Here is a 72,089-nt window from a genome sequence, read left to right on the forward strand (position 1 = left end):
TGCTCTGGAGACTCTTTTTTTAGACAGTTTTTAACCCAACCTTTTAAATACAGCTCTGAGAGCAGGGACTTAGGGAAGAAATTTTCTTCCTTTTCCTTTTCTTTTTCCTTTTCCTTTTCCTTTTCCTTTTCCTTTTCCTTTTCCTTTTCCTTTTCCTTTTCCTTTTCCTTTTCCTTTTCCTTTTCCTTTTCCTTTCTTTGCCTTTCCTTTCCCTGCCTTGCCTTGCCTTGCCTTTTCTTCTTTTTCCTTTCCTTTCCTTTCCTTTCCTTTCCTTTCCTTTCCTTTCCTTTCCTTTCCTTTCCTTTCCTTTCCTTTCCTTTCCTTTCCTTTCCTTTCCTTTCCTTTCCTTTCCTTTCCTTTCCTTTCCTTTCCTTTCCTTTCCTTTCCTTTCCTTTCCTTTTTCTTTTCTCCCAGTCAAAACTGCAGGGGAATTAAGATTCACAAGATGTACTTGCCCATGATGCTGGATCTAAGCTCCTTACCTGTCAGCATTTCTAAATTAAAACTTGATCCACACCTGCTTGAAGCCCGTGGAACCACCCTGCAAGTGGCCATGGTTGTGTTACATGTGACTTTTCTGACTCTGAGGACCTAGCAAAGTCCCAGCAGGGCAGGAGGAGAGAACATCACATCCCAGAGCAAGGGTCAGGCATTCAGGCTGCAACTGCGACCGTCTGGTTGCATCATTGTCACCTCCTGGAAAAGTCCACATCTGGCTTCAGCTTGCAAAACTCCACTACTATCATCCAGTAACACCAGCAAGAACAAATTGGTTTCATTACTGGCCCATCTCTATGGAGCTTATTCTTGCTTCACTGGCAAGGACACACAGGGAATAGAAGGAAAAACCTTGTGCAAGACCTAAGTGTAGTGTCACCACATCAAACATTGCTTTGCAACCTTCAGCTGAGCTTAGGGACTGGGATCAGTCTGGGCCAGTTCAGCAATTCAGTTGGCAGCTAATGCTAGTTACCAGGCTGGTGCCACCAAGCAGTGTGCTGGAAATGGTGTGCTTAGCTCAGGCATTGCCATCAGCAATGCAGTGTCCATAGATCAAGAGCATGCAGATGATATGGCTTTGTGCCTTGACTGGACATCTGAACTTGAAACAAAAGCTGTTTTGTTTAGTCTCCACCTTCCTGAACTAAGACCAAGCTTCTGAACTAAGACTCAGTGCCTCTGAGTAAGTGATTTTTCTCTTGAGGGAGCTGGAAAGTGCATTTCCCTCAGCTGCAGTGATCATGAAATGGTGAAGTTCAGGATCTTGAAGGAAGAGAACAAGAGAAAAAGCAGGATCACAGTCCTGGACATCCAGAGAGAAGACCTACAACTGTTTAGAATAATCCCATAGGATACTGCCTTGGAAAGACGAGAGGTCCATGACAACTAGTTGCTTTACAAGGATCATCTCCTCCAAGCTCAAGAGCAGTCCATCCCAAAGTGCAGACAGTCAAACAAAAGTCAAACTGGAAGTGTGGCATAGGCAGTGCAAAGCAAAATATAGCAAACCTGGAGTCTACCTGCTTGCTCAAAACCATCTCCAGCAAAAGCCATTCCCAGACCATCTCCCAGGGGTGGAAAGCTCTGCTCCGAAAGTGCTCCCCTCACATCTTGTTGTTCTCCATTCCTCATCCTGCTCTCATGCTCTGAGCCCCATTCTAGAAGTCAACACAACACAAACACAGCACAGAGGTTGGGCAGCAGGCATCTGTCACCAAAATCCCCTAGCAAAGTTCCCCGGGATGGGTGGAATTGGGGAACCCCATACAGAGGTACATTGCAGCAAAGGTGAAGGGCTAATAGAGCTGCCTTCCTGGAGGTATCAGTGAAGCCATTCACTGGCCAAGCCAAGGAAGCGTGCTCTGCAGCCTGTCGTGTCATATTAATGGGCAGGATCATTTAAACTTGGATAAAACCTACAACTTAATCTTTTTTTTTTTTTTCTTTTTGGTGGTGGTGCTTGTCGCAGCTGCCTGTTCCAGATGATGAATGGTTCTGTTTCAGGCCGATCCGCTTGTTTGAGCACTGTGGTGGTTTCAAGACTTCATGCAAAAGAGGAGCCCTGGCCATTTTTCACTCGGAGAGATGAGCGACACAAGAATAAATTTTCCTGCTTAAAATTTGCTGGGCCCAGGGTTTCTTGGTGAGGCAGCTTTGACAGCCTGTCACTTTGCTAGACGTTTGGTGCTTCGAGTATTCTGGGTCCTTTTATTGCTTTTTAAAAGATTTAAAGGAAACAAAACCCTGGTGCATTATGACATTTAGCAGGGTCGATATGTGTATCTGACTCTATCCAGGCATCGCACCAAAACATCCTGAGTCCTAAGCCCACCCTTGCCCAGCCCAGCATAAATCAGGAGTGGATCAGTGGCAGGTGCAAGAATCCCAGGGCTGTAAAGCAAAGGGATGTGAGATCAAAGCAGCACCAAATGCACAACTCACCTCCGGCTTGTAGACAAGATTTAACGTTCTGCACTTTTCCATGACAGTGGGAGGAAGAGATTTTTTTCCTGGGCCTGATAAAAAAATAACAACATAGATACAACACGCATCCAATGCACAGAGCTGTGCTCTGATGTGTCAGCACACAACTGGAGCTGGATGCATTCGATCCAGTGACCCCCGAGGATCCTCATAACATGAGCGAAAGGGAGATTAGGCGCTCTGCAGAAGGAAGACAGCTTCTCCTCCATAACTGAGACTGTTCTACACCCTGAAGTTACCATGACACACCACAGTGCTATGCCCTTCCCATGACCAGACTCCTCTGCAGTGCCCTCCGCAGCATGTCAAAGGCTGGACCACTCCATGGAGATTCAGTAACGGAGGAGGAATAGTACGAACCAGTCTTTCAAGGTATGTATTGCTCTCTGTTATGGTCTGTTAAACACGTAGCTTCACCACTGCAGAGGGAGTTTGTGTTAGAGAGGTTTAAATGTCCTCCAGGCATCTGCAACTCCTAGTTTGATTGTGGCCCTGACTTGTGCATTTTGCCTCCACTAAATTTTCTACCAGGCAGTGAGTGACAGCTGTGGATAGCAGCTGGACAGATGTGGAAAGGGGGGCTCCCATCAGAAGCCACCTGAGGTCCACCTTCTGGAGTAGGGTGAGCTGCCAGCTCATGGGGTGTTGGGCAGCCAGGCATGCCAGCCCCATGAGGGCTGGAACAACTGGGGTAGATAGAGGTCTGAAGAGTGGGGCAGAGCAGGGCAAAGAGTACACAACAGCCCCCACATAAAGAAGCAAGGAGAAAAAAGGGTAGAGGATGCTATCCAAGAGATGAGGTGGCCAATGTTGACCCTTCAAACCAGATGTCAAGTTGCTCATCTGGCTGAAAACACGTATCTCAGAAAGCTGAGAGGTGGGGGAGCGCCAACAACAGTTCACAGGCAGGAGATAACTGCATCTCCCCAGAGCCACCACCACTCCCCGCGGCTGGATGATGCTGGGCTGGGAGCAGGGCCAGTCCCCAAGATGAGCAGTATTGCTACTGCCGACACAGCTGAGGGGAGAGATTAAGCCAAGCACTAATCTAAGGCCCGGAAAGTGGAGAGGAGATACACACAGCTGCAGGTCGGACCTCTGGAGAGCTATTTGGGGTGAAAGCCAGTGCTTAGGGAAGGGTAGAAACCATCAACTATAGGAATGGAGTCAGCCCAGCACTGCCTCAGCAGGGATTGTCCAGGGGAGGGGGAGAAAAGGGAACAGATGATCAATTCCTTCAGCATGGAGGCCAGGCTGGCCCCAGAGATGGGCACTGGGGGAACGTGGCTTATAAATGCTGCATGGAGTCCTGCAGGGACAGAGATTGGTGTCACTTTAAAAAGTAAACATAGGCAGCCTAATGAATGAGTTATATCCCAGACGTTCCATTCCAGGAGAGGTATTTAACAGGCACTATTGGATTCTGCGGTATCTCTCTATCTGTAACCAGTGCATTATGACCATTAATGGATTTTTGAGGCTGGATTGATTTTTCATTAATTTGGTAAAAATCTTTTCCCTCTCCCATATAATTCTGTCTTAAAACGCTCCCCCTGACAGACCAATAAGTCACTCACCTCATAATGCAAGTCTGGCTCATAAATCTCAGCGATCTGGTGCGGTGGGGTGTGGGGGAGTGGACAGGGCTGGGGGAAGGAGGGGGGAATGGGGAATCTCCATGGGTCTGCATGGAGCTACCAGGCAGTTTTCATCGTATATGGAACAGGAAAGGTCCATCAGCAATGAAGTGAAGATGGAGGGTGGGGATACATGGACATGGACGTGCTAGTCTGTGGGGGCTGATGGTCATCCAAGCATGGGTGGGTTCCAGAGCTCACCTTTTCTCCCCAGGCCTTGCTCTTCTATGTAGGACAGTGCTGGGTATGCTGGAACCAGCTCAGGGACCCCATGTGGGTCACTCAGCTGGTGAGTGTGATCCATGTTGTCCCAAAACTTTGCACCCCATGGAAGGTGCTGCACAGGGGTGAAAGCTCATGGCACTACATTGTGTTTAGCCCAGGGCATCTGACTAAAGGCTCTGCATGGCTGAGGGTCAAGGATTCATGTTTTGTAGAGGGGCAGCCCTCATCCAAGGTTTGCTCCTTCCAAAAGTTGTATCTTATCCCCGTGGAAGTCAGCCAAGCAGAGAAGCAGCAGCAGACTAAAACCTGTTTTCCTGAGAGTGTCTGGGGCACACTAGGACTCTGGGCAAGCCTGGATCCATCCTGTGACAGATTCCAGGCTGCCTCAAACCTGGGGGGAAGGATGGATTTGTCTCTATCCTGGTACACCCAGGAAGAGGCAGGCCTTCTTTAGAAAATTAATTACATTTTCCCTTTAGTGATCCATGAACCTCTTGGCTGTTGGGTTAGAGGAGCAAAGCCTTGCAGAACAAACACCTCTGAGGGATCTTCACCCAACCACGCAAAGATCTCTGCACCATCAGGGAGGGAGATGGGGCAGAAATCAGCCTGCTTGTGGCCACTAACTAGTCATTAAGGTGTCTGCTTGCGTGGAAATCGCCATGATAGTAAGAAATCAGTAAGGACAGAGTCAGCAATCACTGCTGTGCAGAGTGAGGTAATTTTTGCAGCTAATTTGGGGTTGGGGGTCCTAGCCCTGCCTCTGCTCAGGGACATCACTCACACCAATGTTACAGGGACTTGCATGTGGACTTTCCTTCCCCCAAATGCATGTGCACAGCAGCATCATGCTCTGGGCATGGGAGGCTTGTGCATGGCCACAGCAGGAAGCCAGGCCATCTTAGAAGTAGGCAGAGTGGCTGCTGTGCTCTTCTGAATCTGCTGCCCCCAGCACGATCTCCCACAAATTACTGTGACTGCAGGAAGGTGCGAGAGGACCACTTTAACTCGTGCTATTGGATTTCACTGCAGCTCCGGCTCCTGCTACGTAACCAGTGCATTATCACCATTAATGGATTTTTGAGGCTGAATTGATTTTTCATTAATTTGCTCTTTCCCCCCCCCCAAAAAAAAAAAAAAAAAAAAGGGGGGAAATCTTTCCTTCTCCCCCACTCCTTCATAATTCTGTATTTAAATGGACCCCTGGACAGCAAGGCAGCCAGTGCTTCCCAACGCCATTGGGAAGGAAGACATGGAAAATACATTCAGAAATGCCCCCTCGCCTCTTCGAGGGAGGTAGGAAACCCTGCACTGCCCCTGCTCAGCAGTGCTCTGATGAAAGGCCACAGCTCCACTTGCAGCGAGGTATTGGGTCCTTTCCCTGCTTTGTTCATGATATGAGTGCACAGACAGATGTCTAGACACCTCTATGCCTGCCCTTGTGCACCCTGCCAGCCCTCACCTGTATGCATACAATTTCCAGTCCTGTGACCTGTTTTGCACAGCCCGTGCATCTCCAAAGGGCTTGTGCACACACCCTGCACACCTCGTGCTTTCACAAGCTAAGTCCACCCCAAATGCCAACTCTCTCCCAGTGAGCTGGGGTGCATTTATGCACTACAGCCAGCTGCCTGGCCTGTAGAACTGAAGAGGGAGGCAAGAGGGAAAGGAGTAGGAATGATGGGGTTCTCAATTGTCTATGCGTTTCCTTCCCCAGTTTGACCTCCAGCTTCTGATCCAGAGAGGAACAAGAGGTTCCCTATAGGTCCTATAAAACATCTGCCAGTCTCAGGAGTGTGTCCCAGATACCTTGAGGCAACTCAGATGACACATAATGCCCCATGTTTCCAAACTGAGCCCGTAACACCAGAATCCTGGGCAGAAAAGAAGAGAGAGGTGCTCTGGGGAGGAAAGGCAGAGACAGGAGCTGTTCACCTCTCCCAAGTCACATTGAGCACCTTCATTGCCTCTGTGTCCTGCAGACTCAGGGCGTGCTAGTCCAGTCCCACTATGTGGTGACCACAGCAGGGGACAGAAGAGGAGCCCACTTGTTCTCCCAGAGCAGAGGTTTTTCTACATCTACCATGCCTACAACCACACCTGTGGAACACGGGGCCTTATTAGCACTGATATTCCTTTAATCCTGAGGTAGAACTTGTTAGACATGGCAATGCATCAGTGACTTTTGGTCACATCCAGCCTGGCGAGGCAAGGGATCCCACTGAAAGTGAATTGAATTTTCTCAGAGGCTGCAAACTGTGTGACTCAGGTACCATTTCTGAGGATCTTTTCTGATTGGGAGACATTGTTGGAGGACACAATAAAGCAGAAATAAGTCCAGGTCATAAAAAAGTCAAGAAATCAAATACAAGATCCCATTTTTCTCCCATGAAGAACTGCAAATGAACATGATTGCTTATTCAAGTGGCCCATCTGAAGTAGGTGTGCAATGTTTCCCAAGAAAAGCTTCTGTTTGCTTCTTGATTATCTTCCAATTGTTTATTAAAAACCATACTTAATGAAGACTAACAAGTAAATAATCAATACACACACAGGTTACCTAGGAATAGATAAGCCTCAATAAGCCCTTGGGGATCAGTGTATTTACTAAGCAGACAATTACAAGGGTAATGACTATCTGTGCAATTTAAAATTAATAAGATGTGATTGCATCCTGAGGAAACGCAAACTGATTAACAGAATCACACGTTGAGGTGGGCAGGCATTTTAGAAATGCGCTTTAACTTGGGGTGGGCAGGGTACCCATGAAGACCCAGTAGTCAAGATCTTCATTAATCTGACAATTAAAAGCCAACTTTGATTTTTCAGGCGTTTTTTTGTTTTTTTTTTTTTTTTCAATCACAGAACCCAAAGACTCTGGAGGCTGGAAGGTACCTCTGGCAACCTTGTGTCCAAACCTCTGCTTAAAACATATCAACACTGAAGGCAGATTCAATTTCAAAGTTAGAGCAGGATGCTCAGGGCCCTCTTCAACTAAGGCCTGGATACCTTCAAGGAAGTATCACACCTTCTCTGAGTCCCTAGTTGAACATCTGATCACTGTCATAAGCAAACTTTTATCCCAGTATCAAGTTAAAATTTACTTAACTGTAATGTACATCTGTTGCCTCTCCTCCCATCACTGTGCATCTTCAAGAAGAATCTGAATCCAATTTCTTTGTAACCTCTATGGACAGTTATATATTAATTTCTTTATGTTACTTACAGTATTCGGTCTCAACTATTCTTTTTCCCTTCCTCACATTCATCCCCAGCACATTTATAAAAATCATCCATAACTCCCCTCAGATCACCCTTTGCTGACTAATCAAGCCAAAATCTTCTTGCTTACTCCTTACAGCTGTGTTTGTTCCCCTAGCCTTACCTCATGCTTCTGTCCCAGTTCAATATCGGCTGTGCCATAGTGACCTCAAGCAAAAGCATTCTTTCTTGACCAGTTCAAAGAAAAATCCCTGCCATGGTATCTCTTACAGTCACATCCACCTTTTTTCATGGTCACATGTAGTAACATCTCATAGCATCAAGTCAGTGACTAACTTCATCTTTTACTTCCCCCCACCCCAGGTTATAAAAGAGAATCTTGTTGCAAGTCCATATATGCATCATCTTGTGCTTTGCATAACTATATTTTATCTCATTTCTCATTTTCTAATCCCTTAAGGTCACCCAGCACTTTCCTGAACATGGGTTTTGCCTCCTAAACTCACATCATCAGCAGATTTCCTTGGTGGACTCCTCTTTGAAATGAGGTCATGTATGAAATTATGATAGAAAAGTGTTCCAAAGAAATCTTTAAGGAGCTCCACTAGTTCACTTCCCTTCAGCCTATTTCCCCTCTCAGCCGCTGTTCTCTCACTGTCTGCAAGTTCTTCACCCATCTCACAGTTCTCATACAGATCCTATCTTCTCCAGCTTCATCTCTAATTATCCATGAGGTGCCACATCACATGCTTTGCTAAATCCAGATAGATGAGATCTACTGCATTCTGCTTTTCCTGGAAAATCTGTTATCCAAAGAAGATCTCGAGAGAAGGACACTACCTATCTTTAATAAATGTATTTCCTTTCATTTATCATCTGCTCCAAGTCTTCAATAAGCGGCTCCTTGCATGCCCCTGAGACCAGGCTAACAGCCCTGTAATTGTCCAATTTAGTGTATTCTTAAGCCAGCAACTACATCTGCCAGTCTCCAATCAAATGCTTCCACTCAGGCTCACAATCCTGCTACTCAGCTTGTGCTGTTTCCTATTTTCATCTCTTCCAGGATTCTGTCTGGAGCGTAGTCAATCCCAATATGCTCTTGGTGTACAGGTAGAGTTTCACGTGGTATACCCTGTGTGGGTTTCTGGGAGTGGTGTCTCTCCTGGACTTAATGGAAGACATGACCTCAGCTCCCAAATGTATCTCTGTACTTCCCGGACAGAGACTGGAACAGGGACTCTGGGTCTTGGACTGCAGATGACTGAAAATATTGATGGATCTGTGTACGTAGAGAGGAATATGACATCGGCACGGATCTTTGCCACATCAGAGAAGAGACCTAGACATGTTGTGGAGGAGATAGTCTTGGGACCTGCGGGCTGCCCCATCTGGAGAAGACCAGCGTAAGTAGAGAAGCTCCTTTTTGGTAGCTCTGGTATAATTGGCTGTGACGGCTGATGTCACTGTCTTTGAGCATTTCTGCCTTCTCTGCCAGCCCTACCATTGCTATTCATCTTCCGGGCCACCTGCCTGCACTGAACGGAGGTGGATGGGTTGCAGACAAGGCCTTCTTGTGTGGGCTTCCCGCTGCATTTATCCTTGCTTCTTTGCTGGTGCGGCTTTGCATGATTTCTGTTTCCGTAGGGTGATACTGTTGCTGTCACATGTCAAAGACTGATAATGATGAGGGGCAGAAAATACAAACCCCAAACAAGCTGAGCTTCCCTGCAGCACATCCCCCAAGTAAGGGGCCATCAAAGGAGGCATCAGTGACATGTTTGTGTCACCTCAATATGGCAGAGCACCTTCATGTCTCCCTTTCCTCCTCACAGACAGCTCATTAAAGCTGAAAGCATTGAAGAGTGATCAGCCATGGAGTCAGCAAGCTCTCAATCAGTCATCTGAGTCTGGCTTTGATCAGTAGAAACCACAGGTCTGACTGCATGAAGGCTGTTTTCTAGTTGGGTTCTGGTTACCTAGAAACATAGCCTGTAATCCCTGAAAAACAGGTCTGGGATGGGCATTCTAGGGTCATGTGGTCATTTCATCTCCTCAGGGTAGAAGCAGTGAGACCCATGTTACTCTTGAGAGGTGTTTCACCTGACCTGGTCTTGAACTCTTCCACTGTTTGAGACCCTCTCCTCCCCAAACACTGCTTCACTCTTTCCAGTTAGGAAGCTTTGCCTAATGTCTAACCTAAATCTATCTTGCTGCATCTTCTTCTAAACCTGCCCACCAGGGGCACAGAAAGCAAATGGATCCCTCCCTCTTGCCTCTTTATTTGTTTGATTTGAAGGCAGTCTTTCTTCTCTTAGTGAGAAACAACCCTAATTCTTACCGACTTTCCCCGTAGTTCCTGCCCTGTAGCTCCCTGATCATCCTGAATGTTTGTCTCTGAACTCACCACCTTAGCCCCAAACTGGACACTCCTCAGCAACTGGGCATTTCCTACAGGTGTACCCACATTGTCAGAAAGATGTCAGTTGATGCTGGAGATAAGGAGGCTAGTACTAGTGTGAAGGAGGTAAACTTTTACGTGGATATGTACATAATTTCTTATCCCAGGCATAAATGTGCAGTTTAAACCTCCATTCAGCAAATTTAATCTAACCAACAGCATATCCTGATTAGTGGTTTTCCTTGGCATATGACAAAGATATGTTGGGTCTTGGACTCCTGCTGCAAGAGTGGGGTTAGATAGTTCATTTTCTTCTACCCAGGATCAGCTGTTCACAGACAGATTCAAAACTAGCTGTGTAGAAAACAAAACCCTGCTTGGAAAAGAGAAAGTCTGCATCACTTGCAGACTTCCCTGCAGGCAAGTAGTCTGACAGCTAGGAAACCCACCCCATTGCTAGGAGGTGAAGTCACAAGAATACAAGCAATACAAGGAAGAGAAGGCCAGGAGCTAGTCATTTGGAAACTGTATTTGTGGAAAAAAAAAACCACAAACACCCAACAATCATTTTTTGGGAAAACAGTTGTGACCTGAGTCATGGCCTTGTTCCATTTGTGGGGTAACACTAAGTGATGCAAATACTAGTCCATAACAAATGGAAATCCATAAATATGTCAAGCCTTGTCTAGCAGAGGGATGAGAGAAATGCCTTCCAAAACCACCCTGCGTCCTTCTTTACACCTGCCCACTTCAGCTAAGTTCTTGAATAAGCAACATTAGCATTGTGAATGATAATAACTCTGCTGGATGCAACATCAGGAGTCATCCTGACTCCAAAGCCAAATCTTTGGAGATCTACCAGTTTTGTTCTCTAAGCCTCACTGGGTTGGATTTATTGGAATATGAGGACAAGGGCTATGTTCAGACCACCTTTCTAGCTGCCTCAACTAGACATTTGCTGGAGAGCATACAAAGAGTTGTTAACTCTCAGCAATTAACTCTCAGACCTGGTAATCCTAATTTTCTCTCCCTGCTGTTCTTAAACTCTTAGCTATTTAGCCCCGGGAGGCAGTGGAATACTGTCTGACCAGCATTGCCGTGACTTTCCAAGTCCTCTTTTCCAACTGTTAGGAGTAAAATCCCAACAGTCAGATCAGAAATAAATATGAAGACTATCTTCATGCCAAGCTGGTATCAATAAAACTGTTCTTATCCATGATTCAGTCATTAATAGTCAATTGTGGACTCTGGGGCTGAAAAAACATAATCATAAAACTAAACTACTCAGTGAATATGCATTTCCTCTTTTCAGAAATGTCTGGAAGCTCTGTCTCTTTGCACTCAGTTGTGGGATTATAACTCACAGCTCTCCTGGCAGCTGGTGCTGTAGCTCACCATTCATTTTATGGCCACAAGCGTTAACATTTCTGCAGAACATCATGGTAATTTTCTGAAAAGAATGATCATTTTTTTAGTGACTCGCAACAATTAATTATCTCCCTCTTAACAATTTGCTGGGATGAATGATCACCAGGGAGAGGATGCTGGGCTCTTAGAGAAGCTGATAGTCTAATGGCTGAAATGGCAAGAGGTGAACGAAGTATATTATGCAGTTTTGGTGAGGCACTTGCTTGCGTGACACTGCTCTGGTAGCAATGAAGTCAGGTCATTATATGCTTTGAAAACCACCCATGCCACATGTAAGTAGATACGTGGTCGGGAAATCTGTACATAGGTGTCAGCCAGGACCTAATGAGATGCAAGCCCATGCTCCCCACTGGGAGAAGGTCAGCTCCACATGATGACTTATAAAGTCAATGGTTTTATTTTTAGTTTGTACCAGGCACCTGGGAGGAGAGCTGGCTGACCGGAGACTTTTCCATGCACATTAACTCCTGTTTTGGACACAAGTCAGTGGTGTCCTGCACCCTGTCTGGCTAGGAAGTAGCCACCTAGCATTATGTTGAGCACTGAAGAGAAGATTTGCACACATCTGACACGTGGTGGCATTGCCAGGAGTCACAGCATGAGAACCAGTAAAAGTAAGAGTGGTCTACTTGCGTATGAACTCACATTATACACCTTAGGCATCTCATGGCGTTTAGGTTATCTCATAAGAAAGGCCATACCAGCTCAGACTGAGAGCTCATCTCCCATCAGAACCTCACAGAGAGTATAAGTACAAGATGGTCCTAGTGAAAATTCCCCAGAATACCCTTCTAGCTTTCAAAAACATAGATCCTGCAACTCCTGAGCCAGAGGTAGTCTCATATTTCACAACCCTTCATGGATTTTTCCCAACTTAATCTATCCAGTTTTTCTTTATTCTATTTTTTTAACCCTTGTGAAGGTGTACACTCACAATATCCCCTGACACAGCTCAACTGTGTGTTGTGTGTTATCTGAAGTGTCACCTCCACTTTTCTGTGCTGTTTCAACCCTGTAATGTCCTAATTTCATCTGATGTCCCACAGTCCATCTACGGGAGGAGGCCATGGGCAACTCTAGTCATGGGGAAAAGTGTCAGCTTGGCGAATCTTGAGCCTCCAAGACTGGGGAACATCACTGTGAGCTCACTTTTGCCACCTCATCCTTCTGCTAGCTCAGAACAAATATCTGCATCCCATCCATGCCACGCACAAGATACATCTGCCAGTTTGTTACCATGAAACCCATCGCCTCAGTTTCACCCACCAGCAAGCTACCAGAAAGCAATACCAAGAGTCCCCTCCTGTCAAGCACTGCAGAAACACACTCTGACAAGGTCATCTCTGCTCTGAAAAGCTCTCAGTTCAAACTGCATGTGGGATTCATCTCCCCTAAGTGCCTATGAAAGGGGTATGTCCATCCATGCCAGTTATCTTTGAACCCATTACGGTTGATGGCAATCAAGTCAATGGGGCTCAAGTCATCATTCATCTGATCAGTGCAGACATCGTGCTTCAGGATGACATGATCTCCACTGAGTCACTGCCCTTTGACTACAGGGTGGTCCCAGAGTGAGGTCAAATATCCGTGCCTCCACCGTAGATGGCTAGAAGATGTGCATTAGCTCCATTTTCTACCCTCTGGGTGGGAATAAGTGCTCATACCCCACATGGGCTGTTCCTGCAAGGCTCAGCAGCGCTGGGAGAAGTGGCCTCATGTGATTGCAAGCATCCAGAAGGAGAAACCATCAACTTGCCTCCCTGCCGCCTGAGATGGCTGGGGGGGAGCTCAGTGTGGCAGCCAGGAGCCCAGCCCTGCTTACAGACTCAATCTGCTGAAGCCAGCACGTTTCTGCCGACTAAGCAAGTTTACCAGTAAAACCCTCTCATAATCTACCACTGTTGAGGGGAGAGAGCGAGCGAGCGAGAGCAACTGGGCCATAGTGTCCGTGTGTAATAAGCACTGGAGATTTAAGTGGGAGAGAATTACCTTAAATATATATCTATGTAGGGAGAGAATATATAGGTATACTTAAAAAAAAAAAAAAAAAGCACTGCCAGAGAAGAGTAGAACCAATTTCCCAATTTCAATCTCCGGCACGCTGGGACTCAGCTTCTCAGATGTTGCCTGCTTTGCGAAATTGGCTGGGCTGAGGGCTGCTCTGTTGCTTATTTCGGCTCATTGTGGTGCATTTATGAAGAGCTGTCACACAGGTCTGACAGGGTGATGAATTGACCTGGCTCACCAGAGCTCGAGGAAGGTGGGGAGGGAAGAGTGGGAGGGGGTTTTGTCAAGGGCTGGAAGAGGTGATGTGGGTGAGAAGAGAGGGTGTAAGAAGGGGGCAGAGGGAAGGGGGAGGAAACCATTCAAAAGGGTTTCGGTCTGTAATCGATTCCACTGTCAATAAGCAGCCAACCCCAGTGGGAGGCTCATGTATATGGGGGCTGGGTGTGGAAGAAATGGAAGGGAGACGATGGAGTGAAAACAGCAAGTTAAGCAATTTGTTGCACAGTTCTCAGGGGCTTATTACTTGGACTTTACAGTAACAGCAAGACTTTGTGCTGCCAGGGATGAGAGTCCTGGATAAAATACTGGTTCATAGATGGATCCCACCTTCTCTAACTCAGTATCCCAGGATCTGGGCACCTCTCTGGTGGTGGGACTTCATGGATTTCAACACCAGGTTGGCAGCAAAGAGCGATGGGGAACAGAGCAAGCAGGAGAGAGGGTACATGCTGAGCTTAGGGCTTCTGTAGCCTCTGTCTCTTGGGTATCTGATGCCCTCACTTTCCTTTGTATGTGTGTGGTTGCAGATAAAATGTTTCTTTCGACCTACAAAACAGAAAAGATAAAATAAGTCAGGTAGCCATCAATAGCAAACTGATGGGTGTAAAGGCGCTATAGATATATTGATCTTTATCTGAGACAGATAGTACCCATCCAAATCTATCTCCCAAGTATATTTATCTAGTCTCAAATCTCTCTCCAGTCATTTGCCCATCTCCACTATAGACGTCTATCAATTTCTCTATCAAATGTATGTCTGTAAGCCTTCCTCCCTTCTACGTGTCCCTGAGGCACATAACACCAAGCAGACATACAATGGCAAGGAACAGTTCAATGTATTAGCAAATATCTTACAGTAATGACTATAAAGCCTGTTTTCTGTCCTGTGTGGTTCAGTACAAGCTGCTTGAAAGGCTCCAGGTAGACCCCACAGCCCAAGGCAGCAGGGCCAAACCCACACTGAGCAGTTGTCTTGCCAGCCGGGTGCAAAAGCAGAGGAAGGAGAAGCAGAAACATCCCTCAGAGGAGCTGTCTGTTCTCAGTTGACCATGAAAGGCAGCACTCTGCAGATGTGTCCTATGTGGGTCAGCCTGGCCCACCTGCTTCGTAAACAAGTTCAAGGGCTGTCCACATCTACTTGAAAGGTTACCATGGGGAGAGGGAAGAATACCTCCAGGCACTGTAGATATGAACCATTTTCCATGACCAAGACCAGAAGGGAGGCTGGAGAAAGCTGGACCCTACACTTCTCATGCTGAGCATCTTTTGGGGTCAGGCCCAAGCCCTGTCTCCAGCAAGAGAGACCTTCTGGGTATAAATTAACAGTTTTGCAGATGGAGAAGAGTTTCCTTATTTTCCCATCTTTTGACTGCAACACATGTAACTACTCCCTAAAGGACAGGAACAACATAGGTAAAAATGGCTTTCTAAAATGTAATCTTAAATTGCAGCAGTATTAATATTGACTATCTATAGCTATAATACAGGAAATATATAGATAATATAGTCGCTTCTCTACAACATATATTCTAATAAATAATCATATGATCTAATAAATCTTTACTGTGCACTAATAAGCATATTTTTTCCTACAGAAAAGACAGTGCTTTCAAAGTGGCTTCATCAAATTCCCCACTTATCCCAGCAGATATATCCCTTTTTATAATTACACTTTTTGTCGATTTCAAATACAGTTAAAAATGTGCAAACCGAGTCAATTTTTACACCGTAAGTTTGTGTGATATAGGGCCCCTGTGTCTCAGATGGCCAGCCCCCACCCCCTCCTTGGTGCTCCTCTCCTCTCTGATCCTGACATTAAACTACTCCACTTAGACTGGGTACCTGGTGCCAGGCAGGCTGACCTCATTAAAATAGATTACTGCAGAAGTAAAATCTAAAAGGTAATAAAAATCGCTAATATTTTTTACTGGGACACACAGGCATTTTCTTTTTTTTTTCTCCCCTCTGTATCTCAGCGGAAAAAGTTCCTCTTCGGTTATCGAAACATCCTGCCTGCTGCTGAAAATCCACATTTTCAGTATTACTCTCTAGGCAAGATGTTAGTAGTGACCTGGACAAGTGACAATGCATTTATTTTTAATTCTTTTGCAGCTCTAGCAATTTATACAGGTGATGTAGTGTTGTGGCTGCAGCTGCGATGAGCTAAAGCTTATAAGCAAGACTGGGTTTCTAGGGAAAGATTTTGTGAACCTGAAAATGTTCTTGTTTTTTCTAATCATATCAAGTAGCCCTATAAAAGCTACTCTCTCTCCAAATACCTTGATGAAAGAGTTGTAAGAATTTTTAATTTTCCCCACTGTTTTTTTCTTCTTTCCATGAGAAATGTACCCTGTGGGGTTACCTCCAGAGCATGCAAGGACTGTTCCTTGGTGGTTCATAACCTCAGGTGCTTGCCCAGGGAAGTGAGGAGTGGGGCGAATATGGTGGCTTCTCTTGGCACATGGTCTTCTGCCAGCCTGAAAGGGCTGCCTGTGTGCACAGCCATCACATCCAGAATTACTTGATCCAGCAGCAGGCTGAAAACACCATCAGGCAGGGGATCCACTATCTGGTCAATGCTACCACAAGCCCAGGGAAAAGGATGGACAAGCTCTCCCTCAATCACAGCAAGCTAATGCAATTGGAGGCATTTTATTTAACCCACCAAAATGTCCATCAGGACCAGGTGCTTCCAGGATTGCCTGGGACAAATTCTTGATGAGGTCTCAGACAACACTCCCTTAAGAGGGCAGGACGCTCAGGTGGGAATGCACCTGCAGTGTGGTTCCACCATGTCTTTTCCACCCCAAAAGCCCCATGCTGGGTCTTGGATGGGGGAAAGCTGCTTGCAGGTGGATTGTAGATCCATGAAACAGAAAAGCATCCAACCTTAAACCCAAACAGGGAGTTGGAGGTGGAGGTGAGCTGTGCCCAGGGTTCTCTGGATAGGCTCTTAGATGCTCCCTGGAAAGGAGCATTATTATCTGCCCTTTCTGAGAAGGAGATAGGGATTGCCAGGGTGGCTCAAACCAGACATGCAGGCAGTGGTCCTGTGCCTGAGAAGGGCTAAAGCGCCCTGTGCTTGGAGGAACGAAGGCCACAATGAGATGGCATGCTGCCTGGGGCAGCCTCCTTGAGGAAGGAGGATTTACATCCCAGCTGGAGTTCAAATTTGCATATCATCTAGCAGAGGAGCGGAGGCAAACTGGAAATTGCAGACAAAATAAAAATGCATGCAGCTAATTAAGTGTGAGCAAGAGGTACTTCCCAGCTGAGGGCCAAGGAGGGAGCTCTTGATCCTCTTTCAGCAGCCTTGCCCGGTCAGGGACATAATGGGAGAGGTGGGCTTTTGAAGTTCCCCTAGAAAGAAAGTATGAAGGGCTGAGGGTGACCCAGCCACCAAGCCCCTGTACCCCCAGAATCTCCCTATTTACAGCTCCTTTGAAAGGAATTAGAAATAACAACCTCCCTTGCCCCCAGCGCTCTGGGAAGCGCTGAGGAGTGATTTACTCTGCGCAGGGGACGGATTTATCGGTTCTTGGAACCAGTGTTTATGAATATTCCTAAAGAGGAAAATCAATCAGTTCTATCATAACATTGCCATTTTTCTAAATGATAGAACAAGCATTTTTATACACCTCGCACTGGCTGGTTGAGAATCGATAGGAATTATGAGCTTCTCTCTGAATTTACTAATGTTCTGGCATCATCCCCTCCTGTCCCTGAAGCTAAGATGGGGAGGATGCTCAGAGCCCTGGGGCTGAGTAGGCTCCAACTTGCCTCTTGCACCACTACCCTCCTCCTTCCCTATTTATACCTATTCTACCTCCTCAACTTTCAAGCGACACAGTAAGCCCAGCCTGCCTGTGCCCACCTGGACCAGATCAAAGTGAGGAGAAAAGACACTGTGAAGCATCAGGAGGTTAAAACCAAGGGCTGAATTAATTTCTTATCTGTGCCAGTTTATCTGATGCCTGGAGGCAGGGCTCACCTGGGAAAAAGATGCCTGAGAGTTTTTCCTATAATTTCTTTTACCAGAGTCAAATGGGAAATGAAACCCAGGGAACCCTGGAACCAACCTAGCCCCTTAAAATTTGCAATAATATGTCATACTTTTGGTAAGCTTTCCATATTTCATAAAATAGGCCCCTGGAGAGAGACATTGTCTGTATTTCTCTGACCACTAAATGGAACAGTTCAGGGAGAAAGGACTCTCCCTCCCCAAGGATATGAAATCTCAAACCTTTTGCAATATTTAGCTGGAAGAAGACCTTAGAAGATGTTTTTCATGCCAACTTGGTTTCCTTGGTGTTAGGTGGCCACAGTTAGCTTTCTTTCAGCCAGTCTCCAGATATACTACTGGAAGAACAGCTCACATAAATATGAAGTAAGATCCGAAGCCTAGAGGAATATACCCAGACACGGGGTACAAGGTATGGACAGCTTTTCAGTTGCAGCACAAAACCCACCCAGGGCTGTTCCCTGTGCTGCTGAAGTCCATCCCTGGGGAGATTGCTTCCCTCTCTTGTGTATATCTCTGTCTGGAAAGTTTTCTTCTATGTGCACCTACACCTATACATGACACCCAGTACCATGAAGCCCTTTCTCGCTGCTATGACCCTTCCTGTTCTGCTTAACTGGTTGTTTTTCATGTTGTGTTGTGCATTCCTTACAATTTTTACATCAGGAGATGTTTGATACAAAAGAAATTCTCTGGTGCAAGCAGGGATTAATTCAGGAAACCCACTAGGTTGGAAGAAATGCTCCTAACCATCCCAACTTAATAATATTTCAAGTAGTTACGTCCCCATCTCTCTGCTTTTATTACCTTTCCAGCATCTTTCTCCCCATTCCTGAGTGCTGCTGGTCACCAGCTCTGGACTGGAAAGCCTAGATGACGGATGTGCCACATCTCCATTAGGAGGTCTGTGCTGGATCAGGCCCCACAAAGCCAGATCTATTGCCTTCACTGCTAGCCCTTGCAAGCCTAGACATCCCCCTTGCACGCACTCAAACACCCCTCCGTGGGGAGAAGAGGAGAGGCCAGTGCCCCCAGCCTTGAGTTTAGCCAGTTGGTAATTTTTTCTTCTTGGGAGACATGAATCTTTGCAATAAGGGGTAGACAGGCTAGCGATAAATCCCACTAAAGGTAAAAGTGATTGATTTTAGAAGACACTGTTTAAGAATTTGTTTTTCTAATGGATCCTAAAGTCCTGTCATCAATTTTGCCAAGCTCAGCGGTGCCGGGAGGATGCTGTATCCTGTCCGGAGAGGAGGAGGAAGATGCGGAGAAGAGAGATGGGTTGGGTGAGGTGGGGATGAGGGGGTGGGGGGGTGGAGCTGGAAAAAAGGAGCTAATCATATGTCCCTTCTAGATGCAGTATCCTAAAATGTGGATTATACTTGAACATAAATACTAATCCATTAGTTGCTCTTTCACACGCTGCTGGCTGGAATGCTACCTCTATTTGCCTGCATGATAATCTATTTGAATATCAATGTGGCTTCATGTTAAACTGCTTCCCTTGGAGTTTCAGATGAAGGGCAGGCGTGGAGGGCCTGTGCTTTGGGATAGGGTACCGTATCAGGGGCAGAATCGGAAGGTAATTACTGAAATCCCTCCTCACTCTGAAAGCTTCCTCACAGCCAACCAAAAAGAAAAAAAATTAGAAAAAAAAAAAAAAAAAAAAAGGAATAAGCCAGGCAGTGTTGCCTTGGTCTTTAATGGGACATTAAAAGAAACTCCTTTATTTTCAATTCAGCCAAAGGACCGCATCAATTTGCAGTCCCCAATGATGGGAAAGGCGAACGCAGCCATGTGGTGCGTAACAGGGGTCTGCATGGGGAAAGTACTGCTATGGGGGAAGGGAATTTCTCTAAATAAATTAGTCCCCTACAGCTGTGGAGGAGCCTGGAAGCTTCACAGTAAGTCTGCTACATCCCTCGCTCCATTCCTTCCCCTTGTCCCTTACAGGGATTAGTTTTGTTTTGTGGGTTCTGATAATAGAAGTAGCCAGAAGTGACAAAATCCCAGAACCTGAACCAAAATTATCATTCTTTATAAAGTCACAGACATTTTCTGCCCAAGCCAATGCAAGGATCTGTGAGCCCCTTGGAAATTATCATAAGACTGGGATCTGTCGCCACAGTCACAGCTTGTTACTTCTGTATTTAAGGGAGGTAAAACCAGCCTGGTCCACAGTGAGCAGAAAGAGGCCCCACTTGATGTTTACCAGCTCACTTTTCAGCAATATACTCGGCTTACTACACCCATCTTGCTTTGCTTTAATAGAGCTGAGGAAGTAACCCTGGTTCTTTCAAAAGGGAGCAGCATCTTTGTAGTGGTTCACGTTCCTGTTGCACTCTCAGCTGGATCTTCTTTAACATCTCTTTTTTTTCTTGTATTGAGAAGCCTAAATGGGACTTAGTTTGTCAGTAGTGGATGAAGCTACCCTATCTGACTTGCAAGGTCTTCTGGCAGATGTTCCACCTCAAGGGAACCCCTCCAGCAGAGAACCCCAATATCTAGAGCTCAATTGCTTGAGGAAAAGAGCTGGGACATACTGGTCCCAGGAAGTTTTGAGCAGATGATCACAGGCGCAGATAGGAAAAGCACAGTCTCTTCTTAACAGATATCCCAAGCATAGTTTGAGAGTCCTGAGCATCAGCTACAACCAAGACAGGCAAGCTTTGAACATTTCATCCATGAGGACTGGAGCATGGCCAACAGAGCTACTTTGACTTCTGGCTTTGTTTGACACAGCAATGAGAAGCCATTAAATGCCTCCTGCTCAGGATGTTCATCCTTGACAAGGGGCTTCTGGAAGGTGGCCAGCTAAACCAGCCAGCACTCAAGCACTGAGGAAAAGGGTCAAAGAAAAAAATACAAATGCCTGACAGAGAAGAAAGCCAACAGTAGCACTGACCAAGTGAGTTGTAATCAAGTAACAGCTACAATCTTGTGGGTTTGTTATATCAGCGTTAACTCCGCGCTCGAGGCATCAGCAGTTGATGGGTGAAACACCCATAACCTTTTGCAGACAGACCTGTATGCATCCCAAGCCTTTCTTCTGGACCTAACAGCTAAGTAGCCAGGACCCTTGCAGCTATAGCCATGTGTCTTTTCCTCTCCCTTCTACCTTCCTTCAGCCCTTGTTCCCATGTCTGGCTTTCTGGGTGAGTGTTGCTCGCTGTCCAGTTTCAAGCCCTTCACATGAGGCCAGTGTCCCATCCCTAGACTGAGTATGTAGATTTTGGACTTCCAAGGTTTTTAGGTGAGCCAGGGCTCTAAGCATCTCAGAAGAAAAAGAGTGTGTTGTGAGACTGGGTATTTAAGCATTTTTGGATTTAAATGGCAGCTGAGCATCCACTCTGGAAAAGCCTGGAAAAGCCTGAATAGGAGGAATATCCACAAAATGCACAGGAGACTTAAGGACTTTTAGAGATCTGGGCTCTTGTGTTTTCCTTGGAGTATACAGCACTCAGACCAAGTACAGTGCATTTTTTCCTGTGCACATAAAAAAAATGTATTAGAAAGAAAGTAGTCATAGTGGCTAAAGAATTCTAGGGTCCAGCAAAGGTGTAAGTAAAGCCTAGCTCCCTGGCAGTAGGGAGTGACGATGCTGATCCTGGCTCTGAGGATGTTTCGATCTCATACCTGTCAAGTACCTGATACCTGGTCTCAGTTTGCTGCCTGCTATACCAGCTGCTCCCTTCCCTGAGGAGGTGGTCAAGGCTGGGAAAGAGAATGGCCACCCAATGCCAAGTACCATGCACTACCCACTGCATCAGTGCCCTGCTCCCCAGGCTGCCTCCTGCCTCCCTTGTCTCCAAGGCCTGGCAGAGACTCCTTCCCTCTCCACGCCTCATCCATCAAGCCAGATGATGTTGCTTGCCCACCCCATTTTCCTTGCCTGTCAGTGCCCAGAGAAAACAATGATAAATAAACTGGCACTGAAGAAACTGTCTCCTGCTGCTTGATTTATCTATTATTTGTGTTGTAATCCAAGCCCCTTCTTGTCTTCCCCTGCACCCCAATTATTAACTCTTCTTCATCTGCCTCAGGTTGTTTTCCTATCTGTAGCCCTCAGAGCCAGCACATAGATTTTTACAGACTGGTTACCAGCTCTGGCTTTTGTCTAGGGATGAATTAGTTTCACAAGGTTGAAGCAAATCAGCTGGTACCCACAACACGTTAGCCCCAGTGCAAGGTTAGCAAGGTGAGATTTCAGGACCTGGGACTTGTTTTATGTCCAGCCCTCAAGCCTGGCTTGAGGCTTTGCATGCATAGAGCAGTCTCCAGGAAAGTTTCTGAAGTTTGGTACAAAAAAATCAAAAGTCCATGTGCCACTGCATAAATTGCACTGTGCCAGCCAGATTCATACCTACCTGCATGCACAACCAGGAGAGGGCTTCCCTGATTCTTGCCTGAATTAATGACCTCTGTCACCTTGAAACCACTCACCCTCAATGGTGTGAGGAGATGCAGTGGGCATCTTCTCTGCTACTTGTTTGTTCCCTGTTTATGTTATGTTTCTGTAAAAAGAGAATTAGGACCCTTTGAGGGAGATATTCCTGGGGATCTGTTGCACCTGCTTGGGGGAGAAGCAGAGAGAAAGACCCAGAGCACACATCCAGGAGCTTGCAGCTACTGCTGGAAGACGGAGAGACTGCAGCGAGCATCAGGGAGCTTCCAGCCAGGCCACAGAGCCCGGAAAGTTTCTAGGGATCAGAGGACACTCTTCATGGTGTGGTGTTCACTACAGAAGAGGGCTGGGCACAACACAAAGCACTTCCCATAAGAGAGGAAGCACAAGTTGTATTACAGTTTTATGGGCCCCTACTGAACTTTCAGGCAGTAACTCCTGCTTTCCCATAGACCTTTTGTCTTTGTACCTCTGCTGAAGCACGGCACCGGTATGCCAGGGGTCATGAACTGCCCTCTGTACCTGAGCAGGGCGGTTAGAGGTTAGACTAGCTCCCCTCGGCCCTGTGCAAGCACAGTGGAATCTTCTGCCACCACACTGGGGACCAGAAGCCATCCACTGAAATTATCCTGGAATCAAGCCACTTGGCCTGTCCTAGGACTGACTGCTGACAAAAGCTCATGTGATTTCCAGAAGGAAAGCTGTGGTGGGTTGCAGAAAAAAGGTTTGAGTTGAAAGCCCGCTCAGGCTGGAATTACCCTATCCTGTGCATGGGTTTGGCACTACTGGAAAGCTGGAGCAAAATAACACCTTTAGGGCTTCTCATTTCCATAATCACCAACTCAACCAAGGCTGCTCCTTTCTCTCTACAGCTGCCATCATGGAAGACCTGTGGTCCAAGACAGCAGCTATAGCAGCAGAGGTGAGGGGCAGGGCTGTTGGCTGAACAACACTTTTCCATACATTGTTCAGCTTAATTTTAAAATATTAAAAGTCATTTACATGAGCTACCTGTATATCCATGACCAATTACCAGGACTGATGTGTAGCAAGCCATTCATGTCAGAGCTCATAGTTGCAACCTCTCTCTCCCATTTCTAGCACTATTCAGAGCTCATAGTTGCAACCTCTCTCTCCCATTTCTAGCACTATCCTTCAGCAAATAATTCTGTAATGTTTTTTGGTTTTGTTTTGTTTTGTTTTGTTTTGTTTTGTTTTGTTTTGTTTTTTTTTGTGGGACACCAGTATAATCATGGAGAAGAGAGGGATTCACTTGTGGCTTGTTGAAGTCAATGGGAGATTCTCCACTGCTTGAAAGGTTTGAGTTAGACCCTGGGAGCAATTACATCTGTACTCTCCAAATCCCAGCCCTGTACCTTCCTGGCCTAGAAGACACCTGTTTTCCCAAAACACCATAATTTCCAGCGTTGATGTCTTCCAGATAGTTCACACAGTGTTTCTGGACAAGCCCAGGAGTCCTTCAGCCTTGATTAGTCTGCACTGAAGCAGCCTAAGCTTTTATGTCATGCCTATCACCATTTAGTGTTTCTTGGCAAAGCAGGGCCACTTTAACCCTATACTTAGTGCTCATTGTCCAATATTCAGGAAACCTTGCTTAGGACACTCTGCAGGGCACCTAGCTGCCTAGCTCTGGGCTGGGGACAGCACCATTAGGATCCAGGTGTAGAAATATTACCTGTGGTATGACACAGCATCACATCCTGCTGTAAGCTTCATTTTTCACAGCTTATCTGGGCTACAGAAACAGCGATTTAAAATAATCCTCATAATCACTCCTCTAACCATCTTGCCATCCTGGTACCCAGCTCACAGAAGGGTGCATCTGGCCCCATGAACACTTACCTGCCTTGACTGTTATTGTGATGTTTCTTCCCACACGGTAAACCAATCAAGGCAGCTCCGTAACACATAAAGCGATAAAAATATATTGAATGTTTAATCAAACATTCCCCTCCTTTATTTGCCTCTAGATTGCTAGTTATTACAACGTCTAGATCCTTTCCTTTTTTTTAGGTGCCATAAAATTATCTCTGGCTCTTGCAGTCTGTGAGTTTATGATTAATCAATTACTTAGAGAAGTTATCTATTAAAAATCAAAATGTGATGCTCAGTGCACTTCCAATAAAGCATCATACAGCAAGGTCTAATCCTTTTCTTCATCAGTTGCTTATTACCAGCAATTGTGTTAAGGGGATCACAGGAGTCATTAAGTAAACAGGGTGCATTAAAAGTGTATGCAGCATAACAAGGAAAATTACCTAATTAGTGATAGATGGTGCTGGAACAGATTAATTGAAGAGCTCTTACCACCAACTTTACTCAGCCTCATTCATGCCTTGCCTTGAAAATGGGACCAGTGAAATCATAGGTTGGCTTCAGTAAGGTTGCTTTTATGTTATACTGCCTCTGTCTAAATGATGCAGGTGTAACACAGTAATTTGGAGTAGGACCATCCTCCTGCCAGCTCCCCAGGGGACGCAGGCACAGATCTGCAAAAGTGAGCTGGGCCTTAAACAGCATAGAGGACGCTGGTCAAACAGGGCTCTGATATCTGCAGTGGATGCATGAGAGATCAAGATTCTCAGGACCAGCTTTAGGAGAGACATGGTTGTTTGCTCTCACCCTCCCAGGGACTTCTTCCTCTTTGACATAACCATCTCCAGGAAGGTATTCAAGCTGTTTCCATGGTGGCCCACCCTGCCTGTAAATACCAGTCCATGGGGTCATCCCCGCCAGGGTGGCAGGGAGTGCTCCATTATTTGAGTTTGTTGGTATCATTACAACACAACTCCTGGTGAACAAGCCTGTTGTCAACAGCACAGCAAGGAGCAGACAGGGGCTGGTGCTTTAATTAGTAAAGACAGGCCCAAATAAACAAGGGGGCTGGAGTTCCTCCCTGCTAGATGTTCCCCCATTTCAGTAGCCTTGACAGCACAGCATGTGGGAAGGGATGGGGCTGCTCCTGGCCACCACGTACCCACCCCACAGCTCATGCAGTGAGCTGCCTTCTTCAGAGTTGTCAGTTTGCAGAGCTCATTTAGAGACACCAAGCAATTAACTACCCCGTTGGCTCCCCTGTTCCCGTCTGAGCCTGACATCTCAGGAGAGACAGGGACCGCAATGCAGGTCTCTCCCCAGCAGTGTGAGTGGCTCGTCTCTGTCTTGGCCCACGCAGGCAGCGCTCAGTGGGTCTCATTTGTTTGCATTTGCCTGGCGCCTTGACATGATTAAGTAAAAAGTTTTAATATTCGCCGACATGAATTTTTAATGCCTGGCTCCTGCTCCCATGTCATTATTTGCCTGCGCTTCAGCAGTTTTGGAGTGCGTTTGTTTAGATAATGTTCCGTTAAAGGAAAAAGAGGGTGGGAGGAAGCCTCTACCTTTCCCCCCATAGTGACCATTAAATTATACACCAGTGCTAGGCTGGTGTTCGACAGGTGCTGGCGATGCAACTTCCTTTCACATGAACAGGGGCTTCAGCTACCCTACTTGCAGCAACATTAATGGGGGAAATCTAATATTGAGGTAAGTGATGTGACTCCAGGGCGCCTTGGTGTGTAGAGAAATTGAGTGTTTCCACCTTCTCCTGCTCTTTCTTAGCATCTCTCACACTCCTCACCCTCAACTGCCTTATAGACAGCATGGGAAAGGGAGAGGGTGAGGGTGACAGGAGGAAGAATGGGAGGGAAAGGAGGTATTTGGTGGACTATAATGCTGAGCGAAGATGACAGAAAAATGGAACAGCAGTGGTAGAAGGCAGCACAGGCCTTAGCATGGCAGCAAGGTCTCTTTCTGCAGTTCCACTGACTGAGCTTGAGGAGCGGGCAGAAATGGGTTAGAACAGGACTGATTAGATGGAAACATGAATGGTTCTGTACTGCATCAGATAAGCAGGAGAGTAGTGGAATGGGTCCAGGAAGAATCTGACTTTTGTGTATAGTTTGTGTTACAGTAATAGACTCTACTGAGGCTGAGTCCGGGTCTGATATGCCCTAAAAGCAGCTTCTGCAAAGACAAGCTCATGATTTAATAAGGAATGGATAGAGAGAACATTAGGTGATCTACAGTGATGGATGGATGGTTGGATGGATGGATGGATGGATGGATGGATGGATGGATGGATGGATAGGCAGAAACACAGTGAGGTTTAAACATGAAGCCTCATCATTTCTCTTAAACATATGAGCTGCTCTGAGTTGAATCTCCCAAATCAGCACCCTACCAATATTTCAAGGTTCAGATGCTTCTCACCAGCACCCTTTGCAACTCAGAAGTAGTTTGGGGTCTCTGCTGTCACCCCCACCCCCAGGCTTGGCTTTGCCCCCCGGGTCTGCTCCTGCCTCTGTCCGTGGTGCTGAGCACTTCCTGCAGGCTCTGCTCCCCAGCCCACTGGGGAGTCCCACCTCTCTGGGCACCCATGGATGGACCCTGGGTTTGAGTGGATGAAAGCATTACATTGTGCACAGGTTCAGGAGAAGACATCTCTCTAAGCTTCCAGCTGGCAGTCTCTAAACGAAGCGTGGTAAGGATATCTGGGCAGCGCCAGAGATGGCAATGGTTTGTTCAGGGAAAGGCAGTGCCCACTTCAGCTACTCATGTTTAATCTAGCTGTCCAACACAATGGCTGAGAAAACAGCCTAGAAGGTCGACTTTAAAGTCTTAGGCTGGAAATAGACTGCCCTCTCTTCCATGTGGGTTTTCAGAGCCTCTCTCTGCATGTGTAGAGTCCAGAATTTCAGGGATTCATCATGGGAATGCAAACAGAAGCAATATCATAGTGTGCTTGGAAGCAGGGACCTGGGAAGCAAGGAACACACCAAGCGAGTGCAGTTTACCTGCTTTTCAGTTACAAGCTTGGAGAAGGCCAAGCTGCCTTTCCTCATGCTGGATTCAAAACCCCCATCAACCACTAAGACTCTTCAATTGCTTTTAGTGATCTTGAGACCAGCTTTTAATGAGTAGGGCTACAGGTTTTTTTGAAAGTAAGTCATGGTTGAACAATGAACTGATCTTCACAATTCCTGTGGGAATAGGTGTAATTCAGTGTTTATGGGATAATTCCCTACATCACCAAAAACCTGAGGAGTAGGCAAGATATATGGTATGCCTGAGGACACATAACGAGTACAACAGCAGAAAACTCAAGTCCCTGGACCCCTGGTCTTGTTTCTGAACATTAGTTCCCACTATCTCAGATCTAAGGGAAGAGGCTTTTGCTCCAGTGTGTTTGGACATATGAGAAGGTGAAAGTGGAAAAGTCAAGTTTTGCACCAGTATCCTGCAGTGGAGAGAACTCTCTAGACTTCCTTACAAAGTAGATGAGGGCATACAAGATCCCAAGCCTACAAGTTCTCTGAGTTTGCATGCAGCTGGCCCTGCGACAGCAATGGATTATCTCATTAATGAGCTGGGTGTCCTCTAGGAAAGCTCATGGGTTTGGAACATGGCTGAGGGCAAAAATAACAGGAGCCTTCATCTCTCTGCGATATGAGCCTGAGGGAGCTGCTGTCCATTCCTAGTCCTTTAAAGGCTGGAGACAGCTCCAAATTGGGATGCCCTTGGCTCTTGTGTCTGTCAGCAGTCTCCTTCTGGCTGCCCGACACCAGCCCAGTTCCACGCAGGCACGAAGGGTCTGCCTGCGCTGGCGGCAAGCAGGGGGTTACATTTCACACACTCGCCTGCCTCTGTCAGGAGGAGATAAGGGCAGCACAGCCTCCATTAGGGAACATTCTTAAGTTACTTGTGTCTTGGCTCTGGCCGATATGTAATCCAGGGGAGAGCAGGTGCAAGAGAGGAGCACAGCCAGGTGGCTTCTCTTTAAAGCCCAGGGGCGAGCTAAGGATAGAGGAGGAAAAATAGAGAAATGAGCTTCACCTCCAGAGGGAATTAGCACCCTCTGCATGCTATTAAAGGATCCAGCACAATCCATGGGCATGTCAGATGGCACAACCCCAACACCAACCCTTCTCAAAGCAGCCAGCATTAGCTCCCATTGCTGTTCTTACCAATTCCTTGTGGTGCAAGGGAAGACAGTGAGGATGCACTAAAGCGAGGTTTGAGTCATGGCTTTTGACAGCAAGAGCCATGTGATCCAAACAAAAGAGGGATTTCTTTTGCTGGAGAAAATCTGTTCTACCTGTACGCAGACCAGTTGGCAAGGGTGGAGTTAGCCTTTCCTAATTTTAAGAAATACAAGTGCCCACATGCAAGCTAGTTGTCTGAACTCCCAGGATAGTCAGAGAAATATGGTCAGGGCTCCTCTGACCCAAGTAGGGATCTGCTCTAGGACGAGACAACTCATACCTTGATGTCCACTGAAAACTCAAATCAAGGACATGTTAATGGATTGATGAGCACCTAAAATTAGGAAAGGCTAACTCCACTCTTGTGAATCTCTACCCTCACCCCAGCTAAAAGAGAAAGTGGTTTCAGCTGAGACCATGCAAGTTCCTACAGGCAAGTCCCTGCTTTAAAATGAATTTGAAGTACAAATGCTAAACTTTAACATATGTAGATAATTAGTAGAATGAAGCACTCCACTGCAGGACATACCACATACTAGACAGCTTCTCTTCAGTTCTGTTAACTAACCTGCTTGCAGGCATATGACTTCATCCCAGAGCACGGATCTGTGGGGAAAAAAAAAAAGGTGCTGTGTTTCTTTCACCTGGGAGGGATATGGCTTTGATTCTACTGCTCTTTACCTTTGCAATTCACACTTTATTAAAGCCATTAGACCCTCTATAAATACACTGATAATGATCAAGTGGCACTTCTTTAATAGACAGTAAGTAGCCTGCTACATCTCAATGAAGCAGGCTGTTAAGCAGACACAAGACATTTCCCACAAAGACACTGCTTCTTGGTGTTTACGCCCTTCAGATACTTAGGGAGATGTCACATCATGTCTTGATCACTGCTGTACTGATTCAGCTCTTTTCATCTTGCCCTTGTAAATCAATCCTTCCAGCCCTCAGCCATTTGTCAGTTATTCTTATATAAACTCGCTGCCATTTGACAATATCTGTCTGGTAAGAAGAAGCCCAGCAATGAGCACAACTTTCCATATACATTAACGTTGAAGCTCCGCCATCCCTCCGGGATTTTTGATCTTTCTGCTGTTTGTTATTTTCAGAAGGCTGCAGAAGGCAGCTCTTCTCATGAAGTGGCTTCTTGACTGGGAGCTGAGATTTGCAAAAAGCAAAACAAAAAAATCAGGGGCTTTGCCCAGACTTTAAGACTATTCTTATGCATTAAATGTGCCTGGACTGTCCTCTGCCCCTGAAGATAGCCAGCACTGAACAACCCACAGCTGTACTATTGAAATCCCATACCTTCAAACAAGATGTCCATGACTGCGTGGTGATAATGGCTGGTGGCTGGTCATGACTCCTGAGAAGCATTTGAAAATGGGCTAATTATCCTAGCTCATTAGTATGTCCAGGGCTGTTCTAACAACTGACCAGTTTAACACTTGAGTCCCAGTGCTGGAAACACTCTCAGGCACTCTTAAATTTACTAATACCATTGTGGTCCCAGTGACCTTGATTCTGCTACTTCCCATGCAAAGAAGAATGAGGAATATTCCCAACACATTATAATTCACTTACAGAAGAAAATGTCCAGCCTGGACCGTGAGACCCAAAAGAAGAGGCTGAAGGCAATAAGCAATTGAACTGTAAGCCAGAGGACGAATTTTTCTATCTACATATCTCACACAACTCCTTATTCAGATTGTTTGCACCAATTCTTCTAGTATATGACTGTTTTCTTTCACACAGGACCAATCTGTGAGGGTCAAGACAAGGTCTAAGGATATGATGTTTGTGTGTGGATCTGAAATTGATTTTACAGTGATTGAGCAGAGCTGTTGACCTGGCAGAACAGGTGTTCCCTGCCAGGAAGAAGACCTGATTTATGAATCATAGAAACATAGAATAGTATGAGTTGGAAGGGACCTTTAAAGGTCATTTATTTCCAACCCCTTGCCATAGGCAGAGACACCTTCCAGTAGACCAGCTTGCCCCATCCAACCTGACCTTGAATGTTTCCACGAATGGGACACCTACCACTTCTCTGGGCAACCTGTGATCATGTTTCCCTACCATCATTGTGCAAAGTGTCTTCCTTAGATCTAGTTTGAATCTAATCTCTTTTAGTTTAAAACTATTAACCCTTGTCCTCTTGCTCCAGGCCCTGCTAAAAAGTTTGTCCCCATCTTTTTTATAAGCCCCCTTTAAGTACTAAAAGGCCTCAGTAAGATCCCCCCAGAGCCTTCTCTTCTCCAGGCTGAACAACCCCAACTCTCTCAGCATTTCTTAATAGGAGAGGTGTGGGAAGAAAGATTGCCAGTAAAGACTGAGGCAAAAAAATTGAGTACCTCAGCCTTCTCCTTGTCTGTTGTAACCAGTTTGCCAGTCTTGCTCATCACAGTGGGTATTCTTTCTTGACCTTCCTTTTCTGGCTGACATACGTGTAGAAGCCCTTCTTACTATTCCTTGCATCCCTTGCTAAGTTCACCTCCTGCTGCACCTTGGCCTTCCTGACCGAACCCCTACACAACTAGGCAGTGTCCCAGTACCCTTCCCAAGATACCTGTCCCTACTTTCACTGCCTGTGCATTCCCTTCTTGCGCTTTAGTTCAACCACCAGGTCTCAACTCATCCATGATGGTCTCTTGCCTTTCTTTCCTGATTTCTTACACCTGGGGATTAAGAGTTCTTGCACTCTATGGAGACTGCTCCTAAAGATCTGCCAGCTCCATTCCTCTCCCTTGTCCCTGAAGGCAGTTTCCTAGGAGGTCCTGTTGAAGCACAGTTCTTGTCACTAGAAAGACAAGCCCTTCCCAGGGCTAATCCGCAGCAGCAGCAGGGTGAGGTAGAGTCCATGGCTGACATAGACCCTGCTATGTTGCCTATACATGCACCAGAAGAGTGCTAATGGCCCAAAAGGCTGAGAAGTAGAAAGCAACTCTGTTAGAAAAGCTGGTTTCACTGGGAGCCATATTCCTCTCTCCTCCTGGAGATGTTGTAAGGGACAATGAATTCATCAATCTGTCATTTAAGATTGTTCGCTTGACAGGTCCAAAATGCATCTTAAAAAACTCCCAAACATTAAGGGCTTTAATAATTTAAGTTACTCTTAAATATGCCCTGCAATTCAAATCCTTGGAGTGGTTTAAACATTGAAAGAAGTTCAATCTAGACAGTGATTTAAAGCTAAGATAGATGAGTTCAATTTGGCTGTGCACTGCAGACCTGGAAGGCCACGGACCTGACATCACTTTGCATTGAGAGTCTCCAGAGATGTCCATATGAAACACCGATTAGGTGGATGTCCAAGAGTGGAGCAGGATGCAGAGGCATTGCCAGAACAACTCCTCACTGGGTGAAGGAAAGACTAGAAGATGCTAGGATTACTATAGTTTCGGTTGCTGTCTGACCTACAACCTGCCCATGGAGAGACACCTCTGATGACAGTGAGTTTTGGATCCAAATGGCAGTGTTCTCTGACTATCTCTCAGCTGTCTCTACTGTGAAAAATGGCCTCGTGGTTTTGTAAACCACAATGGCTTTAGTGGTTCAGAAACAGGCACATCTCAGGTATAATTTATTTGATCATTAAAGTGGGATAAGCCATGCCATTGAAGTGCTAGTTTGCTTTCCATTAACAATAAAGAGAAATTAGTCAAATTAGTTTTGAGGGAAACACCTGAGATAGCTACACTGTAGGTATCTAGACTGGTCAAATGAAACTCATCTTCAGTACCAGAGCAGATCAGTATCACTGTTGATTTCTCTCCCACTAGCGCTAATCTTCATAGAAATCGCCCTATATTCTGTTCTCTGATCTCTAATCTCCATTTATTCCTGCTAGTCTTATTTTTGATCTGAGACCAACACAGCCCCAGCACAACAAGATATCAAATCTGTTGGCTGTAGACAGTACCAGGCTATAACTAATGGCAATGAGGTGATCACCCTAAAGAAAACCGAAGAAAGAAGATAATGAAAAAACTAATGTGGTCCTGATTCTCATATTTTTTTCAAGCCCTCTGGAAGTTGTCCTTTGTGACCAAATCTATCAACACTCAAGAACTCAAAAATGTGGTTGCACAGGTAATGAGTTCCTAAACTGAAATAGCATTTTGTTCTTTATTGCATGGACTGAAAAACTCACAGACAGATGTATGAAAGCATGTTATGATGCAGTGGAAGAAGAAGATGAAGAAATAAAGACTGTAGTTCTCCCACTACAGATGCTTTTAAACACTTGCAAAATTTGCAAGACACTTGTGAACAACAAAAAACACTTGCAAATGCCCACATGGAAATTCGATGTGGATACTGAATAAACAAATACATGGGATGTATTTGTGTGTGTAGGGAATTGTGGATAGTAACAATGGACTGCAAAAGTGTACATGAGGCCATAAAGACCTGCAGATCCCAGCACCTGCACTCCACATGTCCCCACACATCACAAATGATATCAAGAGACCTGAAAAAAATTTTTTCCTCGTAGCCCACCTTGACAGAAGACTGTATAAATTGGCAAACATCAGATTGTGAATGAAGGTCCACTGAAAGGAGTAAAGGATCACCCATTATCTTTACTGAGATCTGTGAAGAGCTCCAACACAGATGAACCAATGTCATGAGCTGCCACCTTCTGCAGACTTTCTCCCTGACGCTTAAACTTTACCCTGTCTAGCACATTCAAGAGTTATCTTCATAACCCCACTCTAGCTAACAAGAGACTGCTCCATTACTCACTGGAGATTAAATTATAATCACATCCAATTCCTTTCCCCCCATTCCCAGCAGCTGCATTACTCTCGATAATCAGACACTGACTCACATTCTTCAGACACGGCAACCAATATTGCCTTCCATATTTCACAATAAAAATTGCATGTGAACCCATGTCACCGAGAATTAATTTTTGTAAGACAATGTTTATATTAACCATTCATTTATTGACTTCTGTTTGGTGGGTCAATTTTGAAATTTATGTTCCCATGAGATCCACACATTGACCTCAGTTTCATCTCAGGTCAATATTCCCTTCTCAGGTCAATAAATCTTGAAACTGACCATAGCAGAAGTCAATAGTATCTGCATATTCTCATACTGTCAGAGGGTTGGTAACATAGAATTTTGTGTCTGAGAGGTGAGGAAGCATGAGAGACACCAAGAACTATTGAATGAGGTATTAAAATGGAATTCTTGCTCAATAGCTCTCCTTCCCATCCATCTATAGAGTTAGATCTGCCAGCAGTAGAGAAAATCGTTTATGTTATTTATTTGTATATAAGTATGTGAGCATCCCATAACAGAGAGACACCGATGCTGAGTACAAATAAGAACTGGAGGACAGAAGGTCCTGGCCCTAAACAGCTTCCAATGGGTATGGACAGGTGGAAAAGTTCGAAGCAATAGAATAAAAGGGAAGAGTGTAGAGACCATATGTCTCACAAGCAATCAGGGGAGCCTCTAGATATCTCATCAAAGGAGAATTTTATGCTGGGACTGAAAAGGAAGAGGTCACTTTGTAGAAGTTCATTGGAAGTTTCTTCCAAGTCAGGGAAAGCATCAATCCATCTACATGACAATCTGCTAAGAGAGCAATAACATCTGCATTCTCGGGTTGATCAGAACCCGAGATGATGAGAACTGGTCTTCTGGCTGTCAATGGGAGATGAGGGCCAGGATGGAGGCAGAGTGCTGGCAGCTCAGGCAGGGAAAACAAGTAGCTGATGCACTAAATGGATCCCAAATCTGACAAAGCAGTGCTGCACACGAGCTAGCAAACTGCTCAGAGGCTCCAGGACTAATCTGCCTTCATGGAGAGAGTCGCTTACTGACAGATGGCCCCACAATGGTGTGGCCATTGTGTTCTCTGGTCTCTTACCTCCTGCTGGGATTCTTGGGAGTGTAAAATATCATTGTGCTCATGGATATCCCTTTGCGTTCCAACCCCCTCCTCCTCACCATGTCCTCTGGGAATTCAGAGCCTACAGGTGCTGGGGATGGCCAACATGTAAGCACCACCCCACACACACCCCCCAACAGGTTCCTCTTTGCCTCTTACAAACTGTCAGTGACTTCTGCTAGGACTGAAACTGCTCCCTCCTTCTGGCTGCGCCATGAACACTCTTGAGTCACCACATTGAGGTGGCCTTTGTCCTGAAAGCCCTGAAGCCCAGTTTTAAGTACTGTTCTGCTTCCGAACCTGTCCTTTAAACCAAGGCTGTGCCTGGAAATGTGTAGTTGGATTGGGATTGGCCTCTGGCCTCCCTCAGGCTCTGAGGATGGTTGGATGGGCAATATTCATCTGGCCTGTTATAAAGTTACCATGGCTATGTTTTTACAGGCAATCTGTGGGAGAAAACTCTTGACCAAGGGAATATTGACAGTACATAGATGTAAGAGTGAGAATATTTCTCATTAAAGAGAAATCCCAAAGGATTTTGAACCAGATTGCAAGTCAACCCAGAGACCATCATGCCTGACACATGAGTTGGCTCATGCCAGTGACACACCTAGCTAGCATGTTTCTAGCCTGCTGGTGAGGGAGCACCAGGACAGCATGGATCCATGTGGCAGAGGGCTCAGAGGGATCTATGGAGCATGGCTGGACCAGTGTCAGGGTCCTGCAAACCAAGGATGGGTGCATAAACCCTGGTTTGGGAACTGTGACACACTGGGATCTCAGAGTGCTTTGCAAAGCTAAGGATGACATTTCCATCAGTGTAAGTGGCTGCATAGAGAGGTTAAATACATAGTCTGCTGAAGAGCCAGGAACAGAACTTGTAAAGTTCCTGAACAACCTCCTTTGATAAATTCTTGGTGTCCTGAAGGTGCCCACAGTACAGCAGTGTCCAGATGTTATATCCACACCTCACAAACCTTCATGCAATGGACTGTCCTTGGAGCCACAGTGTTGCAGCCAGCCACATGTGCTTTTCCCCTTCCAACCAGAAGCTCCAGTGTTTGTTTCACAGGCGCTCTTGGGGGCCAAAGTTCCTTCTGCTCCATGGACCCTGGTCTGATCTCTGCCTTCCCTATCCCTGGTGCCACTGAGCTTTCCTCCCAAGGGATGGATGGTGGGATACAGCCTCACCTTGGGTGGGGAAGAGAAGTGGGTTGCAAGCAAGTTTAATTCTTCTTTCCACCTTCCCTGGCTGAGAAAGCACAGCTGCTACCCGTCGTCTTTTCCTCCACAGCTTGCGTGCAGGAGCCTGGATCCTGCCAGCCACTAATCTTCCCTGCCTCAGGGCTTTCCTGACAGAGGAAATGATCTGCCAGACCCAGCTTAATGGAATTGTAATTGCCAATTAAAAGCTGTCCTGTTAATTGCAGCAGCTTGAAGGTTTGAGTATGCATTTGTGTGGGCATGTGGGTGCATGAGCTGGTGTGAGTCCCTGAAGTCTCTGCTGCTGAAATTGATGGTCTATCTGCAAGGAGATGAACTTGGGAATAACCGGCATCTTGTGAACTTTTCTGCTGTTGAAACACCACCCAGAATGCCCCTCTGGCCTGTTCAAGGTAACAAACCAGCTAAAAGGCAAGAAAGGAGGACAAGCCATGTGAAGGGGGAGAATCTAGTGTCACCGATGGATGAAGCAAACAGGAGGAGCCATCTGAATTACCATCAGTCCAGAGGCTGATCTTGATGGATGCTGGGGAAAAGGTATGAGAGAGAGCTTACAGATTTACTAATGCAGCTGATGTATTAATGAACAAGGTCTGACAATTTATTGCATATCTGTAGCTTCCAGCATTTTGTTCCTCCAGAACCAACAGGCTTGTACTGTCAATCCAAGGGACTTTTCAGTTTGGGTGAAAAGAAGAGATCTGAACAGAAGGAAGAAAATCAAATTTTTCTTGCAAAGGTGAGGGAGTGGAAAACGTGGGTTTTTTTACAGGAACAAGGTGCTTTTGAACTCTCTGTAGAATGACAGCCTGTCTCCACACTTCCCTCAGAGTCCCGATTTCCTACTGCTATGCATGCAACTATTTATACCTGCGCAAAGCAGGTATTTGGCTGTCCTATTCCACAGGGCAATGTCCCTCACCCACTGTTCCTCGTGTAAAAAAAAAAAAAAAAAAAAAAAAAAAAAAAAAAAGAGACAAACATGGAGGCAGGACACTTTGGGTAGAAACTTGGTCTGCAAAAGACCAACATTCACACACCTGGGTTCTTTTTCCGGTTCTGCCACAAACCCTTTCTTTGACACTGGGCTTGTTACTTAACCTCAGGTTTTGCACCGACGTTTCATGCCAACCTAACCAGTGGGTCTTGAAGAAAAAGCAGACAATATGTTATACAAAAGGCAAGAGGCTTGCAGTGTCTTCTTGGAGGCATTCCATATTCTCACCTATACTACTTAAGGCCATTCAAGATGGAAACCCATTCCCATGATGTGCACTGTGTCTCTCTCTCACAACTGAAAGCAGAATTTCTCATTGCTCTCCCTGGGTCAGGACCAGGGCTCTGAGCATGGAGACAAGAGAAGAAGGAATAAAGAGGTCACTAAAAAGCCGTAGCTGTTTAAACCTCTTCACTTATACAGCTCAGTTACACAGGTCAGAATGAAGACAGAATATCACCAGCCTATGCCTTGACTGCTTTCCTACTCTCGTAGGCTGTAAGCAAGGAGGTCTTCTTGGGTAAGGGTGGTTGAAGAGCACAAGTCCATTCCCATCGGGAAAGACTTTTCATGTTGACCCCTTGGACTCTTTCCAAATCCATTGCTGCTTTCCCATGGGGCCATCCTGAATGCCTCCCCTCCATCCCTCCACCCCAGCCAGCCTGGGACCCTGCTGAGTGCACTTATCCTTCACTGCTGCCAGGAGCCTCCAGATCTATAGCAAAAGGAGATTAGCTCTTTGGCTGGGGTTGGGAGACATTCATCTGCCTGCACATCTCCGGTCAAGCAGAGGCTGAGGGGCCTATTTATCAGGGGAGCTGGAGAAATGTAGTGCTGTCAGGGGACAGTTCACCATTGTATGATTCATCTTCCCTTGCTCTGGGGTTTGCATTTTCCCTTTCCATTTTGAACAGGGACAGTTTCTACAGCAGAGAAATTGGTGTAGGTCTGTTTTGCTTGGACTGTTCTTCCAAGGAACAGACTCTTCTGCCACTCCCCAGTTTTGTCCTGTTTTTTCAGTTTCATCTTGCCCCATACCAGGAGATGGATCTCCATATCAACCCACCAAGGAGGACTGAAGTCCTTCCACAAGGTCAATGCTTTCTTCCCCTCTGAATATTCCTTTCCAACTTCCTTCTTGTTACCTCATCTTCAACTACTGAGGTAGAGCCTCAGAGTTTTCTTTAAGCATGGTGGTATCTCTGGAAGAAAAATGGAGATTTTCCTCCTGAATCCACATACTCTATCAAGAGGCCAAATTAAGTGCATGGGAGGCTGAAAAGAAATCCATTAATATCAGGTTGGTTCAGTTGGCTCCACCACCTCTCTGCGACCTTTTTCTTTGCCTAACCACTCTCATGGGGCTTTTGTTTGGATTGTTTTGGGTTTTTTTTCTTTATATGTAATTGGAGTATCTCTTGCTGCAACTTCTAGCCATTGAGAACCCAAGTGACATTATGGCCATTCCCTGAAAGCCTTTCCACCACAGAAACAGGAGAAGGGGGAATTTCCACCCTTAGGGTTACTGGCCCAATCTGCCTTTGCTTTGAGTGGTCTTGACCAAGTCTCTTTCTCTCTCTCTCTCTCTCCCTCTCTCTCCCTCCCTCCCTGGCTAGCAGGATCTGAGACCCCAGGCCACTTCTTTGTACTAACATCACTCGGAGCTGCCAGTCAATGCAAAACGCTGCTTTGGTGACTGCAGTTCTCTAGCCGAGCAGTCACCCCATTGGTGTGGGACTCCAAAGAGGGCTGATATGTGGTTTACAGGGTATCTAGATATCATCTTAGGACAATTTGGGTGGCATCACTGTGTTTTTTCCCATAGTCTGAGTATGGTCATCATCTGGTTCAGAGAGGATGGATCTTGACTACTCCTCCGCTGTATGGGATGTTCCAAGTGGAGCCTGGAGTTGCTCATGGCTTGTGCATTGTAATACAAAAGCAAAGACTACCACGAATCTCCAGTCCTTCTGGTGAAGGAGTTTGGGGTAATTATGGCCATTAAACAAAGAACGAAACTGGTCTGACAATGTGGCCTGGGACACCAGTCTGTCAAGACTTAGCTCAGTGCCCCAGTGTCCTAAACAGACACCTCACCAGTTTCCCTTCCACCAAACACATGCACCCTCTGCAGCATGGGCTGGAAAGCTTTTAATCCGAAGTCCCTGCCCCAGTGCCCCAGGGATACCTCAAGAGGCTGGAAAGGCTCATTGACAATGCAGCAGGCTGTGTTCAATGATAATCTTTCCAAATCTGGAGGACTGAGGGCTGTTCTTTACATTTCCTTGAGATGACACTACATTGACTGATGTCTCCTTCTCACCCTGCTCACCTAAATCCTGAACTGGCATCATGTGCACTTAGCCAGTTTGATGTGTCTGTAAATGCTGGCAGTTTGGGATGAAGCTAAAGCATCACCATGCAGCCTTCTGCAGTCCTGACAATCCCACCAACAGCCCCCAAATCAGTGACTAAGGCTTTCAAATCATGAATCTACCTAATACCCACAACATTTTAAAAACAAAATAAATAATGAGTTCTTTTTTATTTGATTACCAGTCCCTGAGTCTGTAAGATCCACATTTTAATGTGTTTATTCACAGTTAAGTCAATTAGACAATTAGGTCTAGAGCATGATCTTAAAAAAGTAATTATAATGAAAAAAAAAGAAGAAAGTATAAACACAATCTAGGAGCTGGTGCTTTAACAAAAGGCAGATGTTCCTCACATGTCAAATTGTAGAGCTGTAGAACTGCTTGCCAGGGGATGTTGTGGATTTGGTTAATGGTTTCAAAAGGAGGCTGTATACATTCTTGGAAGAGAGATCTACTGGATGTTATTAAATAGGCAAGTGACAACAGGCTTACAAAATTGCCTGAGCTAAGAACAGTCAGAGCCCACGAGACTGTTAGAAGAGGTATCACGTTTGTACTCTTCTTAATTTTCCCATTGAAAGAGCCTGCTTAGGGCCATCGTTGGAAAGAAGCCTCTAGCCGGGAAGGACCCTTTCTTCTCTCATAAATCAATGATGTTGTAAGACCACAGATAAGTCTCAGGAGTGACCATGCTGACTTTGGCCCTTCTGACAGTCATTTCATCATCCACTTGTAGAGCTATTTTTAACAAGGGTTCACATCCCTTCAAATTTGGATGTTGGAAATCTGAGTCAGCAATCCAGAAATATGCTAATCTTGTTAAAGCAATAAAGCACCAGCCCAAGGCATCAAAGCGAATTCATTTCCCTTTTGTGTAAGCTCCAGGCAAGACCTCCTTTGCCTAATTCACTTTTGCCTGTAAGCTCTTTGGTAGATGATTGTATCAATGAGGCCATAGAAAGTGTTTGTTTTATGATGGTTTGAACAGTTTTAACAGGACTCATCTCCCTTTCTCTGTGCACATGGACATCCTCAAGCTTAAAGAACCCTCCCCAGGGAAAACTACTGGGCTCTGGTCTCATCTGGAATGCTCAAACACTGCTGTCTCTGTGGTGGTGGTGGGCCCCAAGTTCACATTGTTCTCCTCTGCAGATAACCTACATCAGCCACAACTCCCTGCCTGCCTCAGAGATGGATCTTGGTGCTTTCCCTCTTTTCTCCCCTCCCACATCAGCATCCTGCATCCTTGCAAGCAAAACGCTGTCACCATTTCCTCAGAGGCACAAGGAAAGATCTCAGGGGATAGTTTAAACGAAGGGTCCTCAAACTTTTTAACCAGGGGGCTGGCGTGCGGATGCAGTGGCAGGCAGTCATCTGCGGCTGCTTGGTTCCCCCCACAACCTCTGGCAGGGGGGGAGCGGGGGGGTTCTGTAAATACCAGGGGCTGGATTGAGGACCCTGGCGGGCCGTATCTGGCCCGCGGGCCATAGTTTGAGGACCCCTGGTTTAAACTATTGACTAATGAGTTGCTTCATCTTCTTAGGGGTGCTTCATCACCATGGAGGAGGCAGATGGGCAGAAAAGGAATATTGCTATTGATATTGTCAGCCCTCGAGTCTCTCCTGGGTGCTGCGGAAGACAAAGGGGTAATTTGGGGTAGGGAATGTTTGTACAGCACTGAGCACTGGGAACACCTTAGTCCTGGCCAGGGTCTTCAGCTCAGTTGCAAAACAAATGAAGAAATAAACATAATGAACAAGACTGCTACCTACCAGCTGTGAATGGTGTGTCCAGAGGTCCAGAAACACCACACCGCTGGCATGGGTCGGGTAGAGCTATAGGAGCCAAAATAAACCTCCTGCAGGGCTAGCTTGGCTTCAGACAGGAGACAGAGGTGGACATACGGTGCTGTCCCAATCTCATAAAACCTTCTGGACTGAAACAGCAGCTGCATAGCCCTTGTGATCTCCCTAGAGCATCCCGGAGAGATCATCTTAGCCTTAAAATAAAAAAATTTAAAAAATCCTTCTTCCAGGCATTACATACCCCAGAATCCCAGACACATCCCTCCTGCTTGTCGACACTTAACTGAAGTACCTGACTTCAAAGTATTTTTGCCCTCAGCTAATTCTGTATCCAACAGAAAGGGTCAGGCAGAAAGCCAGCACAGCCTGCTGCTTCCCGGTTATAGGGTGTGCTCTCAGCTCCTTTGGATATACTGGACCTTCTACCTGATAATGTCTCCCCACAAAGGGTGCCCCAGGCCTCCTCCAGGTTTGTAGGAGAGGTGTCTGGAGGGCACAGGGCTTGTTAAAACAAGGTACAAGCTTGGATGCAAACGTCATTGCCACCCCAGAGGAGTCCGGCAATCCTGATCTGCTCGCTCTCACCGGCTAAGGTCTGTGTCAGCTTTTTCTTTGTTGTTCCTTTAAGCATCTTTTCAAATTGACGCTATTGAGAAAAAAAAAGTCTGAAAAAAACTAGGAAAGGCTGGCAAAGAATGATGGGGACTGGCCCAAAGCAGACTGGGCTTTTTGCTGCGGTCTGCCACAGGGTTTCAGCTCTGGGATGAGGCCCTGCAGCACAGAGCTTTGTGCTTACGGAGAGCACTCAATCCCATATATCCAGCCCTGCCTCGTGTCCTCGGTCCTAGGCAGTGCCTCTCCTGGGGTCTCTCCTTTCCTGGGATCCCACAGACCTGTACCACTGCACATGGACAGCTTTTGCCGTCCTATGCATGCTGGCAGGAGCCTCCACTCCCACCCACGCACACACAAAAACACGTGCACTGAGACACCCGTGCTCAAGTGGGTACGTGCAAACAAATTGCGCCTCCAGCCTGCAACCCTTGTGCAGACGTCACACAGCCTTGCATAGATCCTGCACACGCACACACGTGGACACCCCGATGCCACCTAAACGGCTTTTCCACCCTGCGCACCCACACATCTTCCAGCACCCACCCTAAGCTCTGCTGATCCAGCCCCACATGTATGTTGCTGATCCAGCCTCACACACATCTGTAAACCTGCCTGCAGGGGTAAAGGCCCCCACACGCTCCCTCCACCCTATGCCACCTATGCCCAGCTCTACCAGTGCTCCCGGTGAAGCCAACCTCATGTGAAGCCTCCTCACCCCAAAGACCAGCTCCGAAGGGTGACCAAGAGGGCAAGGAGCCCACCCCACAGCCTACCCACAGCCCTTGCTCACCCACCACCACCCCAACCTTGCAAAGAGGCTTTACCAGCCCTTCCACCCCGCACATGTCTTCATTTGTCCTCTTCTTGTGCAGCCACTAGACGGCAGGTCAGGCTTGCAGAAATGCTCTTTCCATCCAGGCAGTCGATGGGCTCATTTGTCCCAGCTCCCCCAAGTCGATGGGGCTGACACTTGGCAGTCAACGCTCTGATTAAGATGCCACAGTTGAGTTAAAGCACACATTAAGATTTGATGAGTAATTGATCAGCACATCAACAGGGATACAGGGCTGGAGAGAGAAGCAGAGGATGCGGACACCTGGGTAAAAGCTCCAGCTGCACGCACAGGCTCCGTCTTTAAATAAAACTTATTAGGGAGTTTGAATCTTAAAGGGATAATGTCAGGTTTATACGAGATGGGACTACTATGGAGCTGCTGAGTGCAATAAACAGGCTTGACATAATATAAACGCTGATTTAAAATTCTGGCTCCCTCATATCCTTCGAGGGGCACATCCAGACGGAGCAGGAGAGAGGGGGCTGGGCTCGAGCTTAGCTGAATCGCCTTTATACCGATGGGAAAGTGCTGACATTGATGGATTCGTTCCTGATTTTACACCAGTGTAGCTGGGTGTCTCTCGCCGGACCGGGAGGTATAAATAGGCATGTGTGTGTCTGATGCAGATATTCAGGGCTCCAGCCTCTTTCTTGCCTTTTTAAATTGTGCAATATTTTGTGGCTGGGGAAAAATGAATGAGAAGTGACTGTAAAATGGTACTACCTCATTTCACAATTAAATCAAAGCCACACTTGTGCATAAGTGTTCATAGACACAGGGACTTCATCGCCAGCCCACCAGAAAAAGGGTTTCCTTTAAACTCTGTGTTGTCATGGGAAGGTAATGTAAGTAGATATAATATACCTACAATAAGAATACACAATTCTGGCAGAGAAACCCTGATTTTCTTTTTACACAAATACCCATACACTCTATAATAAGCATGCACATGAAAATGTACAATAAATCCTGTGCATCACAGGTGAAAGAAAATCTGTTTATAAATCTGTGTCTCTTCCTTGTTCTTAAGGAAGGAAGATAGAAAAAGACCTGGTCCACACCCTGCACAGAAATAATAATCTTAGAAGCTGCCATAAGAATAAATTCACCCTTTTTTTTCCCAAAAAAAAGAAGCAAAGTCGTTTTGTGCTCTGGCATTTGACTGCAGCCAGCCCTTTCCAATGGATTTTCTGTTCCGTTTCTGCCAACAAATAATATCTTGATCTGTTGTGAGGGGCTCATTTCATTGAACCCACCGAGCTTTGCTCCCCTCTACCGTTGTGGGCACACTTATGTAGCCACACGAGCATCACCCTCCTGGGAAGGGACTTTGGGTTTGTTCTGCCAAAGAGGTAAATAATTACAGTGCAAATCGATTAATGAGTATTGAGGTAGGGTCTGGCTGTACTTTTCTATCACCTCAGCTGTCTTGGCTTCAGAGGACTCGGTCCAGCAAGGGGGTAACAGCACAGAACGAGATACAAATCCTGTGTCATCTCCTGGTGCTCCCCTCTTTAAGCTCCATCTCATCATTTGGGTCGCAGGATCCTGAGAGCAGACATTATTTTCTTACCAAGGGTTAGCTCAGCTCTTACCGAATGCTGGGCTGTTTTCTGACTGTGGCTCCAATGTTCTCATTTATCACAAGCAGCGATAACCAGTACACATCTGGAAAACTCCTGGGTTATAGATAGCATTAAGCAAAAAAGCACTGACAACCCTTCTGAAGAAATATTAAAGGCTTGATTATTTTTTGCAAGGCAGAAGGACTTTGAACCAGCTGGCAAGTGAAGTCCTTTTTCTTGCACCCACTATTTTGGTGTCTGAGAGCCCCAAGGCAGTGGCTGCGGTGTTGAACTGCACCAACAGAGATGCTCAAGGAGCAGGCACACATTTCTCACCAATCAACTTATTTGTTGGTTGTTAATCACATTTGTAGGTGGGCTACTCTCCTATCCATAAGTGCACACTGTGAAAAAATAATGTCTTAAAAAAATATGCTGTTAAGAGAAGACTGGGGGAAACCCACACGGGAACCTGGAATTATTTTTGAAGCAGTTGTCTAAGTGTGCAGCACACCATTTTGCTGGAAAATGACATTTTACTCTGTTTGCAAATCCTGACATCTGGAAATGGGTTTGCATTCTGAAGCCAAAAATACATATAGGAATTTGAAATTTATCCTCAGAACAAAATCAACCTGGAAATATTTTGTTCTGATGTTACACTGTTTTAGTTCAGTCAAATAAAAATGTTCCATCTCACTAGCAATGAAACATGGCAGAAATCTCAACTTTATAATCCAATATATTGTTAAATCCAAGGTTTAACTATGAACAGTCGAAGAAACCAGGATGCCTCAGCAGAGCTGAAGCAGTATGTTTTCCCCTGGCATTACAAAGTATTTTGTTGCTTTGAAAGCGAAGCAAGACAGTTGAAACAACTCATTTCAATATTTTTAATATAAAAAACATCACCACAATCAGCCTGATCCCAAGACGATTTTTGACAAGAATGTGTTTTCCGGTAGAAAATTCCACTATCAAAAAGTGTTGACCAGCATTTTGTGGCATTATCGCAAAGGCACAGCTTCAAATAATACTGAGATGGGTATAAGCTGCATGTCTACGGACTGTAAGATTTTCCCAGGTTTTTGCTTCAGGGGATGGGGGGGTGGGGGGGTGTAGGGGGAGGAAAGGTACCTGTGATTAATTCAGGGCAGTGGAGGGATGAGAGCTGGTCAAGAGCTTGGGCTCTGGCTGAGGACTAGCAACATCATAAAAGCCTGTTCTAAAATAAAAGCTCCCAAGGCTGAAATTGAGGAGAAAAACAATTCCACAGCAAGGAGAGGGCGAGAAACTGAGGCATGAGTCCTCTCCAGAGACACGAAGGTCATGCATGGCCAAAACCACAGTCGAGTCAAAACCTGCCAGGCTGGCATGGAAGGTGAAGCTGCCAGCTGGAGCTGGTTGCAGAGATGCCCTGGATGCTCCCAAACCAGCCTCAGTTTCCCTCCTGCTCTTGATTTTGTTGATGCAATGTATGCTCAAGTACAAAGGCAGCCCTAGGGCTGCATCTAAATTTGGAGTTGGAAAAGCAAGAGCAGGGGAGGAAACTGCAGTTGTTGTGCTGCAAAAAGGGTCTGCTGGGGAAGGAGCAGTTTTCTGCCTTCTGAAGGGACACCAGAAGAACCACACAAAAAAAAAAAAAAAAAAAAAAAAAGGCAAGGGCGACCCTGGCAGTTCAGTCTGCTGAGAACTGTTGCACATCTGATGAGATCACCAGATTCACCAGAAAAGCAGACATTTAGGTAAAAATTGCACAAAAGTACTGCAGTCCTAATATTTGCCATTACACTTTGCAAACTGTTTTTCTGCTGGCTCTGAAGGTAGCTAGAAACAGAGGCAGGAGGTCAGTGAAAGAAAAGCAAAATCCCAGGATTCCAGAAGCTGGAGCTTTCTTGGGGTGGGCTGGGGGGTGGGGTGGGTGGGGGTGGAAAATAATAAAAAAAATATTATACAGGTTGATTTTATTATGGATTTTTTGGAAGTCATCATACCCTGAGGCAGGATGGTGCCGGGGAATCAGCAGTGCCCTGGCAGTGCTCTGTGGGGCTGCGGCAGGGAACAGGCTGGCTTATCTGCAGCCGCAATTGAAGGTGGCATTTTGAGTGTGCAATTACGCACATCCTTTCTTTTCTCATCTCCGCCAGCTCTTTCAATCCTGCTGCTCCTGCTAGTATTTACTGCTGAGGGCGGCTGAATTCTGTACACTGCCTGCTTGGCCTGAATTTCATCACACACACACACACACACACACACACACACATATATGCACAGAGCATCCCACCTCCATCTGAATGCAAAGGTGGCAAAAAAAAAAAAAAAAAAAAAAAAAAAGCGCCAGCTCTTTGTTTTCCAGCCGTTTCTCTTTATTGCACAGGGAAAGTTGGGTTGCCACAGTGGGGTGGGGAAAGAAAATTGGGGAACACAAAGGAGGCATGGGGGGAGAGAAAAGGTTAAATACTGCATATTTCATGTAAATCTTCCTGCTTTTTTTTTTTCCCCCCTTTCATACCTTCCCATTAGCTTCAATCCTGCCTGCTCCAGTGGAAATTCCTGCTGTGGAAAGGTTTGGCTTTTTTATGTTACAGCTGTGCTGACAGCACATGGGGTTTATGCCTGCACAGGAGCAGTTTTGGTACCCTGGAGGCCACCAGACCCTCTCTGCAACTGCAACGTTACTGGGATGTCTCTGGCAGCCATGGGCCATCAGAGGTGCTTGGAGTCTACTGAGGGCTCATTCTTCTGCCCCCAGAAGCCCCTTTTATGCAAATCTTACAGAAAAGCCACATTACACACACACACACCCCCACACACACCCCACCACCACCCCGCAACACTCCTTTGGTTAATTTGATAGAAATCAAGCAATGAGTTGCGGTTATTTTAGGATAATTAGGGGTACTGGTGAAGATAGGTTGGGGGATAGGGTTGGTGTGGCATAAAATTCTGGCCTCCATGGTTTCTCCCAGCTTCTTAAGATGCTTCACCAGCCCAATTCATAACCCAGAAGGTTAATATGACAACTGAGCCACAAGCCCTGGCCTCAGTGACCACATGTATGTGAGAGTCACTCCCAGACTCCTGCACCTCTCTTGCTGCTCCCTGAAAAACTGGGGCTTTCCAGCCACCCAGAGACACTTTCTGCTCTGTGCTGCTCAACCAAGGAGGGTCAGGCAGTGAGTGACCAAAAAAAAAAAACCAGTGATAAGAGACCTCTTAAAATGCTAATAAAATAAAAAGCAAGTCCATTATTTGGGGAAATAAAAAAATCCATGAACACTCTATCATTTAGTAGCTCTAACACAAGCCAAAATGACAACAGCAGTGTCCCACCCTCCCAGGGATATCCCTCTGTGACAAGAGGGATGCAGAGGAGACAAAATACCTTGGTTTGCTCAGTGGTGGATGTTGCACCCCGAATCCAGCCAGCCTTCAGGTGAGTCAAACCTGTGCCAGAACAAGGTGGCCACGCTCACCCCTTTCCCACAGCAAAACAAGCCAAAGGACAGAGCGAGGGCTGGAGCTTTTCCCCCTGGTTTCTCCTTGCACAGCAAAATGGTGGTTCCAAACACTGGTTCCCTTCCAACATCCTTTGCATTTCTCCTCTCTTTTGACTTAAAATGTGACTTTGGCTTTCAAGTTTAAAAGAAGAGAAACAAGAGCTGACATTTGCGTCAATATGAAACAACAGTTTTTGCTTCATTTAGACTTAGTGCCACGAGTGTTTCTGCTTGCTGGATTTTAAAAAGGAAACAAAACAACATTTGACACTGAGTGCTGGGTATCCCTTTCTATCAGAAAGCTGCTCTGCAGAAAATATTCCTGTTCACAGTTACAAGACCAATTTAGGTTGGATGGGACCTCTGGAAACCTTTACTCCAATCCCACCCGCCACTCAAGAAGGGCTAGCTTAAAGCAGGTTTTTTTGTACTTCATTTGTAAAAAAAATGCAATTTTCTGTTAAAAAAAACTCAAGACAGTTTCTATTTGCAAATCCTGATTGGGAAAAAAACCTCTTCCTCTCCTGCTCTGTGTTTTTGGAAGCATCCCAACACTTTTCAACCATCTAGAAGTTATCCAGGTGAGGACTCTCATTAGCAACCACTACCTCCGTCCTGCCTGACTTACCACTTCATATGGTCATTTGCACCATTCTTAAATCTCACTCAGAGTTTGCTGGGGATCATTTAGCAAACGACTTTGTGTTTGCAATCTGCTCCCCCAATAAAATTTTCTGTGCTTCTAACCGCAAAAGGAGGCAGCGGGTGTGCATTAAGTGCATGCATGCTATGTGTTTACAAACACATCCAAGCACTGTGGATCAGCTTTATGAGCACTATGCACAGCAGTGGATGCAAATTGGTTTAGCTCAGTCAATGAAGCCGGAGCATTTAGCAGCAGCCACAAGACCTGGCCTTCTGCATATTCCTCTGCAGCGTATATTTATCTAACTAATCTTCAACATATTAGCGATAATCTTTGTCGTTTTCCTTTAATGAATGGCTGACACGCTCTCCTGGAAGCTGTTACTGTAGAGACCACCAGAGAGAAGAAATCAGATATCCTATCTCCAATCGTTTATCACTATCAGATCAGGGACAGAGCTTTTTCCCCTGTCTATTTCCTCAATACCTCCCAGCATGTTCGGTTATTAACCTCACTTAGCCTCCAGCAGAGCCTGGGAGACCAAACCAGAAAGGTTCACATGTTATTCCCCAGCTCCTCCATGCCAAAAATCTTGGGGCAGAACAAGATAAGGAGGGAGGGCAAAGCAGGATGGGGGAATCCTTAAAGATCTTGGCCACAAACGGGGTTTTCTTTAAACCATGTCACTCATCCAGTGACGCCAACCTCTGCTGAGTCGGGAACCAAGGAATTACTCGCTTGTTATCAGCTCCCCACCAAGGGCTGTGATCTCATTAGCTCTCCGAGACTAACAAAAGAGGGATGCCAGCCAAGGATGCTGTGGGAGTGGAGGATCATGGAACAAGGGATGCTAATGGCTGCCGTGCTGCCATGAGCAGGACAGGCTTCCCAATGAGAGGACTCTGTCTCTGAGTTAATATCCCTGCAGCAGCCGAGTTTCCCCCACAGCCATCCCAGTGCACAGCCAGAGGGTGTCTGCTTTCAGAGCACTCCTATCCAAGGCTGCATCCCACAGGGTTGCTAAAATCCCCAACTTAGCAAGAGTCTGTGCCACAGGCCTGACCAAATTCTGTGTCCATTAACTACTTAACAAAATTCCTTCTGCCCACTCCCAACCTCTAGCATATTAGAGTTAATGCTTTTCCTCATTTCCAGGCCAAAAGCGAAGGCACATCTTTGCAGAACTGGTTTCCTTCCTACCCTTGGAATATTTGGTTTGTGAAAGGCTGCAGAATGAGCACTGCAGTCATCTAGTTAAGCCTGAGATTTCTCACCCCACACCTCCATCACACTCTGGGTAGAAATGTCTAGAAATATCCACAACAACCCTTCTTTTCAGTGCAGTCCTTTCAATGCAATCCATGAACAAAACAGGAGGCCTCAGCTCCTAAGTCCTCCACGCAAAGTCTACATGCTCTGCTCGGTGGGACTGCAAATGTCTATACTTCGCTTTGGGGTTGCTTTTCACCTTCCAGATGGCATCTGGGATCCTCAGATATTTCTAATCTGTGGGATGTGGGAATGCTTCAAGCTCCCAAGCCTGGTCACACACCCATTGCCTTGTCCCATCTTTGATTTAGGGTGAGCCCTAGCATGTGTTAGCCCACCTCTACTTTGCACCCTGGCTTCACCCTGTTGTCCAACTGGAAACCTAGCTGCTGGAAGCCAGCACATCCCTCAAATGGATAGGAGAAAGTCCAGGAGCCCAGGTTTAGCAGATAAGCCTGGATGTGACTTTTTGGGATACTTCAGATCATCTGGACATGAATTACAAGCACTTCTAGACACTTCTAGCCATGCTGGCTGCTGGCAGCATCACCCTCTCGAGCTATCTCTTAATTTTCTCACTCGAGCTGGAAGTGTTGTGTTACAGCTTTAAACCATAATGAAAATTTCCACCAAAACCAGTTGCTCTGCACCCCACTCACTACAAAACTGCCCTCTCAGGGACTACAACACTCATATACCATATTTTGATGGCTGCAATGAACACCAAGCAACATTCAGTATATGTTAATCTGAATACTGAGGGAGGTCTTGGCTGAGTTTGGACTGCCAAGCCTGGAAGCCATTGAAAATACTCTGAGCAGTTGATATGACAGCAAGAAGGGTCTTTGATACATCTTGACAGCTGTACAGTTTTTCACTTACAAGTTGTGAGTGACAAGCTCTTTACTCTTTCCCCATGATTGCGTGGATATGGAGATTGAGCTCCATACAGCTGAATTAAAACCCTTGGCCTAATCATGTCATCTCATGGGTAGAGAGACAGACCAGACATGTACACAAGATCTCCTGGTTTGTTCCTTGAGGTGAGGAAATAGGGTTAGAAAGGCTGGTGGACCTGGGTGTCAGTGACCACGTGCACAGCATGGAAGGGGTGGTACAGACACATTAATCAAAGGGAACTTCCTTGCAGCCATCTAGGTGAGTTGTTTTGTGACTTCCTAAAGACTAATTTGTCCAATTTGTATCACCTTTTGCTGTGGATTCTGACCAAGGTTCCTGCCCCATCTGCAAGAAGACAGGTTCATATCCTGCTTTGGGATTCCCAACACTTGCAACACTGGGTTAACTGGAGCCCTTAGACAAAGCCATGCAATGCTTGTTCTAGTCTAAAGAAAGAAGAAATCCTCAGGAATCCATGAAAAAGGCATTTCACAGCTTCACAGAGTCTTTCTTCAAACAGCTGGGGATAAAGTCATTGCCCTTTTGTGCCAGATGAGACACAATCCCTTCACCTCCCTACCCTGAGTGTCTTATTCCAGAGTTAAATTGCATTTTCTTGTTGTCTTTTTCACACCATGAAAACCTCTCCTGTCTCCATCCTTGGTTTCGCGGTGCCCTCCCCTCTCCTTTGTGACTCTCAGGCTGGAATATTCTGATCCATGGGGTATTTCCTTACTTCTTTCAATCATCTCTCCAACTTATTCACATCTACCCACTAGATACCCTGCTCCCTTGTTCAGGGAACAGGGTCTAATGCAGAGGACCCCAAAGGGTTAACCCTCTTCAATGGTTATCTGGGTGCATCTCCACAGTTCCCAGGCACAGATTGCTGGAGCCAGCAATACTGCTGAGGATTTCGGCAGGGCGACAGAGCCACTTAGTACGCGCCGCTGTCGGTAACAGAGCGGCGTGGTGGGATGGGGCTGAAAGCAGATCCCCGCTTTCAGGTGACACTGAGGAGGGGAGATAGGGTTTCTCCTGGGGGAGGAGGAGGTGAGGAGCAGCCCAAGGAGAGGGTGGGTACAGAAGGCTGTGAGGGAGAAGGTGGCATCCCTCACGGTCAGATGACCTCTGGCGTTTCCCTGACAGCTTGAAAAGTGAGATAACCAAGGGTTAAATCCTTTGCTATGAATCAGCAGGGCAGGATGAAGAAGCCTTCACCTTGGTTTCAGTCAGCCCTTTGATGCAGGCTCAGGCTGGGGCAAAGAGGTAGTGCTTCCAGGTGTGAGTGCAATGAGCTGAAGTGGTGCAATGCACCATGGAGAGAGGATATCCAAGGGGCAAGCCTTGGTGCACTCTCAGTAAGTTTGCAGACAACACTAAGCTGGCAGGAGTGTTGATCTGCTTGAGGGTAGGAAGGCTTTGCAGAGGAATCTGGACAGGCTGGAGTGGTGGGCTGGGGCCAATAGCATGAGGTACAACAAGGCTCAGTGCCAGGTCCTGCACTTGGGTCACAACAAACCCATGCAACACTATGGGCTTGGGGAAGAGTAGCTGGAAAGCTGCCCGGTGGGAAAGGACATGGGCATGCTGGTCAACAGCAGGCTGAACATGAGCCAGCAGTGTGCCCAGGTGGCCAAGAAGGCCAACAGCATCCTGGCTTGTAAAGAAATCGTGTGGCCAGCAGGACCAGGGAAATTATTGTCACCCTGTACTCGGCACTGGTGAGGTTGCACCTGGAATCCTGTGTTCAGTTTGGGCCCCTCACTACAAGAAAGACATGGAGGTGCTGAAGCATGTCCAGAGATGGGCAATGGAGCCGGTGAAGGGTCTAGAGCACAGCCCTTACGCGAGGCAGCTGAGGTAACTGGGGTTGTTCAGCCTGCAGAAAAGGAGGCTGAGGGGAGACCTTATTGTTCCCTACAACTACCTAAAAGGAGATTATAGCAAGGTGGGTGTTGGTATGTTTTCCCAAGTAGCAAGCAATGGGACAAGAGGAAACAGCTTCAAGTTGCACTGGGGGAGGTTTAGATTGAATATGAGGAAAAATGTATTCCCCCCAAAGGTTATCAAGCATTCGAAGAGGCTTCCCAGGGAAGTGGTGGAGTCAGCATCCCAGGAGGTATTTGAAAGATGTGTAGACGTGGCACTTAGGGACATGGTTTAGTGGTGGACTTGGTAGTTAGGTTTATAGTTGGACTAGATGGTCTTAAGGTTTTTTTCCAACTAAATGATTCTATGAGTCTAAACCAGTTCCTGGCAAAGAGGTGACTTGGCTCAGTGCTCGGATGAGTACAATATGACAACCAAGGTAGCCGCATTGATTGTCCCCACATGGACATGTTGGTGTCAGGCTGGAGGGCTCAGAGATGGGTGGGAGGTCCAGTTGCACGCCACTAGCCGGAAACCCTCATGCAACAGGTTATCAGTGTAGAGGAGCATCCCAGATAGAGGAGGAATGGACCAGCAAGCAAAGTGTTAAGAGAAACCATCCCCGTAAAATACATTCAGTAAGAGCTGGATGAAAGAGAGGGAGGGGAGACTGAAGTCCAGCTGGACCTCTCCTCTATCCCCCTGTTTGATTTTATGGGCTCTGAAATGTTGCCCATCTGCCCTCAGTGTATGCTGCTCTTTTTTAATTGAAACGGACAGAGGGTATTGACTAGCTATCAAAATTCATATCTATGCAACATTTCATTTCCAGTGGCCTCAGCACTCTGCCACCACCTCACTGTTATTCCCCATCCTTTCAATATAAAGGCAACTGTCACTTCGATAAACGGCCCCTAATGGTGGGCAGTGAAGGTGGGAGTTGGGGGAGAGCTGCTTGCAAGGGTGGGACAAAAAGCTTTCAGATCCTGCTGGAAAACTTCATCAGGAAAGAATAAAAAACCTCCCAGGACTTTTATTTTTTTAATAACTGAGAGATTTCATTAATTGATTGACTATTAAGGTTAATATAATTTTGATGATGTCGCCTATCTTTTCTGCCATTGATTTTAAGTCAGGGTCTCTTTCTTGCCTTTTGGTTGTATTTTTGGTAATGGGGCCCATTGTTATTAAAATTCAATTGAATTTTCACTATCTTTGCACCAAAAGCCAGATTAGCCAAAAAGAAGGATGGAAATAAGTGTTATTGGTATTTATTCAATTGAACATTTACTACTGTTCATTTGGTTCATCCTTTTTGCCTCGGCAGGCTGCTCTTTATGACAGATAGCAAGAAAGAAGTGCCCACTCTGTTTGTTCAATTGAATTTTCACTTACTTTCCCTTCCACGTTAAGTAGCTTTGGTAATGGGAGGATTTCTTAATCCAAGGCAAAAGAAAGAAAAAGAGAAAGATAATTCAAAGCAAAACTGCCTATTTCTGATGTTGACAGCAAATAAGCAGAGGTCACAGGAAGGCAAAAGTTGTTTTCATGCATATCTTGCTGCCCAGGTGGATGTCTTAGCCATATGGTCCAGCTGTGCCGTCAGGGAAATGGGTGCAACACTTTTCTGTGGTGTCTTAAAACTATTGTCACATCTGCAGGTGCTCAGACACCTGCATTCCCATGGACACACGCCCTGGTACTCACACCCCTGTGACATACACACTTGCACTTTCTGTACCTACAGAACCAAATAAAATAGGCCAGGTGAGTTCTTCATAGCGAGTGACAAGCCCAGGTCACATCCAGACAGCTCAGCGCTGTTGCCCTCTGAAGCCTATGAATAGGCAGACAGTGGACAACCATGCTTGACCCCTTGTGATGGTGCACACACCCCTTCGCCCTCCACTGAGGGTCATAGTGACAGGGTGAGTTGGATTCCTAAACGCAAGCATCACAGCAAACAGCTGCTAACAGCAACCATTCATCTTCACAGGACAGACACCAAGTCTGGGTTCTCTTTGATGGAAGAAAAAAATAGTATTGGCTGATTTGGTGCCAGAGAAAGGTCATCCTCAGTCTGGTCTACAGCCTGGGTGAAACTGGTGAGGCAGAAGTTCTCCTTGTCACTGGGTCTGTCCCTCTGACACATCAAGATGTTTTTTTTCTGGCAGTGCAGGTTTAGGACCCTTGTTCTCTGCATCAGCAATTCTCCAGTTCCTGTCAGAGCAATCCGATCATCCTCAGCAGCAATTCAGGAGAAGACCATTGGGTCAAGCCATCATAGGTGAATGTGCCTTGGTGCCACCAGCCAATACCTCCAGTGCTGGCCCTAGCCCCTAGTCCAGAAACTCCATGCTTTGCCTCAGCCATACCTTGAACCCCACCTTTGTCCCTCACCAGCTTATCTGGACCATTCTTCAGCAGGGCTGTGAGTCCAGATGGATGGATAGTGTTATGCAGCTTGATAGCCATCAGATGTGGACTTTCTACTTGGCCTGCTGCACTCTGGTTTCCTTTCTGACATTTGGGTGGTGCAGAATATCCAGGAACAAATGTTCCACTAGTCCCACCCATGCCGCAGGGAAACCAGATCCTGCCAGGTACTGCCTGCCTGTGCTGGTTCCTCCTTTGCCATGGCCCTGGCCATGAAGACCAAACCTTGCCTCCATCCTCTAAACCTAATGCTGGCAGACCTGGAAAAGACCCTCCACGTACCAAGATTTTTGCAATATCTCCTGCAGGGCAAGCTGCTCACCCATGTCCCCACCCCAGCTCAGCCACACAGCATCTGCTGTCCCTGAAGGACCCTTTCCATGCCCTCCTGCCTTGTCCTTGCTCATATGTGTCCACAGGGTCAGCCACCCCGGTACTGCACTCGCACACATGCAGCGAGCAAGTGCTACTCTGCACTTCCATGTGCTTCCCCTCGCATCCATATATGCTTTTTACTTTGCACTTTGCAAGCTTGGGTGACACCTGTGGGGGGTTAGCCAGGTCCCTGGAGCCATCCACCCCTGGGAGAGGTGGGGAGTGGTGCAGAGAGAGACAGGGAGAGCTGGACCTACACGGGCAGGGCTGCAGTGTGACATCTTCCTGCATAAGGTCACCCTTGCATTAGATACATCATGTTGCTCTTTGAAGCCTTGGGCACCTCCGTAGTAAAAACAGCACTTCTCCATCTCAAACCAAATGCAAGAACCTGCTCTCCGCATCAAACACCAGATGAGACATTGCCACTGGCCACCGATTTCCTCCTACCCATGTGTGCCTCCAGAAGCAGCCTTACCATGAATAAATCCGACAATTAAACTAGCATTATGACATTAGCTTTTAAAACCCTCGTCCTATGAAATAATGTCCCTGTGTTAGCACACCACACACAGAAAGCACCAGGGGCGTAAAACTTTTATTATTAAAATTAACATTTAAAACCCGTACCATGAAGTAATGTGTGAGGTGAGCGTGGATAAATCAAACAGTTAAACTAGTAACGTAACATTAGCAGTTAGAATCGTGACCATGAAATAAAGTCAAGGTTAGGAGATGGATAAATCAGACAGCTTAGCCAGAGCTTCTTTATGTTAACACTTAAAATCCCTTGACCCAGGGGACAAAGATCCAGACGGCGAAATTAAACAGGGCACAAAAATTACCTATACAGGGCCTGATTCTGGCACTGTACAGCCATAAGCTAAACCAGGAGGCACTCAGGAGAAGAAAAACACAGGAGAAGAGGAGATCTGGTTCTGTTCAGCTGTTTTGGAGGCTACAGGGACATTTCTATGGGCTAAAGTGAAAGGTGGGGTAAAGGTATTTTATTGTAGAGGTCTAGCAAAAGTCCTTTTCTCCTAACAAAGCTCTAACGGAAGGACTTTGGGGAAGGAAGGGATGAGGATCTGTTTACTGGCAACTCCAAACCCTTTTGCAAATCCACAGCAGCTCTTCAGCCACCTTCTTGAAATACCGGACTGCACCAAGAACAGCTGAAGTCCCTATCACCCTGCAACCCATCTATGTGATTTGGACACATGGGTCTGAGCACAGCCAGCTGCACACATGCACATGGTGAGGTTGGCTCAAACCCATCCTTCAGGCCCGTCTCTTGGTGCAGACCCAGCCATGGAGGGTATCTAAGTGAGCTACATGGTACCTAGTGGTCTGCCATACCCCTGCCCATGGCCGGAGTTGGTGATAGTGGTTAGGATGGTCCTGAATTTTTCCACATTGATCTCAGAGTCCCACAGAACTTGATACCATGTGAAAAATGCACTTTGCAGGGAAAAAAAAAGGAAAATAGGGAGTAAACTTGGGGTATCTGAGTGTCTCAAAAAGTGCAGGAAGGGTTCAAGTCACATACAAAAGATCTTTTGGTGTTCTCCCAAGAAAGGCTGTTGTTCATGCCTTCCTGTCTTTCTCACACAACCCTGGCAAGGTATTCAGAAAGTATTTATGGATATATTGGTCTCTCTGGATTTTGCCATGATTTTTTCTAACCCATGTGTGGTACACCAAGGAGCTCTGCTAGCATGTCTCTTAGGGTGGGCAGGTTCAGGCTTCCCCACTGTGCTGTGCAGGCAAACCCAGCTCCCCATGGTCTCCCTCACACACTGCCAATACCACCAGAACGGTGGACTTTGACACCAGAAGCCATGAGTTGCATTGAACTCGTGGAAGAAGAGCCATGGGGAAATGACTTTGTCGACAGCACTGGGTAAGCACTCATCGGCTCCCAAGAAAGGGGTGCTCCCTGAGGTTCGGTTCCATGGTCTGAGGATGGCTGGGCTCCAGGACTGGTAATGCTTGGTCTTCATAAGCTGGAGGTGACACTGGGTGGCAGCTGGAGGACCTGGAGGGAACAGTTCATTCACTGGCAGCCACAGTATAGGGCCTCTTCAGGGCACTTGTACTTACCTGTATTCTCCACAGTGACAACCTGCACCTCTATAACCTCAGCCACAATTTATATTGCCATGATGAGCCATCAGGAAAAACTTTCAGTGCTGCTGCACACAGCGGGATCATTCCTTGCCAACTTTATGTCTTCTGCTTGTGAGACTCAGGCCTTGCTTTTTAAGTTTGCTAGAACCTTTACCCATTCCTTTCCAAGGAATACCCTACAAACCTTTCCAAGAAAAGGCAACACCAAGCTGCTCCCACCAACTTGGCAAAACCATCCTGGGATGATCAAACTCACTGGGGAAAGGTTGGAGACAGGAAATGTTATTCACGGTTTTTTCTCTTTCTCTGAATGGCCAAAGAAGACCAAACTCCTGGCTAAAGAAGGCTGGGAAGTCTATTTCTAACAGATATAGCCTTATGAGGTTACATAACATAGCACCAAGGTGTCCCCAGTTCTTCTGCCGCATGAAGTTTCAAGTGTAGAGAAATGATGAGAAAGAGGGAAGGAAAAGGCAGGGTGGCGATGGGAATAGGGTGGGATATGATGTCATCTTCCCACCCCCAAAGGAACTCTGAATTATTAATCAGAAAAGAAAGCGGTTCCTGCAATCCAAGCCGAGGTGGCTCTGATTTCATCTCTCGACAGCCCTGGCGCTTGGCTGTACCGACTGGTCCCACTTCCAGAAGGGAGCGTGTCTCACAGGGAAAGCGGGCAGTAAGAGGCCTGGGGGGAGCACGCCGGTGCGGGGGCGGGCAGCATGGGCACATGTCTCTGCAGCATCAGCACCAAGATCAGCCGTGACCTCCAGCTGCATTCTCAGCCCTTCTTGGATGGTAGAAGGAGGAAGACAGAAGATTCACTCATGCCCTGCCACCCATTGGGGTCTCTTGGAATGGATGGAGCTTGTTGAAGATATCTTATCCCACGGGGTAAGGAGAAGGGTCTCTAGCTACCATAGGCACTGGGGACACGCTTATTGATGGATACATCAAGAGTTTTATTCATCACAGTGCAATGCAGCTACCTTTTGGTGATCTGTGTGCAATGACCTGCATAGGTCTCAGCCTAGATGGAGGAAATAGGGCAGAGACCAGTGTCATCACTCCTGTCTTATTGCCCAATCTCATCAGCCTGGACCTATTCTCTCACTCTCACTTTGTCCTTTTCCTCTCTTCCTTTCCACCTGTGGACTCCACAGTCTGACATCCTGTTCCTCAAGACCAGATCCTTTCCCAGTAGGTTTGCTTTTCCCTCTCTCCACCCTTATCAATGATGATTCTGTAACACCCAGTGGCATTTGTGATGCCCCAGAGCCAAATCCTGCCCTTGCCATTGCTGTGAGATTTCCAGAAGCACGCATTGCATTTTCACCTCTTGGTATCCAGAGGGTAAAAGATGAGGAAGCTCAGAAAAGAACTGCAGCATCTGCTAAAAGACCTTGACAGCAATTCATCTATTTGAGAATATGGACTATTATTATTTTTTAAATTAACAGTATATTTTAACCAATGAAAGGATAATGAATATCAGTTAGGAGGGAGTTGGAAGTCAGGGTCAGGAGTAAATTACAGAAGCAAGAGTAATTTCCCCAAAACCTCAGATTTCTCTCTGTCTTGGAGGGTGTCCAGGCCTCTGATGTTTCTCTTTGCCCTGCTGTAGACCAGTAGCTCGTAGTAGCTGGTAGCACACTCAGCAGCAAGGCTCACCCTTGCATTGGAGCCAAGTCTGGGAGGAGGGATGACGAGGAAGACTGACCTTCCTGATGATCCCTTCCTGCAGGCCATAATGGCTGATACTCTCTTCCAACCTTGGAGTCCTGTATGAGGAAGAAAACTCATCACAGCAGAGAAACAGAGACCCTTGGTGATTATCTAAGCACAACATGAAAGCTGTTATTTTCCATCTCAACATTCATATCCAGAACTCTTCTGTAGAGAGCAGGGACTGTGACAAGCCAACAGGCCAGCTAACTACTTCAGAGAGTTTGCATCTAACTTTAATTCTGCAACCCTATACCTTTACCTCCCCCTTAGGGAGCCAGCACCGGGCTGATTCAGCTGAACAAATGCAGGAATGAGGTGAGCTGTGTCCTGAACTCCAGCTCTTGGCTCAGTCTGCACTGACTCCAGAGAGAGCCCAAGGTAACCAGCCCAGGCAAAGCACCGCAGATACTTCCCAATAGTCAGATCAATGTCCACTCTAGGAAGAATGAGCCATGTGAGTAGCTGGTAGTCAGAAGAGAGAAATCAGCACTGTTTCCACTCTGCAGACTACTAGTGCTTGACAATTTTTGCATTTTTTTCGGTGAGTGTTCCACCCATCCCATGGGTCATTGAATATCCCTCATGCTGCTTCACATCTCCACAAAAACTCTGAGGGCCATGGAGCACCTCAGCAACATGGGAGGCCTTCGCAGCTCCAGGAAAAATAAGAATGTTGGGAAGACAGGATAAAATGCCACTGGAAAACTGATCAGTAGGGTTGGTGAAAAGTAGGGAGAAAGTCCCTCATCTGAAAACAGCCTCCTACATCAAGTTGGAAGAATGCACCCTAAATTCCACTGTTAGTATCAACTGGCTCTGCATAACAGGAGCCTGGATATACAGCACAAATGTGGATGACTTTGCTGTTGACTCCTCTACTCAATGGATGAACCCTACTGAAAGTTTTTAGCAAAAAAACCTATTGGCATTTGTTACCGTACCTGATAAGGTCTTGCTCCCTGAGACCCACTGTGCTGAACATGCTGAGAATATGGCTTTAAGTAAGGAAGGTGCCTACAGGTTGATTCAAGTGCCTTGTGCTTTGTATGCAAATGGCAGTGTGGCTGTGATATATCAAAGTCAAGAAGTGTGCAAGTTCAGTTATTCAAACTGCAATAATGGAAACAGATCTTAAATTCACAGGAACGTGTTTGGAGACTGGTACAGAGTTATGGTGCATGAAACAAAAGACAAGTCCAACAAAGAGCAAATAGATCAGCACCTGCACCAGGCAACTGCCAAAAAGAAATTTTCTTGGAACCTTCAATGTGAATTAAAAGGTAAAATTGTAAGAGTGATTCAAAAGGTGGAGCTAAGTCTGATGTTTGTGTTGCCTAATCACTGAAAACAAGGATGATAAAACAGGTACAGAAATGGGGTTGCAGCAAGAAGCAAGAAGAGCTGAACTGCTGTGGCCATGCTCTGAGTTTGTCATTCCAGAAGGATATTAAAATTATTGCAATCATAGACTCATAGAATCACAGAGTGGTTTGGGTTGGAAGGGACCTTAAAGATCATCTGGTTCCAACCCCCCTGCCATGGGCAGGGACACCTGCCACCAGACCAGGTTGCTCAAAGCTCCGTCCAGCCTGGCCTTGAATGCTTCCAGGGATGGGGCATCCACAGCTGCTCTGGGTAACCTGCTCCAGTGCCTCAGCACCCTCACAGTGAAGACTTTCTTCCTAATATCTAATCTAAATCTACCCTCTTTCAGCTTAAAGCCATTATTACTTGTCCTATCACTACATGCCCTTGTAAAAAGTCCCTCTCCATCTTTCAATCCTCAGGGAACCTTTGAAAACTGTTTAAAAATTAGAAGGAAAAAAAAAAATCCTTGTAGTGAGAGCAGAGGATCACCAGAATAACTTCCAGATTTATAGCCTGTGAAGTCTAATTTTAAAGCACCCAAATGAGATTCTGTGTTTCAAGGCAAAGGAAGACATGAACGGCTGAAATCATCAGCAACATGTCCCATCCCTGATTGTAGCTCATTGCCAGTGCTTTAGTTTCCACCTCTGACAACCACTTTGCAGGGCGAGTTTGTGCAGATGTGACAGATGTAGTGAAGGAAATGGTGGAAAGAGTCCCCTTGCAGTGAAAACTTGTCTCCTGTGCAGAAGTTACTTTCCTTTTTGCTATTTAATTAGTCTAAAGAGTCCTAAATGCAGCAGGTAGTTAGAAAACAGCTCTGCCAAGGGGATGACACTCATGTCTTCTCCATGCTCACATGCTCAGCTTCATTTTAAACAGCCTTGGAGAAGAGCTTCTTATTTCCACATCACCACCTTCCTCTGCATGTGGCCTTTCTCATCTTTTCTTTCTTTTCTTCCTCTTTTCTCCCTACTTAGTGCATCGGGGCTGGCTGCAGAAGGCTGCATCTTCCACAACAGCAGGAGCTTAAAGACCAGTAAAGTTTTTCTTTGAGCATCCCAGTGCTGCTGTGGGCTTGCCATGAGATTCAGGGCAGTAGCTGTCGCTCTGCTCCTGTCTTCTCTTCCTCTCTTTGAAACCCTCCCTAGCAGCTTCCCCATCTGTGTCATGGCAAGGAGATGATCATCAGTGAATGCGGGGTCCCCAACAAGAAAGAGCTCCATTAGCATTGTCATTGTCTTCAAGTGTGTGTTCAGGGCATGAACTCTGAATGTGTGTATGCATGTGTGGACACATGTAGGCACATATAGGTAGGTGTACCTGGAGGTATCCGTATAAATAGCTACCCATGTGCGCCTCTCCATATAATACATATGTGCATATCTGTGAATACCTAATGCTTATTTAAACTGGGTCCTGAAACCCAGCTGAGACCTCTTGCAGTTCCTACAACGGATGGCTACTCGGAAAGGCTGACGCAAGCACTTGGATTCCTGGGAGACCTCTCTCTCTCTCTGCCTCATAAGCAAAGCGGCTTTCCCGAGAGGTTTGAGGATACAGAAGGGAGCTGCTCGCTCAGCAGCTGTGCTACGGGGAGCGTTTCCTAATGGGGCACTTGCAACAGGGTCAATGGGGCAGAACATGTTTCTGGAGGGGAGAGACTTGGGGAAGTGAAATGTTTCTCCCCTTGCATTAGGGGATACCTATCCAGTTTTAAACCAGTATCTTGTCTTTTGGAGCTGTGTCTGTCCAATAGAAAATCTGTCCTGGATGCTGAAAGTGCCTGTGGAAGACACTGGGAATATTTCCATGCCTCTGATGGGCTGGTAGCCTTGGACAGAAGTCAGTACATTACTTATTAGTTGTGTTTTCCTCCCTCTAACAGCCACAAGAAGAAGCCTGGATGCACCCCAGTTGCCATGTTAGACCCAAACACGTAAAGCCAATATTTAGGAAACCTCAGTGCTCCCCAGATAAAAACTACTCCTGGGGGTGTTGGTGGATGAGATGCTCAACATGACCCAGAAATGTGTGCCTGCAGCCCAGAAAGCCAACTGTATTCTGGGATGCACCAAAAGAAGTGTGGCCAGCAGGTCAAGGGAAGTGATTCTCCCCCTTTACTCCTGGACCCCACCTGCAGTACTGCATTCAGCTCTGGTGTCCCCAACATAAGAAGGACATGGACCTGTTGGAATCAGTCCAGAGGAGGCCATGAAGATGATCGGGGGCTGAAGCACCTCTCCTATGAAGACGGGCTGAGAGAGTTGGAGTCATTCAGCCTGGAGAAGAAAAGGCTCCAGGGAGACTTTATAGCAGCCTGCCAGTACCTAAGGGGGGCTACAAGAAAGCCGGAGAGGGACTTTTTACAGGGACTTGAAGTGATAGGACAAGGGGGAATGGATTTAAGCTGAAAGAGGGTAGACTTAGATTACATATAAAGAAGAAAATATTTACTGTGAGGGTGGTGAGACACTGGAGCAGGTTACCCAGAGAAGCTGTGGCTGCCCAATCCCTGGAAGCATTCAAGGCCAGGTTGGATGGTGCTTTGAGCAACCTGGTCTGGTGGCAGGTGTCCATGCCCATGGCAGGGGGGTTGGAACCAGATGACCTTAAAACATCCCTTCCAACCCAAACCATTCTATGATTGTATGAATTCCTGAAATTCCTTTTTTTTTTTTTTTTTTTGTGTTTTTCATGGGGTTGGATGCCGCAGCAAATCCTTCACATCACTTGTAGTCCAGCTTTTTCCCGGTGCTCAATGTATCAGCAGAGCAGAGGTGGAGGGGTTTCAGTGTGTGTTCCCCTCTATCCCAAGCCAGCAGTACTGCACAAGCTTCTCCTGAGGAGGACTGGTGGCTCCATGACTGGGGCAGTGAACAGTAGATTTAAAGTTCTTGGATCTCCAGTTTAACCTGCAGATTTTCCAAGTAACATTTGCCCAGTAAAACATTTCCAAGAGTGGGATTTACTGTCATAATTAATAGGTTATGATTAGGTCAATAACTTTCATCAACCTAGCTGAGAGAGAACCTATTAATGAAACTGTAAAACAACGTAAACTCTATGGAGAAGATAGGAGGGAGAATTTACAACTTCCCAGAAGCCCTAGTAACTAAAGGGACGATTTACAGGAAGTAAAATGAACCGGGTGCCCATAAAACACAACCAAAATTATACCCATATCCAAACAAGACAAATTAAAAAGGTTTAAGTGGATTTCTCAGCCCAAATAAAACAGAGCATCTCAATTGAGAGGAGACATTTCATGTTGCATTTTATGGAGTGCAGGAGAGGAAGATGCATGGAAATGTGAAAGCATATCAAACAGGTCAATAAGAAATCAGTGGCATAGCCTGACACTCCTGATCGCCCCTTCAGTCTCAGCTCATCAGATGTGGTCCAGCAGTCACTACCAACTCGAGAGTAACAAGGCAGCACGGCCAGCAGCCACTTCTGCACCACAGCCAAAATGCAGAAGTCCTAGATTAAAATTCAGAAATTAAACGTGTTCATCCTGCAGCCCATGGAAAGGAACCCTTTCCATTTTGGATGGCCTGAGAGGACATATCCCAACACTACAAAGTTAACCTCTTCAGTCACTGCCCAAAGTAGCAGGGTCCTACAGACATGTCACCACATCTTCCAACCACGGGCCCCAGGAGAGCATCTGATCTGTCCTCTACTCAGCTTTCCATTTTCTGGGTCCTAAAAAACCCAACCATGTTAGCATGTTCTAACCCCAGAGTACTTTCTTCTCCACAGTGAGGACCATGGAAAACAGTTCCCTGGGACCACAAAGCAAACCTTCTTTGTGCAGTGGTGCTTTTCTAAAGCTAACCATGGATTTTCCCATCCTGGGCTTTCCTGTGGGTGATACATCTTCAGCTGAACTTCTCAGCACAGCAAAGCCTTTTAAAATGAGACTTTTCCCAGAACAAAATCTAACTCTCCAAACTATGATGCCTGGAAAAAACACATGCATGAAACAGATTGCTGGATATTCCCTGTACCAGCCAGCTGATGGATGATAGGACACCAGTGACATGATGACAGCACAAATACTTGTACAAGCCAATTTATCCCTGTGTTTAGATGCAGCCCTACAATAACAAAATTTCTTCCACTTCTCCCTTTTGATTGCAAGGGATACATCCCAGTCACCAGCCACCTGCTACCTTCATTATGAGGAACCAGCAGAAGACATGTTGAAGTTTGTTTCTTCATCAACACATGAGTTTGAGTGCTAAAAAGCACCACTGTGATCAACTTTTCCAAGGTCTTGGATATCACAGCCTGGAATGGATATTACTGTTCTGAATGAATGTTCTCTGCAGCTCTGGTGGCTGTGGTTAAAGTGTTTTGACTCCAGTCCCTCCAGGAATGGACAAAACCCCCATTGTTCTGCATGCACAAATCATTATTTTTTTTTTTAAACAAAACTTCCTGATTTAAAGATCTACTCAAGAGACTCTACCACAACCCTCTGCAAGTTCCTCCAGTGGTTAATTATCCTCACTCTTGTAATTGCGTTTATAAAAGCTACTTAATTTGACAAGACCGATTTCCCATAACCCCCTGCTGATTAGCATCATGTTCCTGTAATTCTTTATTAATCGAGTCCTTGTGAGGTGTTCCTTCATTTTGCTTAGAATCAATGGCAGGCAATAATTATCCAAGTCATCCTGTTTCTACCATTTTAACGTACTAGCATGATACTAAGTTTTCTTCTAGTCCCCTGGATTGCCCAGCCCTCCAAGGCATGTTGAAAACCAACAGTAATTCTCCTTGGCCACTTCCTACAAAATATTTGGATGTAATTAAGACCTGTTTTCAGAATGTTCAGTGTTTTTAAGGGGGGCTATTTGGTATGTTCTACAGTTAATGCTGGCCTGTAAACCAACCCTTCACTTTAATCAGATACAAATCTGCTTTTCCCCCCAAATACAAAACAAATATCTTTTGAAAATGCCTGCTTTGCACATTTCCCTTCCAAGGAGGAATCAATACTGTGGTTATTATAGCTCCTTCTGTTCCCGAAGTATTTAAACTCTTTGCTGTCCTCAGCTCTGCTGGCCAGAGACATCTCATGTCTTTTTGCTCGTCTCACTGATTTTCCACATTTCTAGTGCAAATTCAATGCCCTCTACTATTTTTTTTTTTTTTTTTCATTTTATGTGTCTCTTGCCACCTTCCCTTTGCCTCTAAGCCAAGCCAGTTTTTCAAACCAGTGTCACTCTTTGTGAGGGGATTATTGCTTTGAGGACGCTTGGTTGGTTTTTGTTTTGTTTTGTTTTTTTTTTTAAAAACAACTATTCCTTATCATCATTCACACTTTTCCATTCCATTTCTTTTTTTACCATCTGAATTGTCCTTTATGAGATTTTAGTTTTCCATGAACCTGACCTTTGTAAAATAATGGATGAGCTGTTCTGAGCTAATTTTCTCTGAACATGATAGATGCAAACAAGGATGGGCATTGCCACCCAAAAAACAGCCCCAGACATTGTTCTGGCCAGCCAGCACCCCTTTGCATGCCAAGACAAGGTCCAACAGAGAGTTCTACACCTTGATGGCAACAGATCTGAGGTTTGCAACTGTCACTTGTAATTTTTGGAACATCCCAAGGTTACCCAAAGGCTGGCAGTCTGACAAGTTCCAGCACACATCAGTACAGATGAAACGCTTCAGTAGCTGCTGCCTTCTCACCTATGCCTTGCAGGTAGGTACTTAAGGTGCCAGTCAGCCCACTTTGTGGTGGGAAGTGCTGGAAAGGTGCAGACACCAACCAGCACAGCTCCTGCCCTGTCTATTAGGACATTGACCCATAACCATACTAGAAGATTTGCATCTGAGCTGCAATGGCTTGTGAATGGATAATGTTTTGACACTTAATTCTCCCCTGTTTGCTTGCTCAAAATACATTGTAACCAGAGACTTAAGCATACCAGTGGTTAAAGTTGGTGGAACATTATCCTCAAAAAAGTTTCCATGGAAGCATTTTTTTCCTGCAAAAACAGAAATTTTGGACGAAAAGAAATTTTTCCACTTACTGCTGCATCAGGCTTCCACTAATCATTTATGAACTTAAAACCAGTTTATTTTTCAGCCTTGGGTTTTGTCTGAGGGAAAGTGTTTCAGCTTACATGGTTTTGTTACGCTTGACCATCTACCCTCTTCCTTTCCTCCTCTCCCAGATTGTCCAAAGAAAAAGATTCTGTGAACATTTTTTTTTCCTGTACTGGTAAATGTTATTTGTATTTCTAGTCCCTTCCACTGCTTCTCCCCTTGAATCCGCCAGGCTTGCAGTAATTTGAGATTCACACTCAAAGTAACTGAGTCGCCACTAACGTGGCAAAGACTGCATGACCAGGACAGTTGTGTTTGGAGGTGACCCTCTGGCCTGAGTTTGTGCATTTAATCTGGGCGATGCCAGCAGATTGGGGAGGCATTTATTTACTTCTTCTGTCCCTTTATTCCTTCAGATCATGCTGAAATTATCTATGGCAGGTGAATTTGACAATTCAATGCAGCAGATGATTTCCCATTATGATGAAGTCTCAAAGACAGTAAGGAGTCATTTCCCTTTCTATTCAGCACCCTGGAGGTTAACACAACTATCCTGGATGCAGGGCACCAAAAAGTGTTTTATTTAAATGGGGTATAAAACACACAGGAGAAAGTGAGGGAACGGAGACCTGTGATATCAAATGAGGCTACTCACCTGAGGGACTGATTCTGAACTGACAGCCAAGTGAAATGACTGGTGGAAAAAAAGATGGAAGCAGATCTGCACTGGTCCTTCAACAGCTTCTGCTGGAGTTTCTCACAGGCTCGTCTCTGTTGCCTTGAGGTGTATAGACTGTTTGGGGTCTTTAAATTGCTTTTGCAGTAGCTCAGCTCCAGTAACTGGAAATCCCATCAATATTCAGAAGACCACTGCAGAAGAGAATATGGGATCCTCCTACATCTGAGAGTTTGTGAAAACACCCCATCAAGATCATCAGCTAGAGACCTGCAAAAAACAGTGAGTAGGGCAAAGAGGGGTCAGGGCTACAGCTGAGAGACCTGCCACACCAGTTGGCCAATGGGGGTTATTTTTTTTCTGGTTTTCTAGTAGGGTGAATTTTTCTTAGATCTGCCTGCTGGGGCTGGTATTCTTCCCAAGATGCATGTACCTGACCAACACAGGGCATGGAGAAAAACAGGTGATAATGCAGGTTACCTGGCCCTTGCATACCTTCCCAACATCCCATGGGGCTGCTCATACTGTCTGCAGGGGTGAACTGGAAAAGAATCAGGTACATTACATGGAGTCAGTCAGAACCAGCTGCAAAATAAATGATAATATTGCAGGAGTGTTGGTGTTAGGCATCAGTGAAGCTGTATGCCAAAACAAAGGCATTCAGGATTGGTTGGAGGTGTGTTTAGCACCCAGGTCTTTAATTGGTCGGCTTTTACACATAAAAATGAATTATTACATGTGTAAAAACATCATTGCACATGTAAAAGTAAATTATTGTGCATATAAAAACTTTACTGCACATCTAAAAGTAAATTATTGTGCATGTGAAATAGATTTCTGCATATTTTTTTTCTTGTACCTCCCAGTCATTATTTTCTGAACACTTGTAATCTCTCATTTTGAACATGTTGAAGTTACACTAAAGATTCCTTCGCTCTCTGCTTTAGCGGTTCTAAAACAGATTCACAGCTGCTTTTAGAAGAGGAGTATCCAAAATATGGGTTGACTTCCAAAGAACTTGCAGAGGGCTTGCCGTTCCTTAGAATCATCTCTGACACCTTGATTGCAGGGATTACCTTCTAAGCAGGGAGGTGAAGAACAGGCAGTGTCATGCAATGCAGACACAGCAACACAGGTTCGTGTTTACCAGCACCGACTGTGCCAGGCATATACATAACCTGGGGGAATCAGGCACAGAAGCAGCAAGTCACGCTCCTCTACACGACGACTTGTGTGCAAAATTTCTATGACCTCATGTGAATTCCTGGCAACTACATGTATTAATTATGACCACAAAACTGCCTGCCAAATTCCTGAAGTAGTCTGATAGCCACATGCCTTCAGGTTCCTGCCATGGTCAGAGCCCAGCTTTCTGTGCCTGGATGAAGATTTATGGGCAGTATCTTTCCCCTCTCTCTCACATGAGTTTAAAAGCTTTGACCTCAAGGGCGGGCCAAGCTCCTGTCACATTTTGCATTGCTGTACCAGCACAAAACATCTCCTAGGCTCAGCAGAGCTGGTTCCGGAGAATCTCTATGTCCCTTCCCCATGGCAACCAGGTTCGGGGAAGGGGGGGGGGGGAGGGGTGGGGAGTATGCAAATATATTGCTGTGCCCCATGAGATCACTGACAGCCACCACAGATCCAAGACACACAGCTCTATAGCTTTACTCCTGCAGACCCAGGGCTTGGTACTGTCCCAGATAAATTCAGCATCAACACCCATCCGGAACTTCTTTACCACATCTCTGACTGGGGTTGGTCAGTTGCTTTGCTGAGGTTTTCACCATCCAGTTTTCACAGAAGAAGGTGTTCCTACAGATTCCATGTGTGGAGTCCTCCAGAGCTGTGTAATGAAGCCCAAGAGGGCTGGCAAGCTGCATTCAGCATCTGAAAGTCTAGAAGAAGCCGGGATCAGAAGGGTCTCAGACTCACTTTAATCTCCCAGTAGAAGCTGGAGGAGAGGAGAAGGAGCCATGGAGAAAGGTTTCAGCCGGAGTTGGTTCAGTTTCCCATGTCTGAACTGGGGAAATGCTGACCTGGAGCTGGGCACAGAGTCAGTTGATATCCAGCCCCATCATTTGAGGCCCACTCATCATTTGTCAAGCAATGGCAAGCACTTGGAAGTTAGAGTTGTACAACATACCATTGTTTTATCACAAATTGTGCCATAGCCAGATACCCACCAAGACTGCTTCTGGTCTTATGCTTAAGCAAGCATAAGTCCTTCATCCGGTTGTGATAAAAATCTCCCCACTTGCAAGACACCACCCCAGCAAAATAGGAAGACTGAAACTGTGGCATATGAAGGCAAGGACCCCAGGTGAGCTCCCCCACTGCATACATAAGTGCTGGCTATATACAATCCCTTATCCACCCAAGTTCTGCCCTGGAACATGCCTATGTATTACAGTATGAAAAGCATCTTTGCAACCAATTCACACTCCACCAAGCTGTTTACTCCCTCCATACTCACCTGAGGAGCTCTCTTCTTCCCAGATCAGGATTTAAGCTGTGGGAGGCTTTGGGCAGCCCCTCATTGCAGACAGGTGTGCACAGAACTGATTTGCAGGTGAGCTCAGAGAGCCAGATTGAGTGCTTCCTCACTACATTTTAATGTGTAATCACTCTGCAGCCTGGCACCCAGACAGTGAACAAAGCCTTTTCTCAGAAAGGGCCTTTACATGAAACCTTCACAAATCTTGCAAGGATGTCACCAGTTTGGGACAAAAGCCTTGATACATCCAGCTAGGATGTCATGCTATCAGAAGGAAACAGCAATGGTGAGAGGAGTTGTCATGACTTTGGCCTTAAAATGACTCATTGTACCAAGACCTCATGATGTCCTAATACCCAGAAGGAAATTTCAGCACATCGGTGACTGGATTATTCCACTACGAGGCATCAGCATACTAAGCAAATCTAGTAAAGCATTTCCCTTCAATGCAAATATTGATCTCTGCTATAAAAGACTGATGCTATCCAGGCATGACACTATTCTGAAATATCATGCAACATTATCATGACAAGGCATCATTGACATCAAGGCTGTGAGCTGAACTGGTGCAATGTCCCAGGGTAATATTGCCATGACAATGTTTCGCATTCCCAGGAAATAATTTGGGATCTTTGTCAAAGCCAGGCATTGCATGCTGTCAGCAAACTGGAATGAACCACAATCATTTCTTTAAGGTCTACAGTATTAGACTACAATGATAGAAATATGTTTGAATCTGTCCCCTTATCTGTGTCTCTGCAATTATCGTGCAACCTCTCTGCAATGGGGTCTACTTTGTCTGGTGGCTGAGGTTGTCATGAATCCGTTTGGGTGGTGATAACTGGGAAGTCTCACTGGCTCATGCTCTGCAGCTTGCAGCCCTTGCTGCGATCTGATAGTATCGCCACCCCTGCTGACCCGTCCACTCATGTGCTTTCTGCAGGTGGCTCAGGTGACACAAACCACTGATACCAAGTGAAGCATCCCATGAAAGCAGAAACAATGGCCCATCCTCTCTCTTCACCCACTGCATCCTCTCCCATAAATCCCAGGGCAGTTCGATAACCTATATTCCCAGCCCTTATTACTTCAGTGAATAGTCTATAGCAAGCAGTGATATACATCCTATCCATACAGCCTTTGACACTTCTGATTAATAATCTACAATGGTACAAACTAGAACAATGTAATTTCTCGTGTTGTGCTCTCTCCCCTGCTGTCTCCTTGCCCTGGCCATGCCGAAGGTGGAGAGCCCTCTCTCTCCTCTTCTCCCCCCGCCTCCCTTCCCCCTTTACTCCTTATCTGACGAAATCATCAAATTTATGGCCAAATTGAAATGAAATGCAATTTAGTTCCCGTTCTGCTTTCAGTCCATCACTTCATAGGCCAGTCCCGGAGGATCTCCTAACCTAATCGCTGGATGGCAGTAACTTCATTAGTGCTGCCAGCAATCCCCTGCTTTCTGCTGTGTGTGGCTTCCAGAAATCATGGCTGACACCTCTCCCTGGGAATTACTGGAAGCAAGAGCTTTCTCAAGTTTTTTTTCTGTTTTATTTCCTACTTGTGCCCAGTCAGCATAATTGCTTCCTCGGGGTGATCAGATCACCACTGCCTGGCTGGGTGATTTCCACCCAAAAGCCAGCTCCAGCTCCCAAGGTGCAGGTCAAGGTGGAAGCATGGGCATGATTGGGAGAGAGGCTGAGATGCAACAACACACAAACACACATTGCCAGATTGTCTTGGGTCCTGTGGACCTGAGCAAAATGACGGCCATGGAAATGGATAGAGAGGCAGCTCTGCATGACACTGGAGACCATGTGGCTCACATCAAGGAACAAGCATGAGCATCATGGAGGAGAAACCCCAGTACTGTCAATTCCACCAGCCCACTGTACGTATCCCAGCACTCACTCATGTTGCCTTGTCAGTCAGCCAAAATGCTGGAAAAGACAGCCAGGTGGACGTTTGTCTTCCCTGTCCCCTGCCCCGTGGAAGGATACACTCTCTTTAAGCCCTTCTTGACACATTTGTCCTCCAAACCTCCAGCACTGATGATACTACCCTTCCCCCCCTCCCAGCAATTAATCCCAGCCCTTCTCTATCCCCATAGCTCTAAATCTCCTTTACTGGCTTTTAAGCTACTTATTACTTGTCCTATCCACAGGGAAACACGTGTCCCTCCCCTTCTTGCAGAAGCCTTTTACATAATCGCAGGCTGTTATCCCATCTCCCTTTAGTCTCTGGACTAAACAATCTCATGTCTTCCCAACCCTTCCTCACAGGCCATATTTTCTTGGCTTTTGAGGAGGTTTACAACAGAATCCCAAGCTCCTACGCAAGTTGGCTGGTTAGCTGGTCACCAGCCTCTTGCCAAAGGCCCAAGAGGTGCCTCTGAAGCTAGGCTCCTTCAGCCTCAGCTGCCCAGCTTCATTTGCCTCCTTTCTTCAGTTCAATGCCCAATTTGCAGAGAGCCATATACTGTTGTTGGTGTGCCCAAAGCTGGTGGGTTATTGGCAGAAGATATTTCAGCAACCCTCAGACCTGAGGACATACTGAGCTGCACTATGGAGACCCCATATCCTACTCTGTACCCTCCTACCTGCTCTTGCATGGTCCCCTCTGTTTTCTAAGCCACGCCATGGTCTTTTCTTAGTTGGTCCTCGTTTTCCCTTCACCAAAGGTGGGTTCAGAGGCAGACTGGCTTCCCCTCTCCTTGCACAACGGATGCTCAGAGGGTGCAAGGGGCACAAGAGGGATCTGACACCCCTCTGGCATGGGATCAGCCATGGGACATGAAACACGCATGTCTTGGTTTAGTGATGGATTTAGTAGTGTTAGGTTTACAGTTGGACTCCATGATCTTGAAGGTCTTTTCCAACATAAATGATTCTAGGATTTGGATAGAAAACACATTCCCACGATGTCTGGCTTTGGAGAAACCATTGAGAGGATATTTGGTCTACCCTCAACCCAGTAGTGCCAGAAGCTGGTGTCTGAGGGTGCAGCCAGTCCTTGGCATTGCCACGCTGGCCAGATTTGAGCCACAAGGATGCTATGATTTTTTTTTTATTTTTTTTTTTTCCTCAGTGCAAAGATCTGGTGCCCCTCTGTTTCACACAGGACAAGAAGAAGAAAATAGGAAAGGTTGT

General features: G+C 46.1%; 1 long non-coding RNA gene across 1 annotated transcript; it reads right to left on the minus strand.

Annotated features, from left to right (window-relative positions):
• Nucleotides 1-20,775: 20,775 nt before the first annotated feature.
• On the minus strand, nucleotides 20,776-54,613 carry LOC308061327. Its single transcript, XR_013927170.1, has 2 exons — nucleotides 23,234-54,613; nucleotides 20,776-23,188 (listed from the first exon to the last, which is right to left on the minus strand). It is a non-coding gene; the product is annotated as an uncharacterized lncRNA (long non-coding RNA).
• Nucleotides 54,614-72,089: the final 17,476 nt, after the last annotated feature.

Source organism: Falco punctatus, assembly GCF_963210335.1.
Source record: "Falco punctatus genome assembly, chromosome: 3".
Taxonomy (NCBI): Eukaryota; Metazoa; Chordata; class Aves; order Falconiformes; family Falconidae; genus Falco; species Falco punctatus.